At 39.2% G+C, this 60948-nt stretch overlaps 6 protein-coding genes and 1 non-coding gene across 11 annotated transcripts in view; 3 read left to right on the top strand and 4 right to left on the bottom strand.

Moving 5' to 3' along the window:
- LOC104606501 (EKC/KEOPS complex subunit tprkb-like protein) overlaps positions 1-6948 on the top strand; it is a 15640-nt gene extending 8692 nt beyond the window's left edge. For all 3 annotated transcript variants that reach the window (XM_010271746.3, XM_010271755.3, XM_088888356.1), the window contains 5 exons: positions 5781-5847; positions 5966-6088; positions 6178-6261; positions 6376-6462; positions 6559-6948. In XM_010271746.3, coding sequence (XP_010270048.1) covers positions 5781-5847; positions 5966-6088; positions 6178-6261; positions 6376-6462; positions 6559-6645 — 448 coding nt within the window. In that variant the 3' untranslated portion in view covers positions 6646-6948. The remainder of the gene's footprint in view (positions 1-5780; positions 5848-5965; positions 6089-6177; positions 6262-6375; positions 6463-6558) is intronic.
- A 3045-nt stretch (positions 6949-9993) lies between these two features.
- Positions 9994-10078, top strand: TRNAY-GUA (transfer RNA tyrosine (anticodon GUA)). The gene is given in 2 exon segments: positions 9994-10030; positions 10043-10078. It is a non-coding gene; the product is annotated as a tRNA-Tyr (tRNA).
- A 5895-nt stretch (positions 10079-15973) lies between these two features.
- On the top strand, positions 15974-29272 carry LOC104606489 (uncharacterized). 3 transcript variants are annotated; one of them, XM_010271726.3, is made up of 9 exons: positions 16196-16341; positions 16427-16478; positions 16616-21952; positions 22053-22288; positions 22379-22523; positions 26449-26650; positions 26755-27096; positions 27200-27888; positions 28181-29272. In XM_010271726.3, exons 3-9 carry the CDS (start codon positions 16736-16738, stop codon positions 28883-28885), a joined length of 7536 nt encoding a protein of 2511 aa, XP_010270028.1. In that variant the 5' UTR covers positions 16196-16341; positions 16427-16478; positions 16616-16735; the 3' UTR covers positions 28886-29272. The 3 variants fall into 3 exon arrangements, with proteins under 3 accessions (XP_010270022.1, XP_088745060.1, XP_010270028.1); XM_010271720.3 differs by lacking the exon at positions 16427-16478 and having other exon boundaries at positions 15974-16341; XM_088888934.1 differs by lacking the exon at positions 16427-16478 and having other exon boundaries at positions 15974-16341; positions 28131-28269.
- A 463-nt stretch (positions 29273-29735) lies between these two features.
- On the bottom strand, positions 29736-31829 carry LHCA5 (photosystem I light harvesting complex protein 5). The gene is made up of 6 exons (XM_010271716.3): positions 31569-31829; positions 31342-31474; positions 30857-30969; positions 30369-30473; positions 30115-30203; positions 29736-30024 (listed from the first exon to the last, which is right to left on the bottom strand). The coding sequence occupies exons 1-6, from the start codon at positions 31769-31771 to the stop codon at positions 29882-29884; spliced, it is 786 nt and encodes a 261-aa protein (XP_010270018.1). The 5' UTR covers positions 31772-31829; the 3' UTR covers positions 29736-29881.
- A 1807-nt stretch (positions 31830-33636) lies between these two features.
- LOC104606476 (protein CYPRO4) lies at positions 33637-37571 on the bottom strand. The gene is made up of 2 exons (XM_010271703.2): positions 35753-37571; positions 33637-34169 (listed from the first exon to the last, which is right to left on the bottom strand). Exons 1-2 carry the CDS (start codon positions 37379-37381, stop codon positions 33888-33890), a joined length of 1911 nt encoding a protein of 636 aa, XP_010270005.1. The 5' UTR covers positions 37382-37571; the 3' UTR covers positions 33637-33887.
- A 6992-nt stretch (positions 37572-44563) lies between these two features.
- LOC104609616 (uncharacterized) lies at positions 44564-45746 on the bottom strand. The gene is made up of 4 exons (XM_010275991.1): positions 45697-45746; positions 45222-45532; positions 44856-45011; positions 44564-44790 (listed from the first exon to the last, which is right to left on the bottom strand). Exons 1-4 carry the CDS (start codon positions 45744-45746, stop codon positions 44564-44566), a joined length of 744 nt encoding a protein of 247 aa, XP_010274293.1.
- Positions 45747-55685: 9939 nt separating this feature from the next.
- On the bottom strand, positions 55686-56870 carry LOC104606467 (ethylene-responsive transcription factor ERF109-like). Its single transcript, XM_010271692.3, has one exon. The coding sequence runs from the start codon at positions 56787-56789 to the stop codon at positions 55917-55919; it is 873 nt and encodes a 290-aa protein (XP_010269994.1). The 5' UTR covers positions 56790-56870; the 3' UTR covers positions 55686-55916.
- Positions 56871-60948: the final 4078 nt, after the last annotated feature.

A 60948-nucleotide genomic window follows, 5' to 3' on the forward strand; every position in this document is an offset into this window, starting at 1 on the left:
CATGGATGGCCGGAGAAGGCCTTGGTTGGGTGTTTTGTGGGAGGTTTCAGAGAAGACATCCTCCTGGAAGTGAGAGCTCTTCGACTAGCGACAGTCATGGCGGCGGTGGGCATTGCTCGCTTGCAAGAAGAGAAGATTGATAGCATGCGCAGGACTAGCAGGCCATCCTATCCGAATGTGAGGGCTCTCCAGCGGGCCGAACAACAACCCCAAAAACAAGTTGGGGATCCTCAGAAGCCCATTTTGCCCAGGCCCACTGTGCCTTTCAAGCGCCTCTCGTGGGCTGAGATGCAGGCCCGACGCGAGAAGGGCCTCTGTTACAACTGTGATGATAAGTTTGGGTCGGGCCATAAGTGCCGGGTCCAACGAGTATTTCTCCTTCAAACAGAGGGAGAACCGGAGGGGACAGAACCAGGGCACCTCGAAGACTGTGAGCTGATATCAGGCGAACCAGAACCGGTTGGAGCCGAGATCTCTCTACACGCTCTCATGGGCCTGAACCCTCTTCAGTCCATGCGAGTAGAAGGAAGATTGGGTGGCCGATCTGTGATGGTTTTGATTGACAGTGGCTCTACTTTGAATTTCATCACTTGCCGTTTGGCAAAGCAACTAGGTATGACTATACACCCCATTCCTCTCTTTTCAATCAATGTGGCTAATGGGAATCAGAAGTTATGTGATGGTGTATGTAAGAAGGAAAGGATCCTCGTACAGGGCCATAATTTCGTGGTAGATCTCCACCCATTGGAATTCTCAAGGGCTGATATTATTTTGGGAATCCATTGGTTACGTGGCCTAGGTCCTACACTGTGTGATTGGGCCAGAATGACAATGGATTTTTGCCAAAATGGGCAAACCTGCCATTTGCAAGGGGTGCGGCCCCCTAGTCCCCGAGGTGATACCTTAGCCTCTATAATACGGGCCTCCAAGGATACTGGACAGCCCTTGTTTATGCATTTAGGCATTCGGCCCACAGTTCCAATTTTAAACAATCAGGACTGTGACCAACCTACTGAAGCCCAACACCAAAGCCTAAGATCAATCCTCGATCAGTTTGGTGACATATTTAACGAACCGAACCAGTTACCTCCACCCCGGGCCCATGACCATCAGATACCCCTCTTACCCGAATCCAAACCAGCCAATGTGAGGCCATATAGAGCTATTGGACAAGGGGCATATACAGACCAGCACCAATTCGTTTTCATCCCCCGTACTCCTAGTGAAGAAGAAGGATGGTGGTTGGCGGTTTTGCGTAGATTACCGGGCCCTGAATCAGATTATAGTGAAGGACAAGTTCCCAATACCTCTCATTGATGAACTGCTGGACGAGTTAGGGGAAGCACAAGTGTTCTCCAAACTGGACCTGCGGTCCGGGTATCATCAGATCCGGGTTCACCAGGCTGATATCCACAAGACAGCCTCTAGGACCCACGATGGCCATTATGAGTTTCTGGTTATGCCGTTTGGTCTTACCAATGCCCCCCTCCACCTTTCAGGCCCTCATGAATGACATCTTCAGGTCTTTCTTAAGGCAATTTATTTTGGTATTTTTCGATGACATCTTGGTTTACAGCAAGGATTGGGGCACCCATATGAAACATCTTAAACTTACCCTCACAATTCTGAGAGAGCACCAGTTGCATGCCAAATTGGCAAAGTGCTCCTTTGGACAAAGACAAATACGGTACTTAGGCCATGTGGTTGTTGCAGGCCAGGTCATGGCAGACCCAGAAAAGATAGGTGCCATCCAAAATTGGCCCAAGCCCACCACTGTAAAGGCTCTTGGGGGTTTTCTTGGGCTTACTGGTTATTAAAGGCGCTTCATTAAGGGGTATGGGCTTATGGCCGCCCCTCTAACACGCCTGTTAAAGAAGGATTCGTTTGGGTGGGCCGATGATGCCCAACGGGCCTTTGAAGACTTGAAGACAGCAGTCTCTAGCCCTCCAGTCCTCACTCTTCCGGATTTCTCTCAACCCTTTGAGATAGAGTGTGATGCATCGGGTGTCGGAGTGGGGGCCGTTTTGATGTAGAAGGGGCAACCCATTGCTTATTTTAGCAAAGCTCTCTCAGCAACTCACCAAAATCAGTCCACCTATGTCAAGGAAATGATGGCCATGGTAATGGCAGTACAGAAATGGCGTGCATACCTTTTGGGACGCCAATTTATCATCAGGACAGACCAAAGAAGTTTGAAGTACATAGCAGAACAAAGGGTGCACACCCCGGAGCAGCAAAAATGGCTTAGTAAACTAATGGGATTCGACTACCACATCGAGTATAAACCTGGGCCTGCCAACAAAATAGCTGATGCCTTATCACGGGTAGAAGAGCTGACCCAACTAACCTGCTCTCAGCCCAGTTTTCCCTTATTTGAAGCTATACGGCAAGAAGCCAGATCTGATCCACAGCTGCAAGACATCAGGGAAAGGTGGAAAAGTGACCCTTCTCAGGTTTCGGGTTACCAAATTGTGGGGCCTGATCTTTTCTTCAAGGGTAGGTTTGTGGTTGCTCCAAATTCCACCCACAAAACTGAACTGCTAGGGTTGTTTCATGATTCCGCGTTGGGAGGACATTAAGGGGTTTTACGGACCCTAAAAAGACTCAGCAGCCACTACCATTGGGTAGGATTGCGCAAGGATGTGTTGCACTATGTATCAGAATGCCCAACTTGCCAACAGCAGAAATACTCCTCATAGTCACCCGCGGGCCTTCTACAACCCCTCAAGATTCTAGAGCAAGTGTGGGAAGACCTCTCCATGGATTTCATCACGGGACTCCCTCGTTCTGCAGGAAAAGAGGTCATCATGGTAGTGGTTGACCGCCTCACCAAGTATAGCCATTTCTCTGCTTTGCCTCACCCTTACACTGCAGCGATGGTGGCCGACATTTTCATACGGGACGTGGCGAAACTGCATGAACACCAAGATCCATTGTCTCGGACCGTGACCCTGCCTTCCTAAGTTCATTTTGGAAGGAGTACTTCAGATTGCAAGGAACCTGACTACACCCATCTACTAGCTATCACCCGCAAATTGATGGGCAGACTGAAGTCATTAATCGATGCTTAGAAGCCTACCTTAGATGCTTCATAGGGGAGAAGCCTAGACAATGGGCTCATTGGCTTCTGTGGGCAGAATACTGGTACAACTCAACTTATCAGTCAGCTGCAGGGATGACACCTTTCAAGGCCCTATATGGCAGAGAACCCCCTCCCATATTACCATATGAATATGGGTCGTCCAAGGTGGCAGAAGTAGAGACTCGCCTACCGGAAAGAGACGAGATTCTTAGACTGCTCAAGGCCAATTTGACAAAGGCCCAGCAACGAATGAAGATCAGCTATGACTCTCACCACCACCCATTAGAGTTTCAGGTGGGTGATTTTGTCTACCTTAAGCTCCAACTTTACTGCCAGGTCTCAGTGGTAAGACGGGCTTGGCACAAGCTAGCTCCTAGGTATTATGGGCCCTACAAGGTGCTGGAAAGAGTGGGCCTTGTTGCTTACAGATTGGACCTCCCTACTACCTCGAAGCTTCATCCAGTGTTTCACATCTCTCTTCTCAAGAAGGCTGTGGGAAATCATACTCCTATCTCATCTAGCTTACCCCAATTCACTGAAGAAGGGGACATTTACACAGAGCCTATCAAAATTGTGGATTTTCGATGGGTCCGATGAGGTGGGCAGGTTGTACCAGAAGCCAAGGTAGAATGGGCCGGGCTGCCCCCAGAAGACGCCACTTGGGAACCTTATCTAAGGCTGAATGAGAGGTTCCCGAACCTAGACCTTGAGGGCAAGGTCAATGCTAAGGAGGGAGGAATTGTTGGGACCCAAATACCTTCCCCTAACCCAACACAGGGAGTGGAGCAGGCCACTACCCATCAGCAGTACTCAAGGAAGCAGAAAGGACAGGCGACAGAGCCTCAGAATTAGTTACACACAGAGAGGGTGATTCCGTCGACAGAAGATATTCCCTCCATGATATTTCCCAGAGTTTGTTATCAGTTAGTTATTCTGCCTATCAGAGGATATTCCCTCTATGATTACACCTGTAGGCCAGATATATAAGGCCATACTCTTTTAAAGAAGGAATGAATGAATGAATATCCCCTGTTTTTCTCTTTCACTGAATCCCTCTTTTCCTACCTTCCCTTCTCTTCTTCCTCTCCATTTTCTGTTTTCAGGAGGTTAAGCCACCCTCGAAGGGGCTTCCGAGGTGAGCGGTATCTCACCAGATAGCACCCCTTCTGGCTTTAACCCCATAACCCAAATTCATCCTAGTTAACAGCATCTTATTTCTGGCATACTTCTTCCTAATTTTTATGGTCACCCAGCAAGAGTTTAACCCCTAAAATCTTAGTTTTACGAATAGAGCAGCTATTGATAACCTCTTAAACTATCCTACAGACATCCTTTGTCTCTTTTTACAATCCTATCTCAATCAATTTGGCTTCATCATAAGATAAACACCAAGAGTGGCATTGCTTTGCTGCTAATCTTGGCAGTTGCATTATGATTGAGAATTCCCACTGACAGGGAAATCATCAAAAAGTAATTTTGTATCATGGCTTGTAAAAAATTACTCTTAGAAAGATAGAGTAATCCTAAATCATCATTTATCAATGTGAAATATACTAAATATTTTACTCATCAAATATAAAATTAGCATAGTTGATTTCTGTAATGGGACAAAAGTTCATAGAAAGGGTTAATCTCTACAAGATGCAAATCAGCGTAGTTGAAGTGTTAACTAGGTGGCATCCAGGCAACTGATTTACTTCTTCTAAGATGGAGGGATAGATATGTCAAGTACAAAATGTGGAAATTAAAAATATATTGAAGGGAGAAAAGATCTCTTTTGCATTTCTGTCTGAAATATTTATTTTGATAGTCTTTTTGTATGAAATATTTTAATTGTCCAATATCATTTTTCCTCTAAAACTAAATATATTTGAGAAGAATGTAAAGAAGATTTACCATATAGCTTTGAGTTTCACCAATCTGGGGTGAAAAGATTGATTCTGACTACCATTCGAGAAGAATCCCATATCTTGAAATTATAGAGGAATCTCAAAGTTCTCATTGAATAGAAAGATTGTACTGTGCATGTCTTTTTTAAAAAGATTAGGAGAGACCTCATTTTAAGAATAAACCTAGCTCACAAAACTAGTAACCTATGAAAAGAAAATTCCTGAAGGAGTGCCACAATGAAGATTATTCATTGATTGATAGTGTGTATAGATCCAAGGAGGAAATTGTAGCAGTAACTATTAAGGTTATTCACTGATTGAAAACAAAAGATCTGTTTAAAGATTTCTTCTGGTGAACCGATGGGTGGTCAGGGCAACGATCCGTCAATGAAACAGAGCTTGTTCTTTGCATGAAGTGCCGTTCTCATCGCTTGATGCCATAGCGGATAATCTTCACTGGTGAGCAGGCATGAGAGCAGAACGAGCCCTGGTTTGTCTGACGAATGCAGGAAGTTTGGTGAACTGGGATCCAAGATCTGTGACATGAACGAGCTTCCACTGGTTTCAGACGCCATGAAAGAGTTTGAGTCTTGGATCAAACTTCCGTTACCCGCTCTGATACCATGTAAAATTATATCAGAAATGAAAAGAATCTGTGTTTTGTTTCATTGCTTACACATGTATTTATAGATACAAGTGGTGAATAATTGAGTGCGGACAAGTTTGTTACAGAGTAACTAATTCTTGCAAACGGGCCACGTGGCCCAAGACTCTTACTCTAATAAGTAACACACTCTTTACGTTTGCAGGGAACTTCTGAATTCAATGCAAGCCGGAACACTAGAGCCAGAAGTAGCATTTCTCAATGCATCACTTGTAAGTTTTTTGATACTTGCGTATATATCCACCACATACAATATCTGTCTTGCCTATTTCATTTCATGGACAATAGTTTGTTAAGACATATCTGACATTATTTTGTTAAACAAGACAGATACCAGATATTTTCCCTGTTTTAGCAGCTGCATATAAGACACTCTTGGCCAAGTCAAGGGAGACGCTGACAACACGAACACTTCATTCTGAGCTTGTGTACAGTTACTCAGGATCTAAGCATGTAATTGTTCTGTTTTTTATCAATGTGGTTCCATCCCTTGCATTTCATTATAATTCTTGGTAATTAACAATGGGAGTCGATTTTTATAGATCACAGAATCCTTGAAAAGATGTGGCATATCTGAGAATTCCACCTATATTCTTGCTGCCCTCTTTGATGCTTCTGACGATGAGGTCATATCGTTTTTCTTTATGTTACTTTGTTGCTTTGCATTGTTGATATGTTCGGTTCATCTAATGAAGAAAAAAGAAGTTGCGATCATGATGTTGAAAATTTTGTTGTTCTAGATGAAAGCTGTGGAGAAGCTTATTAATGGGAAAGAGATTGATTTGGAGGAGTTGGAAGGAAGAGCCGACCAAGCACAGATACAGAAGGTTTCTGGATCCAATTACTTGCAGTTTATGTATTTTTCGTCTGCCCTCTTATGCCATTGTTTGCTGCTAACAATCAACATTTACTCTTTTCTTCAGCACTACAAAATAACGGGCCTGGAACTGGGGATATCTTCACTGGCAGATGCTATAACATGTCGAATTGCTTCTCGGGATGCATTATAATAAGAAAGTAATAAGACTTGCAGTTTGTTATTGTGCTTCATGCGGAATTCAGTCAAAACTCAAAACGCCTTGCCCTTGTAAAGTTGTAACCCTATTCCGATTCCGTCATCTACTAGTTAATTGGATCACCAGACATTGTTTTTGTGGGTATTTCATTCAGATTAGGGTTCTAGTGAGCAACCAGTTTCAGATAAAACTTGCAAACTACTTCAAAGAATAGATAACAAATATCTATTACATAAATTGGGCCATAGTATCAGCTTTAATGAATCATCAGAATGGGATATTCATTGTGTTGGTTGCATATTTGAATTTGCCCACGGAATTTCTTTTAACGTCTCATACATGAAATGAACGCCCTAATATGAGGTTGCCATCGATGCCAGATACAGCTTAACAGTAGGGGTTCCAACTGTTTGAAAAATCGATTTTGAATTCGAGATCTGACACAATTGAAAACGAATTTGAATAATTCGAATATAAGATACGGTTGAATTCGATTATCTCATTATATATATATATATATATGAGAGAAGGAAATGTATTACTATATTTTTTTAACTAGGATATTGTAATGATGTTTTGACAAATCTTTATTTTCTTTAATAGTATATAAGGGAGAATGTTGATTTAGCCCAGGGTCAGAATTTATAGGCTCAATGTACATTTGGGGTAAGTGCCAGTTTGGAATTGATGTTAATTCACGGGTGGGTATAGGTGCATAGAGTGTGAGTTTTTGACCTTTTGAATGTATATAGCTCTGTAGTGGAAATCAGAAATCTGTCTGTCCGTATTTCTCCTTCATATTATATATATTATAAAAGAAGGCAATAAACGTATCAAATCAGAAGTAATGACGACTTTTTGAAAAATCAAATTAATATTATATTTTTTTAATGAAAAAAATCTAAAATCTGCCTATCTCCTTTTGATTTTTTTTTGACTTGAACTCTCGGCTATCAATCTCCCTTTCCTTTTTTGACTTGAACTCTCGGTTATCAATATTATCATTTCTCTCCTTAACTCAAACGAAGCAGTTGAGTCATCTTCAAAATATGTTACACAAGTTCATTCAGTAGTTGCAATCGAGCTTCTTGCATATGAATAGTTAAAGCATCTTCGTGCAATAAACTATGAGCTACTGTGAAAGAAGGCAATATATGGTAGAAGTTGATGTCAAAGAAGGCAAAGAGGAAGAGGAAGAAAATATGGTTAAGAATAGGAATACCATAAGAAAAGAAAAAGATGAGACCAGAGTGTTTTATGGCTTTTGATGTCTAAGAATTTGTTATTTATTTAATGGTTTTAAAGATCTATGTTGTTTTTTGGGTTTTGATTTCAGTTTTTTTACAGATTTCGCATTAGAAGTGTGACAAATCTGATTGCCCACCTTCTTTGATAATTTTTGTTTTTCATTTTTCTATTTCAAGCATGGTTTTTAAAAACGAATCGGTGATCGAACCGGTCAGGGGTTCGGTTACCAGTTCAAACGGTTCGACTGTTCAACCCGAATGGCCGGTCCGTTCTGACAAAAAAATAAAAAAAAAATCAAAAAATTGGAAAACGGTCAAAACCCTTCGAACAGTTTGAATGGTTAACTGGCTGGTTCAGCGGTTTGCTAACCAAAATCAACGGTTTTGGAGGAAAATGGAACTGGTCAGGTGACCAGTTCTCGGTTTTTACGGTCCAGTCCGGTTTTGAAAACAATGGTTTCAAGGTGTTTGGAGGTAAGAATGCAAATATGTCAATCGAATTCGAATAAAATTGAATAATCAATTTTTGTAATTGAATTCGAATTCAGTTGTTAGTTTTAAATATCTGTTGAATTTCTAGTTGAATTCCTAGTCGAATTCGAATCATCATATTTCTAATCGAATTCAAATTAGAATTTTGAGTGGTCCGCTTCAAATTCGATCTATTTACACCCTTATTTAGCAGTTAGGAATTTGCCCCTCTAAGGAGTCTGGATCTCCCACCTACGAGAACCCTATCCACATCTACCCACATAACATCACAGTCACACATGGAGAACATCTGATCCTCCTAAATAATATTAAGATGCTCCTAATAACCGGGATAATATACTGTGAGTAGACGTAGGCAGAATTCTTACAGGAGATCCAAAGTATCTTATGAGGACATTATAACAACTCTCAAAGTTGGAAGTGGTTCAAGGGCCCCCGATGGCGTTGGTAGGGAGGGGAAAGTTGTGGGCCCATGGTAAATAACTTTTTCATTGTTCATTTTTTGTTGTGGGTCCTGTAGTAAATAACTTGTGGTAAATGATATCTACTTCCCAATATAAGACATCATTGGACAAAATTGCTGCTTATAATAATTACATTTTATGAGTGAAAGGAATGCTTATATGTGAAATAAAGATAAAAAGAATACATATAAATGCCCAGGTAAAGCCTTAAAAGGCTTACCAGAAAATCAACAGGGCCAAAATGTTTTCTTATTTTAGGCAGTAGTTAGTGGTTAAACAATTTGTTAAACAGGATTCATGTAGCCTAATTTGCTATAATTTGCAAATATGGACGGGAGTGTTGAGACACTTAGGGCCTGTTTGGGAAGGTTGAACTGAAGATTCAGTTGAGCAGGTTCAGGTCAGCTGCTATGAAGTGCTTCAGAATTCAGATAAGCTATGCAAACGACACTTAAAATGACTAACAGCTGCCTATTTGGGCTCTCTGAACTTTTCGCCTAACATAGCTTATAAACAGTAAATTTTGTGTAGGTCAGGGCCTGCTTCGGAAAAGGCATTAGACACTATGCTACAGCAGCTAATAAGCGCTACCAAGTCGGGTTATATTTAGGGATGGCAATTTTTCGGTCCCAATAAGAATCCAATTTCCCATATTTCATGGAATCGGGGATGGGGATTGTTTTGGTAGTGCGGGAATAGAGACGGGAATTAATAGGAATCATCAATCGGAGATTAATATATATATCAAATATACTATCATATTATTTATATTATAATATATATCAAAACATTATTTATAATTTATATTATTTTTTTTATTTTTTTAAATACTATTATCTAAAAATATTTTGGGGATTTGGGTCCCCGCGAGGAATCCATTCCCGTCGGGGATTGAAAACGGAAATGGAGGTTAATTTCAAAATCAAGATTAAAGATGGGGCATATGATCTCCTCTCCGTTACCATTCCTACTTATATTGGTATTGTATTAGAGTTTGGATTTTTTCCTCACAGATCCCTCCTGACATCCACTTGGAGTCGCACATATGAAACATCTCCGTATTTGTAAGGCGGGAAGATGTTCCAACCAAAATCATTGCATCGTAATTATATATCTTTTAGTTTGCATTAAATTTGTATCCGGCTTTACCTCAGTTGGTAGAGCGGAGGACTGTAGTTGCTAGCTGTTATCCTTAGGTCGCTGGTTCGAATCCGGCAAGCCGGAACGTGTATTTTTTTAACAATTCATTCTTTCTGTTTTTATTTAAATTTTAGCATAATTATGATTTATGACTTATGAGTAATAAAAGTCAACAAAAAATGGGGGTTGACCCACAATCAAGAGAAAACATATTCTGACGATTAACTTGGGCTTTAAATGGGCATGCCCCGAATTGTGTAAAAAAATTGGCATAAAGGAGCCTACGATTATCAAGTGTGGACACTGCTGCTCGTTGATGTTATAAATGGCAGTTTTGTTGACTAGTCTTTGGTGTAAAAACTGAAAAGGAGTATGAGGTTTAAGGCATAGTTTTTAAAACCGACCCGGTGATTAAATCGGTCAGAGTCCGGTTATTGGTTCAAACGGTCTGATCGTTTGACTCGAAAAGTCTATTTATTCTGACAAAAAAATAAAAATAAATAAAAAAATTGAAAAACGGTCAAAACCATTCAAATGATTAATCGGTCGATTCAACGATTTACTGACCAAAATCAATGATTTTGAGGAAAAGTGGAACTGATCAGATGACCGGTTCCCGATTTTTCCGGTCCAGTTTTAAAAACCATATTTCCTTGTTCTTTTTGCTCGGTGGCAGTGCATAGAGATGGACTATATTTATGGCAGCAGGGACAAAGGCAATATGAACTTTGAGGCTCCCTGGAAGTGTGGAGCAAATGAGTAAAAATGAAAGATGTAAGGCAACTGGTAAAGGGTAGGAAATGTTTTATTTGTACATCTTTGAAAGAAATTGTTCATAATTTTGCTGAGTTATGTGTTTCTCCACCATGAGAATGGTCAAGTTATATCTGTTTTCCTTACTATTCTTTACGCCCTCAGGCAACCTCTCTCTATTTTTACAATGTCCTCATTCAATCCATGGCATAAAAGGGCAAAATTAAAATTATAATAAGATATAGGGTAAATTGTTGAAAGTTGAAACCTCCCTAAAGTTTGGTAATTGACTAATTGCAATCACTTCCCCTAAACTTTCTGAACATAGTTGCAAGTAGACCCCTTTATTAGAATCCTCCAAAAAAAGGGGCATGAAAATGTCTAAAATACCCATGCAATCACTTCTCCTAAACTTTCTGAACATAGTTGCAAGTAAACCCCCTTTATTAGAACCCTCCAAAAAAGGGGCATGAAAATGTCTAAAATACCCATGCAATCACTTCCCCTAAACTTTCTAAACTTTCTAAACCCCCTTGACCAAAATGTTTATTTTCCAAATTTTCTCTTCATAGCAATCTCTAGCCCAAACCCTTCCAATCTCTTTTCTGAAATTGATCTATTTTCCAAACTTGCCTTTGATATCAATCACTCAAATGTAAAGCTACAACTTTGGATTCTCTATTTTTGTTGTTTATAAATTTTCTATTGTTTTTTTTTGTATAGACCAGCCTCAATAGTAATTGCATGGCTGTTTCGAATATATCCATGCCTCTTGTTGAATGATTCTACTAGAGGGGGTCTACTTGCAACTGTGTCAAAGAGTCCATCAAACATCAGGGGAGGTTTCAACAATTTACCCTAAAATATATTGTGCATGTGATATCATATTTAAACAACTCTACACATTTTTACTAACGAAAGGGCTATTTGTGACAAGTGGAGGCTATCAGGTAAGGTATACTTAAGGTGTTACCAACCAAGGGCTGGCTCGTTGGTGTGTTAGCTGGTTTGTTCCAGGGTTGACATGGAATCAAATCCTACAACCAGCACTTTAAGGGAAAAAAGGGTGAGGGGGAAGTTACTAATGGTGGTGCATAGCACCAAATAAAAAATCAAAAACAAAAAAGAAGGTGTTTCCTATTAGGGTTGTTTCTTCAAGTTATTTTTGCAATGTAGACGATTTGCTCTCTCCCTCATTTTCTCTTGTTTGCTTGAGTGTTATTCAATTTGTTTACTAAATTTCTTGGATTATGTGAGAAATAACTTTTGGATCTTTTGCAATGGCAACAACATTTTCACCTTTATGCCTACATGGCTCTTGGTTGGTATTAGATTACAATATAAAATGAGGGTTTTATTTTTGTACAACTGGAACAGTGACATATGACCTGAATTTTGATTCAGGCCAAAAGTTATTTTATCAAAGGGTTCGACTATGGTATGGAAAATATATGATATCTGAAAAATATATGATCAATCAACTGAAATCATAAATGTGGTAGCAAATAAGGTGTTATTTATCAAAATTCATGAATGGGTTTTGATTGATCAAAACTTTTTCCATATCATATATTTCCTGCATCATAGATTTTTCCTTTTATCAAATTCCAAGGGATGGCCATTATTTAACAAAATGGCAATATAACCAAACAACCTATAAGTAGTTTTAGAAACCACATGGTGCATTTAAGTAATTAGCCCTTTTTAGTAAAGGGTGCATTCATGTTGGATTCAATTACAAACAGATTGGTTTTGAACTACTTTTTCTTATTTATTTATTTATTTATTTTTTATTCATGGGCTACATAAATGTGAGTAGATTGTCCCCTATACCCATAACCCCTAATTGTATTGGCAACGGGATTTGCTCCCTAGTCTCCGGTACAACCAGTGAGAACTTGTCAATTGAGCCACTCTCAATTACTTGTAGTTTGTATCAAGGTTTTAAAAACTGACCCGGAAACGGAACCGTTCTGAGCACCATTTTCCGGTTCAGCGGTTCAATCATCCGGATCGAACCGTTCGACTCGTGATGCTATAAATAAATAAAAAACAAAAAATATTTATATATAACAAAAAATACCATAAAAATTTAAATAAAATACAAAAAATACAGAAAAAAGAACAACATATGAAAAACATAAAAATAATAAAATACAGAAAATTTTCCAAAAAATACAGAAAATTTTCCATGGTCATTACTAGATTTTAAACTTCAAGATTAAAGTTCAAACTATGGTATGCAGATGATCCATAGTTAGAGATCTCCACATGTTCTAAATTATCAAAACATTGATGTAACTCGCATGTAAAGTAGGAAATTTCTCAACCCAAGAAATGAAAACTGCAAAAAACACCCAACCTCTTGCATTCACCAAAATAAACAAAATATAGAGGTAAAACAGGAAAATGATCACATACCAAAGATGTTGATTCCAAGTTAGGCATAGATCAGAGAGAAAAATCCATCCACAAAATGTATAAACCACCATGTGATATAGAATGTAATTGCTAATAGAAATAGAATGACACTGGTAATGGTGGTGTGATAGTGGGTTTGTCGCCGGTGGGCTCGGGCAATCGGGCTTGGTTACAAGCAAGTTGCTGCTGCAAGTGCTGGTGAGTCTTTTCGCCGCTGCAAGCTCACCGGTCGCCATCGGACGCCGGAGGTGATGGCCGCCACAGGTGGTTGGTTGGTAGGGTGTGAGGGTTGAGAGGAGGGAACTCGGGAAGGGTTAGAACTTCTAACCCTAAAGCCAAAGGGAGTAAGGGATTCGAATTGGGTTGGAATATAAAAGGTATTTTATTTTTTGTTTTTTTTTTTTATTTAAAACATTGAAAATAAAAATGCTAACGCGTGAACCGCTGCTCAGATCGAACAATTTAGCAATCTAACCGCCCGGATCAGCGATTTTCTGACCTTTTCAACATTTTTTTAACAATTTCTGGTTTTTAGTAAAACCAGAGACAGAGGGCTGATCGGTTATCGGTTTTTTTGGTCTGACCGTCCGATCTGATCCGGTTTTGAAAACCATGGTGTATATGATTTTTTTATTCCAAAAATACAAATAGAAAGTTTCATATCAAACTTTAGAGAAGAAGCAATCCATGCATTACTTTATTTTAGTACTTCAACTTTAGAAATATACATTTTAAGGCCAGCTTTGCTAAAACAACTTTAAGTTGAAGGGTGAAATTACAAACTAGTGACAATAAAGTAACCATTTGAAAGTGAGGTTATCCCATGAACAGGTTGGGGTGAGCAGTGAGCTTACTTTGCCACTCTAGGTTTGTATTTGATGAAGTCAAAGGCAGAAAAAGATGAATAGTGAAAAAGAAAACTATTCAATCAAAACATGGGCATTTTCGCAATTTTACTCCTCGTTGTCATGTTCTAATATTAAAGTGGTACATTTAATAATACAAGCCCTAAAGTGGGACTGCCACTAAAATACCTGGTAATTATCTTTAATTTACCCTTACTTTTATCTTATGTTATTTCAAATCAACATTTACGTTGTATCTCAAGTATCTTTTCTTAGTTCACCTAAGTGTAAGGTTGATTGTAGCGATGGCCTATTTGGTTCACCAGAATATTGGTCTGGAATCGGAATCCTAGTGGTAGTGGAATGACATTTACCCTATTTGAGGGAATGGCCATTTCTTCCTCCTCCCATGAATGAGATCTCATTCCAATTTACTTTAATTTCAATTTCAATTCCGTCTAAATCAAATAAGAGAATAAACCATTCCATTTCTATTTTTGAGGAATTTTGATTTCAATTTCAATTGTAATACAAACAAAGCCTAATATATAGTCATTGTCAAACTGGTTGAACCCTCCCAAGCCCCAAGGTTCGAACCCGAACTCATTTTACAATCGAACCAAGCAGTGATTCTTATTTTTTCAAAGAAGAGCATTAACTTTTTTTAGGGAAAATTCTTGATCAATACCCTATACTTTAGGGGTTGTGTCTAATTGGTCCTTGAACTTTAAAATGTATCTTTACAGTATTCTAAATTTTCAGTGTCTAATAAGTTATTGTCATTAACAGTCTGCCAGTTATCTGTATCACGTGATGACATGTGACACTTAAAACTTTTAAAATATCAAAACTACTTTTAAAAAAAGATACTGTTCATTGTGTTTTTTGCATGATAACTATGATGGTGTAAATAACCGACGACAAAGATGAAGGTGCCAAAAATTGACCAAGTTCTGGTGACGGCTGAAACCGCCATTGGTACGGTTTCATATATAGGGCTGAATTTGCTCATTTATTATACTCGATTTCTTCTTACACTAGTCATTAGGCAATTAAATCCATAAGTGAGTTTGTGATAACAAGAGCTTCATAATGTATATTGACCAATCCCAGCTGTTTGGGCTCTGGAAAAGAAACTTTGTGGAGGAAAAACAAAACCAAGAGCAGTCATGTTGTCAAGCAGATGTATTCGCCAGCCCGCTACTTCAAATCATTGAATATATGGTAACACATATTAAGATAAAAAACAAAGTTTTTATCAATCCTGTGAATAACGACTCCCAATTTCTGCAACTTGGCTTTTTCCGGGCATTGAAGGAGCAATCAAGCTAAATTATCCATCACTAAAAGGCATCCCCATTAATAGGATATTTGGTTATGTGGGTATTTATTCAATAAATGCTATTACTTCAGCAGTTCCTTTCTCTTATTCTTTTGTATACATCGAGAATGGTAAAAATGTAATTCCTTGATTTTTGTTTATACTTATCGTTTGGGAAAGCTATTTTTTAAAGTTTTTATAAACGGTTAGAGTCTAATAGCACCTAATTGTCATAAACAGTTGTAATTATTACCTTTTTCAGCTTTACAAGTAAATAAAATACAAATATTAAATAAAAAAACGTAAACAAAAATCAGACACATACTAAATAATTAAATAGGTATGTTTCAGAACTTCAATCCAATGCTATATAAAGGGGATGGTGGGAAGACTGTGATTAGTTTTGAGCGATCGTCAAAACTTGGTCAGTTTCAATGTCAAGGAACAGTAGTTTTTAGAAGGATAATTTTGACATTTTTAAAAATAACTTACGAACCGTTAACGATAGGAACCTATTACACATTTTAAAAATTCAGGGTACCCAAAAACATATTTCAAAAGTTCAGGAACCGATTAGACACACCATCTAAAAATGGAGGGTACCGATTATATTTTTTTTTAATAACTGTAGTTCTTTTCACAGACTTTGGGTTTTGGTTGTATGGTTGAATGCCGCGGATTTCGGTTCTGATCACAAAACGTCGCCACATGAACAAACGAGTTAAGCCTATATTAGAACCTTCTCCTCTACAAAATTAATTTATTTTTCTTCGTAAATTACATAATTAATTTTAGTTTTTTGATTTTCTGATTTCTGAGACCGATGAAATGAAACTCAATAATATATGTTTATAAATAAATAAATAAAAGAAGTACTCTATTTTAATTTTCTTCTTTCTCTCCCTTCTCCCTTCCTGAGGAGCTCTCTCTTTGGCCGCTGGTTAGGGCTTCTCGTTTCACGTCTCCCCAACGCGGTTTAATTGAAACTGTCACCCGATACTGTACTCGTAAGCTCCTTAAACTTTACCTCTCTTCTCATTGTTTTTTTTTTTCTTTTATTTAATTATTTATTTTCTATTGCATCCGCTGAAGCTCGAGGGCAAACCCAATCCCTAATAAAACTCAGAAATCCGCAACGCTCCTGGTAGTCTTTTTGTTTTTCTAGATTTTCGTCTGTTAAATTTTTGCGATCGAGCTATGGCGATTATGGAGTTTGTCACGTGGTTTTTTAGGGTTTGATTTTGATCATTTTCTTCTTCTTCTTCTTTTTGTTGTTTAAAGGTCCGCCGAAGGAATTCTGTTGCATTGTCTTTATTGGGGAAGCAATATAGAGTTAGGGTTTGATGCTTTGGCTGAACTCGGCATCTGCCGAAAGGGAGAAGGGTTGGGTCCGGATTCTCGATGGCCAATCCTGGTGTCGGGAGCAAGTTCGTGTCTGTGAATCTCAATAAGTCGTATGGGCAGCCTCCAGTTTCATTGGGAAATACGGCAGCAAGCAGAATTCGGCAAGGTAGTCATCATGCCGGAGGTGGCGGCGGTGGAATGGTGGTTCTTTCAAGACCTAGGAGTTCAACTGTGGGTGCACAGAAGAGTGGGCCCAGGCTTTCAGTTCCACCCCCCTTGAACTTGCCGTCATTGCGGAAGGAACATGAGCGTTTTGATTCCTCGCTGGCCGGTGGAGGTTCTGTCGGTGCTGGCAGTTCTGCTTCTGGATCCAGACCCACCTCTTCTGGTATGGGTTGGACCAAGCCGGCCCCTTCTGCTTTGCGAGAGAAAGATGGCGTTGGTGGCGTCGACTACCCCTTGCTCGGAAGATCAGGACCATCATCAGGGGGTGGAAATCAGGCGGTTGATGGTGGGGATCTGCTCTCGTATTCTGTAGATAATGCATCCAAGGGGGGCAGTGTTTATATGCCACCTTCTGCTCGGTTGGGGGCAGTTGGAACTTCAGCTGCTGGTCCTGCACGTGAATTTACTCCAGTAGAGAAGGCTGTTGTATTAAGGGGTGAAGATTTTCCTTCCTTGCAAGCGACCTTGCCTGCCACATCTGGTCCTGCACAGAAGCAGAAGGATATTTTGCACCAGAAACAGAAACAAAAGGTAATTGAAGAATCTTTGATTGAGCATACAGACAGCTCCTATTCAAAGCCACAATTTCATATGCGGCCACAGGTTCAGTCTTCCCGTAGTACTGTTAGCAGTGGCTTGAAGGAGAACCATGGCTTCAGTAATGTCTCAGGTGGTTCTGGTACTGCAGAACAGTTGCGCAAACAAGATGAGTACTTTCCAGGTCCTTTGCCACTTGTCCGGTTGAACCATACATCTGATTGGGCTGATGATGAACGTGATACAGGCCATGGTCTCCCAGACCGAGACAAGGACCATGGTTTCTCAAGAAGTGAATCTCTTCGCCATAGAGAATTTGATATGCCAAGGAACACTGTGCTTACACGTTCTTCAGTTCATGATCATTCCGACAACCGAGGTCTACATGATGATGAATCCGCAAAGATGTCTTTGAGAGGGGAACCTTATGGTAAAGATGTAAGAACTCCTAGTAGAGAAGGTCGAGATGGGAGCTCCTGGAGAACCTCTTCACTATCAAAAGATGGATATGCTAGTCGTGAAGTTGGAATTGACAGAAATGGGGTTGGTGCCAGGCCTTTCAGTATGAACCGTGAAATGAATAAGGACAATAAGTACGGTCAGTTGCCATTTGGAGACAATTCTCGGGATGTTTTCAGCAGTGGTATCACGGGAACTCAGGACTTGAGATTTGGTAGGAGGGATTTGGGTTTTGCACAAGGAAATAGAGAAACTGGGAGTCATATGGCAGCATCATTTAGTGGTAGAGGAGGTGATTTGAATGTGTGGGACCGGCACAATGGTGATATCTCAAATCGACACAGAAGTGAAATCTTCCAGACCAATTTTATGCCCAAAAGTTCATTTTCTTTGGGAGGCAAAGGGCTACCTGTAAATGATCCATCACTTAATTTCAGTAGAGAAAAACGTTCCTTCTCAAACAATGGAAAACCATATCAAGAGGATCCTTTTCTTAAAGATTTTGGCAGTAGTCCTGGGTTTGATGGAAGGGATCCTTTCTCTAGTGGTCTTGTTGGGGTGTTTAAGAAGAAGAAGGATGTGCTCAAACAGGCTGATTTCCATGACCCTGTTAGGGAATCTTTTGAGGCAGAGCTTGAGAGAGTTCAGAAGATGCAGGAGGAGGAGCGACAGCGCATCCTTGAAGAACAAGCAAGGGCTTTGGAGCTTGCTCGGAAAGAAGAGGAGGAGAGAGAGCGTCTTGCTAGGGAAGAAGAAGAAAGACGGAGAAGACTTGAAGAAGAAGCTAGGGAGGCTGCTTGGAGAGCTGAACAGGAACGACTGGAGGCTGCACGAAGGGCTGAAGAGCAAAAGATGGCAAGGGAGGAGGAAAAGCGGAGGATTATTTTGGAGGAAGAGAGGAGGAAAGAAGCTGCTAAACAAAAGCTTTTGGAGTTGGAAGCAAGGATTGCAAGGAGGCAAGCTGAACCAACAAAAGATGAACAGTTTTCTGCTGCTGTTGGGGATGGAAGAATGCCAGTGTTGGGGAAAGAAAAGGAAGTGGCAAGGTCAACTGATGTTGGGGATTGGGAAGATGGTGAGAGAATGGTGGAGAGGATCACTAGTTCAGCATCTTCTGATTCTTTAAGTCTGAATAGATCATCTGAGATGGGTTCTAGACCTCACTCTTCTCGAGATGGAAGTTCTACTTTTCTTGACAGAGGAAAACATCCAAATTCATGGAGGAGGGATGTATTTGACAATGGAAATTCCTCAACCTTTGTTGTACAGGAGCAGGAGAGTGGTTACCGCAGTCCAAGGCGAGATGCATTCGGTTCAGGGAGATCATTTCCTAGGAAAGAGTTCTATGGGGGTCCTGGAGCCATGTCTACTAGGACATCTTCCAAAGGAGGGATCTCAGAACCACATTTGTTAGATGATTTCCATCACCTCAAAGGGCACAGATGGAACTTTCCAGGGGATGGAGACCATTACAGCAGGAACTCAGATATTGACCCTGAGTTTCATGAGAATCCCGCTGACAAGTTTGGTGATATGGGATGGGGACAGGGTCGTTCTCGTGGTAGTCTTCATGCATCTTATCCAGAAAGAATGTACCAGAATGAGGCCGAAAGTTTTTCTTCCTTTGGGAGGTCCAGGCATTCAATGAGGCAGCCTCGTGTTCTCCCCCCTCCATCACTGATTTCTATGCATAAAAGTTCTATTGGAGGTCAATCTGAACGTCCTAGTTCTTCAGCTTTTCTTGACAGTGAGATGAATTATCACCATTCTCTCAGAAGAAGTGAACCAATCATCCAAAGGGGATATGAGGGTGGTTATCAGGAGAAGCCTGAACATCCTAGGGTAATGGATTCCCAACAAGAGAATACTGCTGCTGAGGAGCCCAAACTGGAGAAGGCTTCCACACCGAGGTGTGATTCACAGTCCTCACTTTGTGTTTCAAGTCCGCCCAATTCGCCTACTCCTTTATCACATGATGACTTGGATGATGCTGGGGATTCACCAGTCTTGCCAGCTTCTGCAGAAGGTGGAGAGGTACCTCTGTCTGATGTGGCAGCAACAGAAGCTGGGAATTTGAATACGATAACAGCTTCACGTTCTGTATCTCCTGGTGAAGATGAAGAATGGGCTAGTGAGAATAATGATTTACAGGAGCAAGAAGAGTATGATGAAGAGGAAGATGGTTACCATGAAGAGGATGAAGTTCATGAAGGAGACGATGAAAATATAAGGCTGGTTCAGGAGTTTGAAGAATTACACTTGGAAGAGCAGGATGCATCAGACAAGATGGACGAGCTGGTCTTAGGCTTCAATGATGGTGTTGAAGTTGGAATGCCTAGTGGAGATGAGTTAGAAAGAACCTCTGGGAATGGAGAAAATGCAGTTGGCATACAAGAGGTTACTGTTGGAATTGCAGAAAAAAGATCTTTTGATGGGTTTGTTGGTAATGGACAGAGCCTTCAACCTGATAATAGCTCTCCTGATATGACCATGGAAAATTCTTCTAAAATGACCCAGGAATCTGAGAAGGCACTTCAAGATGTGGTTCTGCCACCTGTAAATGTTCCCCATAATTTGGGAACATCTAGTTATCTTCAGGGTAGCATGGAAGCATCTGATAGTTCCATTTTGCCAGCTCAGCAATCAGTAGATTCATCTATGAATGTGGCCCTGCCTTCTCCATCTGTCCAGTCAGTAATGTCAACTGTTTCTGCTGTTCCAAGTCAGGCTGATGTACCAGTACAGCTACAGTTTGGCCTGTTCTCTGGCCCATCTCTGATACCATCTCCAGTTCCAGCCATACAGATTGGTTCTATACAGATGCCTCTCCATCTGCATCCCCCGGTTGGCCCATCTCTTACACAGATGCACCCATCACAAGCTCCTATCTTTCAGTTTGGTCAGCTCAGGTACACATCTCCCATCTCTCAGGGAATCTTGCCATTGGCTCCTCAATCATTGTCTTTTGTACAGTCTACTGTTCCAGCTCATTATTCATTAAATCAGAACCAGGGAAGCCTTCTGCATAACCAAGCTGGCCCGGACACTACTCAGAACTGTATAATGAAAGATAAAATGTCATCTATTTTGATAGATAATCAGTCTGTCCTTGTGTCAAATATTGCCGATCTACCTAAGGAGGATGCATGCAAGGACATGAATTTATTGTTAGTAAGAGAAAATGCAGAAAATGAAGTTCTGACATCTCAGAGTCAAACACAGATCTCTATTCTTGGAGAAAAAAGGACAGGACCTGATTCTGTTTCCCAAGATCAAGGATTTCATGATGTGACTGTGAAAAACTACAATTCAGTAGCAAATAATAAAGAATCGATTTCACAATCTGAAGCTGCTCCATCTCAATGTGTTAGAAATGAAAGGGTTGTAGGTGGGTCAGAGGTTCCTCGTGTTCTGCTTGGTACCAAAGGGAAGAAGTTTTTCTACACTATTAAGAATTCTAGTTCAAGGTCGCCCTTTTCCAATGTTGAATCAGTTCGCACTGATTCTAGTGGATTTCCAAGAAGGGCCAGACGGAGCATTTGGCGAACTGAGTTTAGAGTGCGGGAAAATGTTGATAGGAAGCAAACTGAAAGTTCAACTTCATTGAGCAATGCGCTGGATGAAAGGTCAAATTTGAAGGGAAGGGTGTCTGGTAGTCTTGCTCGAAATGGGGGTAAGAAAGGTTCTTTGGAGAAATCATCCAAGCAGATGGTTGAATCTGAATGCCAAGCCTCTCGATCAAGTAGTTCTCATGTTATAGATTCTCACAGCAAGATGGAAAAGGGACTAGGTAAAGATGTGCCGGCAAAAAAGTTGACCTCTTCAATTGGCATGTCATGCACCGGAGAGGGAAATGCAAAGAGAACCATCAGTTCCGAGGAGGATTTAGATGCTCCTCTTCAAAGTGGTGTTGTGCGTGTTTTCAAGCAACCTGGTATAGAAGCTCCTAGTGATGAAGATGACTTCATTGAGGTAAGGTCCAAGAGGCAGATGCTGAATGATAGGCGGGAACAGAGGGAAAAAGAAATTAAAGCCAAGTCTAGGGTCTTCAAGGTATTATTACCTATCATTTTTTGCTTTTAAATGGTTTAACCTTAGTTTGTCTTTCACCTTGAAGTCTAATGAGGGAAATATTCTTGTGTACTCATGTCAGACACCTCGAAAACCTCGTTCTGCTTCACAACCAAGTATTATAGCCTCTACGACATTGAATAGATCTACATCATTGGGTGGAGAAGCAGCAAAAAATATTCTTTCTGATGGACGAGCCTTGGCGAGTGGAGTATCCTCTGGAGTTGCTACTACTATGATATCACAACACTTGGCTCCAATAGGCACCCCTGCTGTGAATTCTGATTCCCAGGCTGATATGAGATCTCATAGTATCAAGTATGTTATCTAGTTATAAGGATGAAATCTATCTAAAATGATACAGAGAGGATTCTTCTTAGTCTTGAATTCTTATGATTTCATCTACAGGTCCTTCCAAGCAGGCTCCATTTCAATGGTATCTAGTAGTGGATCAAACCTTGGACAAGGCTTATCATTTGAAAACAAGAACACCGTTCTAGACAATGTTCAAACATCACTTGGTTCCTGGGGCAATGCACTAATTAATCAGCAGGTACTGTGGTATGCTGTAATATCTTTTTTTTTTTTTTTTTTTTTTAACTACCAGTTACGGTCAAAGTTGAAATTTATTACATGATTTGCTGAGTTTTCTGTTTAATCTTGTGACAGGTAGGTATGATTTATTTTCTTTAACTTCATTTTACTTCTTTATGTGGTTTGGTTTGAATAATTGCTATTCCACTCTTTTTTGGTTTGCATGATGTGTAGTTGAATGAACAACCTTTGTTTTTTAATGATGCACAGTACTTTTTATATTGGGATAAATCTGTCTGAATTAGTTTTTTTTTTTTTTTATGTCAAACTGTATTGTACATGTAACAAAGCCTTGGCAGGCTACACATGGCATCTTTCTCTGGTACAATGATCTAGGAAAGGGAGTTGTAGTGGCAACCAAGGAAATAAAAGAGTTGTTCATTAGAGCGTGGGATATTATCCCGACAAAATTCTTGGCATAGGAGAATATTACCAAATACCATACTGACGTACTCTAAAATATTGGCTTTCAAACAAGATCTACCAAAGAATAATTGGGCTCTGTGCCCCCATCTTCTCCCTGAAGGTTGATCTCAATCATTGATCGTGTGCATGCAAGAATCAAACTTCTAGGCCTCTAGCTTGCTTTGAACTTTCTTGGTGATAACCTTCTCATTCTTATGTAGATAGGGACAAATCAGGGATGCTAGATTTGGGCTTGATACAGGGGCACTGACAAAGCAGCTTTATCAGCAAAAACCTATTGTCAATTCAAATATTTAAGCACACAAAATGGGGTTGTAACAACCTGAACAGTTTCCCTTGAGGCCTTGACTAGAACTGATATTGGGTATTTGGGTTCATTCATTGATACAATTAAAATTCCTGTCAAATGTTTGAAAGGATTGGGTTATGTTACCCTGTTAACTTGACAATTATCATTTCTGTTTGATGCATATAGTGGTATGATACAATGGATGGTATGTCCAACCTTTTTTGCAGTCATAGACATGATTAAGGTTTGGAATTTTGGTGTCGGTTGAAATGTCGATCATCTAAATATAGGAAACATGTTTGAAATGTTGTAAAGATAATGAGGGATTTTCTATGGGAACTTGATGAGAAGAAGAGAGATTATCTAGTTAGATGGGAAGTAGTGACTAAAAGGAAGGAGTTGGGAGGATTGGGTCTTGGAGACTGAAGGAGAGGAATGAGGCTCTGTTGGGCAAGTGGTTATGGAGATTCCTAGGTGAGACAGACAGGCTTTGGCACAAAGTGGTAACTAGTATACATGGGCTCTCAGAGAATGGTTGGGATGCTGGAGTATCTAGTAAGGCCTCGAGCTATTCACCATGGAAGGCAATTCACAAACTTCTCCCTTTGTTTCTCAGTTATATCAGATTTGATCTCAACTCAGGTAGCAAAATCAAATTCTGGGAAGATATTTGGGTGGGGGACTCTTCTTTAAAAACCTTATTCCCTTCAAATTTTGCTCTCTCCTCCCTCAAAGGTAAACCGATTGCTGACTTCCTTGCCCCTTCCCCATCCCTGTCTGGTCTAGCCTGGAATATCGGACTTCGCAGAAATGTGAGGGATCCAGAATTGGGCTCATTGTCCTCTCTACTCCAGCTGCTCGATGGGGTGTTTCTAGACACTTCGAAACAAGACACTAGACTTTGGGCTCCTCATCCTTCAGGAGTTTTCAGTTGTGCCTCCTTTTTCAAGTCCTTGTCTTCTCCTAACCAACCTGGGGTACCCTTCCCTTTACAAGAAGTTTGGTGTTGACCTATCCCCCACAAAGTGGGTGCCTTTTTTTGGGAGGTCTATCATAGTGCAATTAACACTAGTGATCTGATGCAGAGGAAAAGACCTGGTTGGTGCCTTTCACCAAATTGGTGCTGTTTGTGTAAGTCAAATGGTGAGAATGCCTTTCATATTCTTGTCTCCTGTCCTCTTGCTAGTAGTGTTTGGGATTGGTTTTTCTACCTTTTTGGATGCAGGTGGGGCACCCCATTGAGCTTGGAAAGATTGTTTGAGCCATCTACTTTTAGATGGCCAAAGCGAAGAGGGAGAATACTGTGGAGATGCACAAGGACAGCAATGCTATGGGAGGAAAGAAATCTGAGAATATTTGAAGACAAGGAAAGATGCAAGGAAGAACTAATAGAAAGTATTATGATGAAGGTGACTTCATGGGTGAAAACACTGAAGTTATTCTCAAATTTTACAGTGGATGATATAATAAGGAATTGGAGGACAATTGCTAGCTCTTCCTTTACAAAGAAGAAGGTCCTGAAGGATTGGGTTCCCCCTGAACCAGGTTTTATCAAATTAAACTTTGATGGCAGCAGTTTTGGAAACCTGGGAAGATCTGGAATTGGAGGTGGGTTATAAGAAATGAAAGAGGAAATATGTTGGGGCTGTTTTCAGGTCCCATTGGAATTGGAAATTCCACTACAGCTGAACTGAAGGCAATGGTATATGGAATACAAAAAGCTTAGGAGATGGGGGTGGAAAAGCTGGTTGTGGAAGGGGATTCCAAAGTTATCATCAGTTGGCTAAAACAACAGGACAGCACACCCTGGCTATTCAGAAATGACATCAAGAAGATTGAAAATCTATCCAAGGACATGCAACTTTCAATAGGTGGACCCCTAGAGCAGCAAATGGATTTGCAGATCAGCTAGCCAAACAAGGGGTAAACATGGATCACTGTTTATGGGCTCAATTGTAAGAGTGAAAAATCAACTTAATAGTGGATACAGTACATTGTAGTGGGGTAGCCGAGGCTACTCAAAAACTGTAACCCCTGTAACTTATATTTTTCATCAATGAAATTTCTTTTTATTGATAAAAAAAATGATGTATAGAAATATTGTAAAAATTGTAGGGATGGTGTAAACATTGTGAAACCATCATGGTTAATAAACTAAGGTTGATAGGTGAAATAACATGCTGCGAAGTCGTTTGTGACAACCATAAAAAATAATATTCTATCTGTGGGTTTTGTCGTGGTCTTACCTCTCTTATGGAGCTTTAGTAGTAATTCCTTTCTTTTTATTCTTGGAAGTTGTGCATTTTTCCTTACTTTGAGTGTTTTTTTCCATATATGGTTACTATTTTTTCTTAAGTTGCAATTACTTGAATTAACTTTTTTTTTCATATTTTGGAATCTTTGTCTTCTTGATTTAGGTTTCTTAAGTTTCTGCAGTTGTTTCATCTCCCATGTTCTGCTTTTCAATTGTTCTACCCTGGTTGTGGAGCGTTGGATATCATACATTTATGATTGTGCTATTATTTGGGCCGGTGCTTATATGGTCCTTGGGGTGGTTACACCTCCAGATTCTGCTTTTTGGCTACATTTTTGAAGAACAAGTATGGTTCCTTAATTTATCAAAAAAAAAAAAACAAGTATGGTTCCTTGTATTAGTGGTTTTATTCTGCCATTTTTCCATTTAGCCAAACTAATTGGAGAAACTAACTGGTTCCTCACTTTTATTCATTTAATGGATTTCATGTGCCCTTGAAAAGTTCATTGAAGGTATGAGAGAATTGGGTGGGATTTTATTCCACATATAAGAGATGCATTGTTTTTAGCATCATCAAGGAACATGTTGGTGTTGACCCTTAAAGTTTTGCATCAATTGCCGCCTGTATCTTTGACCGGGGTTGTTGATACATGTGTAAATCCTGTCCCTACTGTGGTCAATTTCTCATATAGCTGTGATCTTGGATATATCATTTGTGAAAATTTGTCCTGAAGTATGGAGTTTTTTTTTGTTTTGACATACTAATTTCTTTGGCCTGCAACAGAGAAGGCACAGAAGTTCTAAAATAGCATTACATTGCCTTTATTAATTAATTATTCTGATTTATTTTCATGTGGCTTATGTTCTGCAGCATTTTCTTATTGAGCTTTTAGTTAATTTACTTGTCTTTGTCAGGTTATGGCCCTAACCCAGACTCAACTTGATGAGGCTATGAAGCCTGCTCGATTTGATAAACATGTTGCATCAGTTGGAGACCACACCAACACTGTCATTGAGCCTAGCAAACCATCACCATCCATATTGAGCCAGGACAAATCATTTTCTTCGGCAGCAAGCCCTCTCAATTCCCTGCTGGCTGGGGAGAAAATTCAATTTGGTGAGTGTACATTTCAGTTGGATTCAGTGTTCTTGCATCGGAAACACCACTCCCTCCTTCCCATCTGCTTACCTCCCTCGATAAATTTATGAACTTGTGTTTAGGTGCTGTTACATCTCCAACCATTCTCCCTCCTGGTAGCCGTGTTGTTCCAAATGGGATTGGTCCTACAGGCTCATGTAGAACAGATGTTCAAATTGACCACAATTTGTCTGCAGCAGAGAATGACTGCACCCTTTTTTTCAACAAAGAGAAGCACCCTGATGAATCTTGTGTTCATTTAGAAGATCCTGAAGCCGAGGCTGAAGCTGCTGCTTCAGCAGTTGCCGTTGCTGCTATTAGTAGTGATGAGATAGCTGTGAATGGATTGGGGGCATGCTCTATTTCAGTTTCAGATGGTAAAAGCTTTGGAGGTGCAGAAATTGACGGATTGGCAACTGGAAGTGGTTATGTGACCTTGCAAATATTGATAATCAGTTTGGCTCTTTATTTTGGTCGAATATTTATTCCTGCTTCAACCATATTTAAGCACAATTATTTCTTTGGCAGGTGTCACTGGCAATCAGCAATCAACAAGTCAAGCTAGGGGTGAAGAATCCCTAGCTCTTCCAGCTGATCTATCTGTTGAGACTCCATCCCTTTCCTTATGGCCACCTTTGCCTAGCCCACAAAATTCTTCCAGCCAAATGCTTTCACATTTTCCTGCTGCCCCACCTTCCCATTTTCCTTGCTATGAGATGAGCCCCATGATAGGGCCACCTATCTTTTCCTTTGGGCATGATGAATCTGCTGGTTCTCAATCACAATCACAAAAGACTAGCACAACTTCAGGGCCGTTGGGTGCTTGGCAACAATGCCATTCTAGTGTAGATTCTTTCTATGGTCCACCGGCAGGGTTTACAGGCCCCTTTATCAGTCCACCTGGAGGAATTCCGGGTGTTCAAGGTCCTCCTCACATGGTTGTCTACAACCATTTTGCACCAGTTGGTCAGTTTGGCCAGGTTGGCTTGAGTTTCATGGGTACCACTTATATTCCGTCAGGAAAGCAACCAGACTGGAAGCACAATCCTGCATCTTCCACAATGGTTGTTGGTGAGGGGGACATCAACAATCTGAATATGATCTCTGCACAGCGTAATGCCCCCAGTATGCCTACTCCAATTCAGCATCTGGCCCCAGGATCGCCTCTGCTTCCCATGGCCTCTCCATTAGCCATGTTTGATATGTCTCCTTTCCAGGTAAATGCAAAATTTGAAGCAATAGCGGTTCTAATCTTCTGAAAATGCATATTTATTTATTTTTCTAAGTAGTTTTTGTGAATACAACAGTACATTTTAGTGTTATGAATAACATCAGTCCAGGATTTTCTTTGTTTCATGTTGTTGGCTCTAATATGATGACATAGTCTTGATTTCATCCTTGTGATGCATGTACATGTTCACAACCTGTTTTATGCCTTCTCAACACCATTTGTTATTAGGTTGTGCTTATTAGCATAACTGAGTGTTGAAATGGATCTCTTTGTTCCAGTCATCTCCCGACATGTCAGTTCAGGCTCGATGGTCTCATGTTCCTGCATCACCTCTTCAATCTATTCCATTATCAATGCCATCACAACAGCAGCAGACAGAAAGCACTTTGCCCACACAATTCAACCATGGGCTGGCCGTGGAGCAGTCATCAACTGGCAACGGGTTCCATGAGCCTCATTCTTCATCACCCCCAGATAGCAGGAGTTTCCCCGTGACAACTGAAGCCACTGCAACTCAGTTTCCTGATGAACTAGGGCTGATGGATCCGTCAAACACTAGCACTACCAGGGTTTCAAGCAGCAGACCGGTGTCATTCAGCTCCTCCAATGAGAATGCCAAAGCCCAAAGTGTAGTCACAAAGAGTTCATCCAGAAATGCAGTTGCAAATGCTGGTGATGGTGGAGCCAGCAACAACAGCAGCAACACAAGCAACAGTGGCAGGCAGAGCGTGAATTCTGTATTCAAGGCTCAGACGTCACAGCAGCAGACCTCATCAAACCATCAGTATCTTCATCACGCTGGATACTTGGATCAAAGAGGAGTTTCTCAGAAGGTTGGTTCAGGAGGTGAATGGTCTCATCGAAGAATGGGGTTTCAGGGACGAAATCAATCATCGGGCACAGAAAAAAACTTAGCTTCTTCAAAAATCAAGCAAATTTATGTGGCCAAAGCAGCCACAAGTGGGACATCGGCAGCAGTTTGAGGTCACAAGTTCTGTGTTTTTTTTCCTTGTTTTGGATGGAAATGTCGTGGTTCTCTGAAACTAAAACCTTTGGGTGGGTTATAGGTGTTTGATTCTGTTGACAGCTATGGGTGGTTATTGAAGGTGAGTGTGGTGAGGCTTGTTTTTTGGCCATATTTATGGCTAATTGCCTAATTTTGTTAGGGAAGGAGAGACAGAGCAGGAGAAAAGACATGTCTTGGGGTCCCAAGGTGGTGATATTTTAACGTCATAAAGAGCATGGCGTTGGTGTGGGAAATCTCTTTAAATTTTGTTTTTCTTATGCCTTGGCTCCAAACCTAAGGCTATTCCTGTGACCGAGTCGATGTATTGCAAAAGAAAATTTGAGATCTAGCTGATTTTTTTCCATATTAATTGTTATTAGGGATTATCGGCGTTCTCTCTCTCTCACACACATACACACAAAACCCGATAAAGATCACCATCACCTGCAGACTAAAAGCTGGGTGAGAAGTTTGGTGCTTGAACATACATACCTTTGCATATTATAGATCCGTGACTTGTCGTTCAAGTAAGAAATTTCAGCTGATTTTTGGTTATAAAATGGAAAGGACTCTTGTGCACTTGGTTTCCTGGCGGCAACATTAAGTGTTCCATATTGATTCTGATCTTAAAGGATGAGCCATGAGGCCGGAATCAGCCACCATATTTATAGTGTGTAGTGCAGCCTGGTTGGCAGAAAGTATCCCCTTCTGTTGGAAGTAATTTTTGTTCATGCCAAGTATGTGCCATGTGGTACACATACTGTGGAAGACAAAGCATCTTTTATTCCTTGGTTCATATTTAATTGCCAAAATCTGGAACGAGTTAATGGTATAAAACTATAAATGGTAATTCAAAACTATCAATTTAACATGATAGATGCATGTTGCTAGGAGGAGATCCAAGTTATGATCTCTGAGAAGTGATAAGTGAGAACCATAATTGGAGAAATTAATGACAAATTGCATTCAGGAATCAGGGTGAGACGCCTGAAAGTATCTGAATCACAGTTCGGTGCCACGGGTTAGAGAGATGTGTCACGAGGTTGTCGATAGGACCAGCATGAGTCACGTATGCTTGCACAAAAATACCGAGCATGGCCACCATTGCCAGTCTCCCTAGAACAAGATCACACTTGTAAACATTACACTCTGACTTGTGATCAAATGTTAAGACAACAAAGCAAGCAACAACCAATTAAATCAGACCATTCTTGATCTCTTTGAGCTTCCAGTCATGGGCATTTTTGATATCTTTAGCCAGACCAAGAGGATTGAGCAGAGGACCGCCAGGATAGCTGTTAAATTGCAATAATAATACATGCTGTTAGTTTGATACTTCCCGTCATCTATAAAAGCAAAAAGTTTGTTCCACTACCTACTACTGGAGTCGGATTTTTTCCAAGAATTATTTTCATGAAACAAGGCAAGAACAGTTTTCTACAAAGTAGAAAGCAGATTACCCAGGTTCCAAGCCTTCTAGTGCAGCTTCCAGCCCGAAGAAAGTTCCCTCTTTGGCCTGGGATCCAGGGTTAGTGAAATCCATATACCTTTTGGTTTCTACGAACCTGCAAAATTATAGGAGACCAAAACAGTTAGGATTACAATTACCATGAAAAGAAATAATGCATTGTCTGCGTCCTTAGCTGAATTGTGAGCTTGAGCCGAGTGGAAATTTGAGAAGATGCTGTTCGGAGGAGACAAAAGAAATATGTTCTCACTTTTGCAGCTTCCAGCCATAACAATTTATAAATTAGTTACCTTTCCAGTGCACCTCAAGTGTCAACTAACAACTAAGTAATCTTAGCCTCTTAGGGTATTGTCAAGAGAGACATGATTTGATTGGTCTTAGAAAATAATTGGGTTTTCATAAATGATTCAGAAGGAAAACATTAGTTAAGACTTAAGACAGTATCATCAAACTGAGATAAGAAAATGGATAAAGTCCCACCCCATCAGGAAAAGCTGTACAATGAATAGGGTCTCAGTGCTGGCAAATTCGAATTTTACTGCACCTGCTTCATACCAAATCGGCAAGTTGCTAATTCCTGTTACACGAAGTAACTGCAACAAAAGAGGACAAATTAGATACTAAACACGCATTATGTATTCAAGGCTTAGAACCAGACTTAAGAGCAGTATTTTCCCAGGAACCTCATTTGTCCCCAGAAAGAACACGTGGGCTGAAACTCGATTCGAGAATTGAAATGCCAATACTAGTCCTTTCAGGGGTTTTGATACCGTGGGGGAATTACTGTCTACATTTCAATTATACGCTCTCTCTTTCTCTCTCTCATATGGAAAAAGAAAAAGATGGTAACAAACAGAGTTCTATTATGTAGGAATTACTGCTGAGTGCTGAAATGATGCACAACCATCACCGTGCCATAATTTTAGTAAAAAAAAAAAAAGAAAAGAAAAGGAAAAAAAACTCACGTCAGTGAAGAGAATTCCAGCTACTCCGGCCATTGCAAAACGAGCATGTACGAGCTCTGCCTGCACATACCATTTAAGACTTTGGGGATCCTCTCCAAGCCCGAGAGGATCAAAACCAAAATCTCCCGCTAGACTGCACCGAAGAGGGGAAATGCATGAAAGGTCAATTGTGAAATTCGACAACATGATACTAGACTACTTAGATTAGTAGGAAAATCGGGGCTTACGTTCCATCTAGGTGAGGAGGTGGATCGAGTCCAGGAAGCCAAGTGGGTCGTTGTGCTCGAGCTGCGATGGAGGAGCGTAGGGCCGGTCTGGGTCTCGCAGCAGAGAACCTATTTATGTTCCTGCCACGAAATATTGCAGTGTTTGATAGAGAAGATGTTGAGCATCTCCCAAGGAAGACTGCTTTTCCCATAGCAACAGCCATCTCTCTCTCTCTCTCAAACGAATATGATTATGTACCACTAGTATTCCAACCGCATATTGAATTGAGACCCTAGTTTGGATAAAACAGGATTGGAATCCATCCTTGTATGTGTCAATCTGACAGCTGAGGTGGCAACTTACGTGGGTCCACGTGGCCTTTTCCTACCGTAACACTCCATATAATGGATGCTTTAAACCCTACCTGGATAAACACCCATAAACATATGATTCATCGATCACTTGGAAGTTGGAACCTTACCCAGCTACACAGGTCAAGCTAGAAACTCTACCACTTGGAAGTTGACTCAAAAGCTCATATCAAGGGAAGGTAATTTTTCCTAAAATTTATTAGTGCACACTGCATTGACTCATTTGAATTTGGATTTTTAATTTTGTTACAGAAGATTTTATTGTTTCTTTCCGACCAAATTAACAAAAGGACAGATGCAGGAATGATTTTCCACACCAACTTTCCTTTTCTTCTTCTTCCAACCCTGGATAGAGCACAGCAGGTCTTTGACAGAGCTCGGCATAACACAGCAGATCCCAACAGCTTTAAGGAAGTACTCCCACACCTGATAAGAAACTGGGCAGTGAATAGTGAATAGTGAATACTTGGCGATCTATGTGGACTCGGGTAGGAGGCCACAAATTTAAAAATTATTTCTTTTTATACATATACAAAATTGAGAAAATTATATATAGATTCAATTACGCTTGCCAAGTTTCATACTATTTGAGCCGAGATCAATTGGCAAGAAGCTTATATATTGGACCCGAACTCAGCTCTAAGCTCAATTTGGATTAAGAATGACAATGGAGCGAGGTGGGGTTGGGTTTTGTCTGCCTCGTACCCGACCCGAATTCAAATTCGTACCTATCCCAAACCCCCATGGGGATAAAAATCTTAATTGGGATCCCCGACTTTACCCCATCCCGCCTGGTCATTTTTACTTTTATATTTATTAATTAATTTATTTTTATTTTTTGAAATCTAATAAACTATTTTATATATGATATATAATAATATAATATAATATATATTAGTATATATTAATAATTATATAATATAGTCGGGGCAGGGTGGACAAATACAGTCCCCACCCATCCACGACCCCAGAGTTTTGGGTTTTCCCCAGACCTGCCCCAAACCCCAATCAGTGGTAAAGAAACCCGCCCCGGCCCAGACGGGTCATATTGCCATCTCTAATTTGGACCCAACCAAATCAAAGCTTTACACGAGCCAGAGTTCAATTGACTCGCAAATAGCTTGATTTGGCCCATCTGATGCAGTTATCAACAAACCAAGTTCTGCGTTTGGATCAGATCAACTTGTTTTAGCCTTTTCTACAAATCGCTTGTTGGTTGAACTATTACCTAAAATGGGTAATCAAACCGAACGGCTTATAGTTTGAATTGCCTCGAACCCATTTTGGTGGCATTCTTGTACCGATGATGCGATTCATCCTTCTCAATTTTCAAATGAGAAACTAGAACGACATGAACTAATACATGCGATAACCGAACGGCTTATAGTTTGAATTGCCTCGAACCCATTTTAGTGGCATTCTTGTACCGATGATGCGATTCATCCTTCTCAATTTTCAAATGAGAAACTAGAACATGAACTAATACATGCGATATCGGTTATATGATGCCCATATTCACAAATCTTTATTTCTCCTTAAAAATAAGTTCAGTTGTTGATAGTTGATACTTGATACCATATTCCAACCATCCGATTGATAACATGATTGATAGTCAGAGAATTGAAAGCGTCACATTTGGAGCGAGAAATCCAGGTGTTCCATGATCAACATACTACACCCAAATCAGAATCGGACGACAAGATTGACTAGAAAATGATGAATTGCAAATGCAATGTGGTCTTGTTTCATAACCAAAATCATCTGTTAAAATCGACATGATCTTGTGGAAATGGATAAAGAGGTCCAGCACAGCCACAAACATACATAATATGATATATACCCAACCCAACATGACAATCTGAAATACAATTAAGTTTCAAGGTGCAGCAATTGAATTATTATCCTGCATAATATATATATATATAACAGTTAACAATTTTAACATGTAAACAAGGGCAGTTTAACATGTCATCGCCTACTAGAAATGCTGAAGGAGCTGACTTTCATTGGCGTTGCAACCACCAAGGGAGCCTCAGGCGATTCAGTGACTGCAAACCTATCGTGCATGAAGCGGCTATCGACAATAGACTCATCTTTCGGGACAACCTTGTAGCAGTAACAGCTCTTAAGACCCTCCTGGTTCCGATAACACTCATGGGTACTGTCCTTCACTTGCAGGAAATTCCATATCACACTGAACTTTCCAACTGTTGCGACTAGGTGGCGCTCCTGCTTCCCATTTTCAGTGACCTGAAAAGCAACATGCCAATTGAACTTCAAATTTCATACAGGAAATTAATAGTATCATCAAAAAGAACTACTTGGGACTATTATGGCAGATTTAAAGATTTTTTATCTAAACTCCATAGACGTAGCAAAAGCTCGCATTTAAATCTTATTTCCACAAAAGATATCATTACTTTTATTTATTTGTTTTTAGCAGAAAAGTACTACTATTACTCTCCTTCATGATATTCCATTTGAGTGTAAGAGAAAACATACAAGAGAAACCTAAGAGCAATATTAATAACTGTGTCCTGAACAAGATCAGAAATCATCTATATTTTCTCTCTCTCTTCTGTAATAATCTTATCATGGAACTTTCATAGAATTCCTTCAACGTTTCTGCAATAAAGAGCTGTATGTTGTCTCAAAGTCAAAATGTGCTTTCATGATAACCATGAACAATGATTCCCAATTTCCCGTGCAAAATTGTTTCCCTTTTTGTAGAACCTAGCCAGGGAAAAAGCTTAGAATAATCTTTCTAGTGGCCAACTAGACAAGATACTAAAACATAATACAGAGGTAGACAAAATAGAGAAGAAGCAAGATTCATGTAGTCGACCCCATCTAGTTGGGATAAGAGCCAATAAGGCTTAGACGACAATGACAAAATAGAGAAGAAAGCTGTAATCAGAATTTGATGCATCATTACAATCAAGGGAAACGGGGAAAACATGTCATAAAAGCTCAAACATGGCCAACTACTAGAGAATTTTCACAGATTTTTCAAACATAAAATGATAGATAGTCAGCATGTTCAAATATCCCATCATCATCATCATCCAAATATTGTGGCATGTGATGTCTCTAACTCTAATATATATTTGACATCTTTGAATCGTGAATGGCGTTTACTACCCTCCAGTTCCTTGTCAGAGAGAAGGGCTCAACAGGTAAATGAATAAGATGTTAAATATGAAATAGAATTAATAATAAACAACTAAATAATGAGAAAACAAACTCTGTAACATTATATCCAGTCTCTCAAGTAAAAAGAAGATTGGCACCTCTGGGAACAAAAAGATGCAGCGAAGATAATAATAATAATAAAAAAATTCTGGCTCCATCAAATTTCTTGGTACAAAATCCTAAAAGGAAGCTCTAAAAGGCTCAAATCGGCTTGCTGTAGGCAAGACATAATGGCAAGTGACTATAAATTTGAAAGAATAGATATAATCTTACAAAGTAGGCAAGAGGAGATATTCAATCCAGATATGCTACACGATAGCAACATGTCTAAACCAACCCAGTACCAGCTTTGGAAAATTTACCCATCTCCTATAATCTTGAAAAGAAGCATGGAAGTAATTTTGGCTAAATGAAATAAATCCAAGAGAAGATGGAAGTATCAAATAAAGCTTATGAGAATATGGAAACCATGAAAACTTCACAATCTAAGCCAGAGAAGTTGTCATCATAATTCATAAACAGGACTATGAAGAAGAAGATGATGTCAAGAGTCACTGGAGCAGCGATTGCCAATTCCAAATTGAATAATATTGAACATCAGAAATAAACATAAGATCTAAAAACAGAACATATGTACTTACCCACGAGAACTGTCCACCACGGAACCTATTGTTCGACCCAGCCAAATGGGAATCCAAAGGAGTCAACTTCAACAATCTTGGAGCAGAGATCCTGTTCCCCATACGACCACTAAAACCAGTTTTGGTCTTTCCATCTTTGTCCGTAAACAAGGTGCAAATAAGGATCAGATAGGTATCAGTCGTACCCAGAATCCACTTCCCGTCAAAAGTTACATCTACATGGGTTATAGGGGAACCAAGCCCTGGAAAAGCGGTCTTTGCTTGTCTCATAGAAGTCTGCGAGTACAGGCGGATCTTCCCATCGAAAGAACCAACAACAATTGAGCCATCACCTGTGGTGGCAAAGCACTGAAAGTTTGTACCTCGTGAGAACTGATGCCCCTGGGCCCAATGCAGGACAGGAGTGCTGGAAGTTGCAAGATTCTGAACCATCCCTTTGCGATCACGCATGTCCCACCGGCAGAGCCTGTTATCATCCAACCCCAAGAAAGTAGACTCTGAAGGATCCAATTGGGCCCCCTTACTATCATTAGTGATGTCTCTCATGGTAATATCAGTTCCATCCTTCTCAAATTTCCATTCGGTAACAACCTTTCCCGTTTCAATGTCAAGCTGATGAAGCCCCCTTGCATGAGGCTTACCGTCGTCATTCATCGCGCTCATGAGGAGCATATTAGTCTCTGCCTTCATGAGAAGGGCTTTCTTGGGTGTTGAAAGCCCCAAATTCGAACCACCTCTCGAATTCCCATTGTTGAACTTCAGGCAAACACCTTTTCCTTGAATTCCATAACTGAAATTCTTGACAACCTGAATACCAGAATCACTCACTAAGAAACTATTGTCCAACGCACCCAAGGCCAAGCTCTGAATTCCTCCACCGTCTGCCGCCTCCTCAAACTCTTCCAACAGATCCCGACTCGCCTTCACTGGAGTCGCCGAGCTGGGGCTTTTAAAAGGGCTGTCTTCAGCGTCCTCCCACATCGAATCGTCGGCAGCTTCCGGCTTCACCCATCCAATAAAATCCTTTCCATATATTTTGACTTTGTTCTCATCATTGGCTTCGAGACCGTAAATGTTCTCAAACAAGCAACCCTGGAAAGTAGATATAAAATTCCGATAGTCTTCGCCGGTGAAGAACTTCATTGCCCAGACGCCTTGTGAGACGAAATCGACGCGACGCTGGTCGCCGAACATCTTCAATTGCATCTCTGTTGCAACCTTAGCTCTGACCTTGGAGCTAACCTTTAAGACCCACCAGGACTCTCCATCGTGGTCGGATTCTCCATCTTCATCGCTGCAGTCGTCGATTCTGGACGTCTTGACGAAGGAGTAAGAGGTGAGTTTCTCCGACGTTATCCATTTGGCTTTAGGGGTATTGCCTCCGACGTGAAGATAGAGCTTCACGGCGTTCTTGAGAGTAGGATTATGTGATGGGTATTTGAGCTTTAGAGCTTTGAGCTTAGCGTCGACCTCATCTAGAGAAGTTAGGGTTTTGCCTTTGTTTCCTGAAGATCTCTGTTGCCTTTCTTCTCCTTCCTCTTCAGCATCTTGGTATTCTTCTTCGTTTTCTTCTTCTTCTTCGTCTTCGTCTGACGTCTCCAAATCCTCGCGACTGTGTGAACCACCCATTCTTGTACCTTTCTTCGTTTAATCAGAGAGACAGATAGAGAGATTCAGAGAGACGGGGGGAGAGGGGGAGAGAAGTTCAAAAAATAAGTGGGAAAATTGGTCGAGGGAAGTTCAAATTTGAACGTTGGGAGATGCGATCTTGAGTTTTTAGGGTTTTTATTTAAAAGACGATGGGATATATGAATATATGAACGTTGAGAGATGCGATCTTGAGTTGTTAGGGTTTTCATTTAAAAGACGTTATGATCTATTTACTGGACCAATAGGAATCCACCTTCGAGCGTGGAAATATATAAAATTGCGCTTCCAATTTAAAATATGCGGTGTAAGAATATGTTGGTAGGGTGTGGGAACGTATTTTGTTGGCAGGTTGTCTCTGTTCTTTGAATTCACGTGCTTCTGTCGAAGGTACATTTTTGATCGTTAGGATCGAATTCAAATCTGTCCCCATCAGATTACCCTTTACAACGTCCCACAACACATTTTCATCGTGTATTGTGAATATCTCTCGATATTGGGAGATGTTCTCAATACACGGCTTGAATGTACTGTGAGATGTTATGGGGGTAATCTGTGGAAAATCGCATTTCTTGCGACCATATAATTCGGAGAACGATGGCACTCACGAATCCGGATCTGTTACTCAGATAGCAAGCACTCTTCACACTGATTTTACAGTCACATCCCATCGTCTATTGGGAATATCTCCATGAATAATAATGTACAAATACGCATAATATGTAAGTAAAGAAATCCAGCCGCTACAGTAAATATTCCCAATGTACTGTTATAGGCTACTAGACTGTGGTTTGTGGGGCGATTTTATGAGATAAAGTCAGCCCCCCCCCACCAAATTGCCCCCCACAAACGTCCCACGGCACATCCCTGCCTTATATTGGTAACATCTCCCAATTGTAATATAAAAAATGATGATGTCATCATTGGAAGATGTTCCCAATACAAGGCAGAGATGTGCTGTGAGACATTATGGGGGGCAATTTTGTGGGGAGCTGATTTGAACTCCGATTTTAGATGATAAATTGCATATTAATATTTTGCATTTGAGTCCGGGTTTTCTGCACTGGAGATGGTGTATGCTGAGGTGCACTTCCATTCATTTGAGGGTGATAACACCCTCCATTTGTGTCTTAATTTTTATATTTTAAAATAAATGAAGATAGTTTGAGTTATCTAACGATGGAGTAAAAAACCATCTTTGTGAAAAATAAGCAGAGAACTTAAGATTAAAAAAAATTGAAACAGGAAATTCTATTCAAGAATGGCATAAGAAAAAATGATTCTTCTTCTTCTTTTCACTTTTTACAGGGACGCTATCAACAAGATCCCCGTGCAAGGTTTTGTTGCCACCCTATCAGTGTATTTGCAAGAAGAGAGAAGACCCAATTTCAGAAGGTGAAGCTGCGACAAGTGTTGTCAATAACGTGAAATTTCTGCAAAATCTCAAGCCGTTGTTTAACAATATCAACTTAAGTTAGATCTCAAACCATTATTAAAGACCATAGGTATTGACAAAAAACCCAAAGAAACAATAACTCTCTAATTCAATCCTTTCACTAGATAGCTGGCTCCTCTAGCCCTTAAAACAGAAGAATGCATGTAAGTTGTCCTTGACTGAAGCTAGAAAATTAGCTTCGAACAACATGAGACTTGTAACTTCTGCTAATGTTTGAGGACAAAAACACAAGTCTATTTGCAGATGACTCCCACTCTTGATTGAAGATTTGAGAAAAAACCAATCTTTATTTATAAAACTTATTCTCTGAAGTTGCAATCTTTAATGGCTTCTGCCCCTGGTTGAAGCTTGAAGAAAGAGAGTTTTAAAATCGTTAATGGCATCCATCAAGTTCTAGGGTTTGATTGAGTTTCCCTCTTTCCTTTGAGTCCATATGAATTGTCTAATGTGTTCAATTATGATCGGAAGTGCATCCCAACACACACCATTCCGAGTGCAAGAGATCCAAACTCTTGTATTTGGAGTTTTTTTTTATAAAAAAAATGTATATATATATATATATATATATGATTAAATAGTTGAACAAAATATTTGTATTCTTTGATTTTCTTTATATAAAATTTTATATATTTTTTTAAATTTTCAGAAATTATATCAGATTGGATTATATTTGGATATCTAACATCCTTAACGGATTCAAATTCGAATTGATGCATATAACATTCGACCGGATTGAAGCTACTATTTATACTATTGTATCAAATTTGGATATACCTTGATTCAGATATGCTCCAATCCATTTGCATCTCTAGTGACTTTAGTTTAAAATCATTATCTGATGTTAAATGGTATGTAAAAAGGACACAAATACCCTTCAAATTTTGAATAGACGAGAATCATAATTTTGAAATGGTCAAAATAGCCATGTTTAAAATCCCTTTTCACTATGATTGAATACCACTATTCAATTTATGCTCTAACCTTTTTGCTAAAGAACCAATGCTTTCCGTTAGGCTTCGTTTGGTTTGTGGGAAGATTTGGGTGGGATGGGATGGGTTCCAGTGTTTGGTTTTATACATGGGAAAATAAAGGAAAAATTGTTGGTTCTTCACCGGAAGAAGAAGAAGGTGAGGGAGAAAGATGGGAAGAATAGGGAACAGGGAAGCATTCACTGCTAGAAAAGTATTGTTGGTTCTTCGTCGTTGCTTGGTTCACTTCGCCGCTGCCTGGTTTGCCACAGATCTGGTGAAGATGGGAAGAATAGGAGTGCCCCTCGTAGATCGCCACAAATCTGGTGAAGAGGGGAAGAAGGAGAGGGAGAAGAGGAAGATGGAGGGAGATTGTTGCAGATCGCCGCTGCCCCTCGCACTGGTTCCTTGCCAGGTGAAGAAGAAGGCCAGTAACGGTGGTTCTTTCGGTTGTAATAGTGCTTTCCCAAATTTTTCCACCGGGGCCACACGGTTTTGGTGCGACCCCATATCCATGATTTTGGGATCTGACATCCCACACTTTTCTCATCCCATCCCTCTCTTTCCTTCAAAACAAGTGAGAGAAAAAAGAATATTTTCAGAATATTCCCTTTTCTCATCCCCATCCCACAAACCAAATGGAGCCTTAGAGAAGCTATACGAAAAGACATTATTGAGAAGATGGATGTTGTTGCCGGACAAAAGTGATTTAAACCATTGTTGTTCTAATCCTTCTTTTTAGTTATTCAGTCCATAATAAAGGGGGGTTTAGACTGTCATTGTTGTCGAAGAAGATGAATAATTTTGGTTGTCACTAGGAAAGACAATCAAGGTAAACAGGTCTTAAAAATATTAAAAATGTAGTTTTGGCATTTCTAGAAAAATTTAAGTTGCACATGTTATGTGATACAATATAACTAATCAATTGCTAACTACAGGTACAAAATTGGTAATTTTCAGGAATCAAAGTATTGCAATGGCGTGTTTTAAAGTTGAGGTACTAAAAATGAAACTAGCCCTAGAGTATAGGATACTAATATGCAATTTATTTGTTTTTTTTAGATATTAGACTCATTAGGGACTTGCATTTTATGGACCCTTTTGTCCACCTTCTACATGGGCCCTCCAATTATTTTTCAACACGTCATCTTAACACTTTATATTTTGTATTATGCAGAGTACAAATGGGAGTTCAATGACAATATGCAGAGTACAAAATTTTATATTTTGTATTATTTTGTATGTATTTGCACTGTACATATTTGCATTGTACTCTTTCAATGACAATCTAATTCTGTTTTGTTTGTTTGGAATGATTCTCTTTGTCCTGTACTATACATCGATCCAAGCTTTGTTACAAGGCAGGCGGCTTTGCACTTTGGCTTCCCGTTTATTTTTGAGGTTTTACATGGAGAAACGCAAGGAATGATTTGATGTGTTTTTTTATGATCAGTTTGGAGATTTTGATTGGTTACTTCTAGAGTTATAGATTCTTCTGTGAACTACTCTTGGTACTTATTTTGCCATTTCAAAAATTAGAATTTGCATGATCGATTGGCTTGAGATTTAGTTCTATGTAGTTATGGAGAGAAGGAACAATTTGCGGGAAGGGGTTACTGATAGTTAAAATAGGAAAAACAAAAAAAATAATAGAAATATTGGGAAAAAGATTTGATTAATTGGTATGTACTAGGGTTGAATCAATCCTATTTATAGTTACAGTGGTTGAGTTATAGTGAGACTGTACAAGGATAAGAGATAAAGCTTATCTGGGTTAGTTTAGGGTTATCTAGGATAAAAAAAATAATAGAAATATTGGGAAAAAGATTTGGTTAACTGGTATGTACTAGGGTTAAATCAACCGTATTTATAGTTACAGTGATTGAGTTATAGTGAGACTTATAATGAGATTGTACCAGGATAAGAGATAAAGCTTATCTGGGTTAGTTTAGGGTTATCTAGGATAAATCTTATCTGGAGGTAGGATTAAGATTATCCCAGTTTGTTATCTTGAGATAGGATTAGGAGAACCTAGATGGTTAGGTTTTTTTGATGGGCCTGAAGATTTACGTAGGCGTGCATGGGCCCATGGACGTCTACGCTATTATCCCCCCACAAGCTGAACATACTGAATTTGAAACTGCTTCTGAGTGACAAGGTCACGCAGAAAATGGTAGTCCACCTCCACATGCTTCGTACGGGCATGAAAAATGGGGTTGGCGGCCAGGTGGGTAGCACCCATATTATCACACCAGAGAACAGGGGGAGGAGCTAGAAAGCCAATGTCTCGTAGCAGAGACCGAATCCATAACAACTCTGTGACTGTGTTGGCGAGAGATCTGAACTCAGATTCGGTGCTGGAGCGAGCAATGGTATGTTGCTTTTTAGAGCTCTAGGAAATCAGGTTGGAGCCAAGGTAAACTGCATAGCCCCTTGTGGATCGTCGATCATTAGGACAGCTGGCCCAATCGGCGTTAGTGTAAGGAATCAGCTATCGGGAAGAGTATCCCTGAAAATGAAGACTGTGAGTGAGAGTGCCCTTGAGATATCAAAGTATTCGTTTGATCACTATCCAATGTTCATCAGTAGGAGAGTGAAGAAATTGGCAGAATTTGTTGACTGCGAAGGAGATATCCGAACGAGTGATGGTGACATACTGAAGAGCCCCAACAATGCTCTGATACTCCGTGGGGTTAGATAAGGGCTCACCGGAATCTTTTGAGAGTCGGCCAGAGGTGGACATGGGCGAGCTTGCAGGTTTGGTCCCTTCAAGGTTGGTTCGATGTAGTAGATCCAGGATGTAACACTACTGGGAGAGGAACAAATTGCCAGATTTGCGACTTACCTCAACTCCTAGAAAATAATGCAGTGACCCTAAGTCCTTGAAAAACCTACTAATAGCAGCAACAGAGTTTCTAGTCAAAATAATGTCATCGACATATACAAGCAAAAGTAGGGTCGTTTGTTGGGAGGAGAAAATAAACAGTGATGGATTGGCAGAAGAGTTGCAAAATCCCATCTATTTGAGAACATAGCTCAACCGTGAGTGCCAGGCTCGTGGTGCTTGTTCTAGGCCATAGAGAGCCTTCTTCAATTTGCAGACATGATTAGGGTATTTGGGGTCAATGAACCCTTTTGGCTGATTCACATAAATGTTTTCATCAAGGATGCCATGAAGGAAGGCATTGTCAATATCCAGTTGATGAATTGGCCAATTCTGCGCAAGAGCAACGGAGAGGATTGTCCGTACGGTTACCGGTTCGACAACCGAACTAAAGGTATCAAAGTAATCTAGACCAGGGACCTGGTTAAAGCCCTGAGCAACTAGTCAGGCTTTATAGCGATTAATGGTTCCATCTGCCTTCTTCTTTATTTTGTATATCCACTTAGTTTCGATTATGTTCATGGAGGGATCATAGGGAACCAAGTGCCAAGTGTCATTTTTAATGAGGGTCTGGTATTCTTTTTGCATAGCCAGTTGCCAGTTTGGTGATTTGGCGGCTTGGTTAAAATTTTTAGGTTCTTGATCCTGTAGGAGAGTGAGAAGAGCAGACGGGATCGGATACCTTGTCGCAAGTTGGGACTGAGGAATGGCCCTATCCATGGTCTGCGTACACATAGAATGATTGCGTACCGATTGAGAAACTAGGGCTGTAGAGTTCAGTAAATCTTGCATACTGCGATACCTTTGTGGTCAGTCAGAAGAGGATTGTTCCAAAGGTCCTGAGTCTAGAGAGATGGTCGTTGAACTGGAGCTAGATGCTGGTGCAAATGGAGGCTACAATGAAGGAGGTATCGGCGGTGTTGCAAGTTGCAGAGGTGCAAGACCTGAAATGATAATTCCTGTGGAAGCAGGAGTTGTGCTTGACATTGTGTCAGGAATTATTGGAAATAATGTTTCATCAAATACCACATGGTGAGCTATAAAAATACGCCCTGAAGGGACATGGAGACACCTGTACCCTTTGTGAGAGGTACTGTAGCCAATAAAAATGCACTAAAGCGATCGGAATTGAAACTTATTTTTGTTGTAGGGTCGCAGAAAATGATAGCACGCACACCCAAAACAACACAATAGAGAGTAATCGGGAGCTGTCTGAAAGAGTTTCTCTCGAGGGGACATACCATGCAATACCTCTATTGGCAGTCGATTTATCAAAAAAATTGCAGTTTCTACCGCATCAGCCCAGAAGGAGAAGGGGAGATTGGAGGAGGCCAGTAGAGATAAAGCAGATTCAACCACATGTCTGTGCTTCCGTTCAACTGATCCGTTCTGTTCGTGTGTATGGGGGCATGCCAATCAATGTGTGATGCCTTGCGAATCTAAGTACTGGGAGAGAGAGAGCGATACTTTCCTCCCCAATCAGACTGAAAGACTTTTATTTTGGCATTGAACAGAACCTCTACATGTCTCTTAAATTTAATAAATAAATCACAAACATATGATTTTCAAGCCATAGGATACACCCAAGAAAATTTTGAAAAATCGTCCATAAAAATAACATAATAAGAAAATCCATTATTCGAATTAACGGGAGCAAGTCCCCATACATCTGAAAAAATTAAATTTAATGGACGCTTAGACTAAGAATTAGACGACTTCAAGGGCATTCTATGATTCTTGCCCATTTGACAGGACTCAAAAACAAACTCATTAACACTAGATCTAAAAAACGGAAGACCAAACTTGGATATAACTTGTCGTACATTTCGCATAGCTGCATGACCAAGGCGATGATGCTAACCACGAAGTGAGGTATGTTCTTTAAGAAGTGCTTCGGGTGTGATTGTGGCTGACGTTGGAAAACTATATAACCCATTTCTACTGGCCCCTTGAAGGAGGATTCTCCCCGTATAATCCTTCACATAGCAACAGCCACGGTGAAACTCAAAAAACAAATCATTATTCTTTGTAAATCGACTAACAGAAAATAAATTCTTGCAGATAGAAGGAACATGACAGATATCTTCAAAGAAAAAGCATGCTGATTAAAAATCATAGAAGAAGATCCTGTATGATGAATATTCAAACCTTGACCATTGCCGACGTTCACTTGATTTGGTCCAGTATACTCAGTACGACTCTGCAGATTATCTATATTTGGGGTCATGTGATGAGTAGCCCCAGAGTCCGGGTACCAATTGGGATCAAAATTATTTTCATACTGATTATGGGATGTATTTACCCCTCCATGAAATGTAGAAAGATCATTGCAAGAATTATCAGAAAAACCAAAGGCATATTTTGCTTTTCTACACTACAGGGCACTATGTCCAAATTTATTATAGATCTGACAAGTGACATTATTTTTACCTCCGCATCCTCTAGAAAATTGTTGAGATTGATTTTGAAAGGATTGGTGATTATATTGTGGAGCACCACGTCCACGCCCCTTACCTCTGTTGTTGTTGAAGTTTGGAGAGAACCGTTGCGGGGGCTTCTGAAAATTATTTTTCTTAGGAGGGACGCCGGCCAGATTTGCACTTCGAGTGTCTGATGCAAGTGCTAGGTCTTCAAGCCAGCTCTCATGGTTCAAAAGTGCTCCCATAATATCAACAATACTGAAATTTGCTGCATCTGGTCGATTGGTAAGTGTTGTAACCACCGACTCATATTCACTCCCTAAGCCAGATAAAATATAAATTATCAGTTCAGACTTGAGCACTGGTTTAGATATTGTAGAAACTGTCAGCAATGGATTTTGTTTGCTGTATATTGGCAGAAATAGAAAGAGACCATTTTTTAAGATTTTGCAGTTGTCTTTGCAACTACAGTACCCTGGATCGGGAGTGTGTAGAATAACTGTGAGCAAGGGAAGTCCATACCTCACATGATGTCGACAGACCTACCGCTTGTGCCATAACTCCTTTACTGAGAGAGGAAATCGGCCAACTCAACACAAGCTGATCGGTGTCTGTCCATTTTTCGAATTCAGGGTTTGCAATCATCCCTGTACCGTCTGGATTGGGTATAACTTCAAGCGGTGGATTCTTCTTCCCTTCTACGAGTTCCAACAGATGGTGGTGTCGAAGGATGGGAAGGAACTGAGCACGTTACAGTAGGTAGTTGTCGCTTCCTAATTTGATAGGAAGATAATGGGTAGGGCTGTTCACGGGTCGGGTTGGGTTGGTTTACTGAGGTTTTTCCAACCGACCCGACCTGGTCGGGTTACCTAAGATGGAAACCGAAACCGACCCAGTGTTAAGCAAAACCGACCTGGTCTGTTTGAGTCAGGTTGGGTCGGTTTGGGTCAGTTTCGGCTCTAAGTTCATCCATGCCTCCCATGGCCCATGTGCCTGCGTGGTGCAAGTTTGGGTTGTTAGATATTTCAGTTTTTATGTAAAACTGAAATATCTTTATTTAACAGTTTTAAATATAAAATATATTTAAATTAAAATCGAAATATATATTTAAATAGATTAGGTCGATTTAACTTAAAATCGAAATATATATTTAAATAGTTAAGTAGGAACTAAGTCGGTTTGGTTCGGGTCGGTTTCGATTTTTACACAAGAAAACCGAAACCGACCCGAACCATCGGTTTATGAATTTGTACAACCCGAAACCGACCGGTGCTGATGAAAACCCAACCGACTCGGGTTGGGTCGGTCCGGATTGGTCGGGTTGGTCGGGTTGGGCCTTCTTATGAACAACCCTAATAATGGGTGACGTTCTGGATTGAAGGGAGCGCACTGCTTGACATTGAGCCATTGTTGGATGTCGACATGTCTCTGATACCACGTTAAAACAGGAAAAACAGAAAAATAATAAAAATATTGGGAAAAGATTTGATTAACTGGTATGTACTAGGGTTGAATCAACCCTATTTATAGTTACATTGGTTGAGTTACAGTGAGACTCTACAAGGATAAGAGATAAAGCTTATCTGGGTTAGTTTAGGGTTATCTAAGATCATTCTTATTTAGAGGTAGGATTAAGATTATCCCAATTTGTTTTCTTGAGATAAGATTAGGGGAACCTATATGGTTAGGTTTTCTTGATGGGCCGTAGGCGTGCATGGGCCATGCATGGGCCCATGGACGTCTACGTTATTACTACTGATGAGAAGGGTGGGAAGGAGAAGAAGTATAGGGCAAGGAAGATTGGTAGTTGCGGTTTCAAAATAAGAAATGGTCGCCGTGATTTGTCGCTGCACTATGTTCTTCAATAAGAGATAGGACCGACCGACTAGGCTTGCATAGTGGCTTCAAATATTGGTTTGGTCTTTGTATACTGCATTTGCTCGATCAAGAAAGAGGAGGAGTACGGAAAAGAAATATAGGGAGGGAGAGGATGACCGAGCAGCCATGGTTCAAGGACTCGGCTTTAGTGGCAGAGATCCAAGAAGAGGAAGAAGAGAGATAGATAGGGTGGAAGAAAAGGAGTTGTAGTGGAGCGCCCGTTCGAACAGTTTTGTATTAAGAATATTTCCGTACTAAAGTACTTTATTTCATGGAGAGAATAATATTCTCAATGAAAGGTTGTAAGAGGTTGTTCGAATGGTGTGAGCATGGATGTTGAAGATGAGCAAAGCTGAACTCATTGCAGTGGTGCATTTTTCTTCAAATGGGATGTTGAAGATGAGCTCAGATTTTCTACCCACTCTCTACCGGCCGTGAATTGTAGCCACACACCTCTCAATTCATAATAGAGATGTGTGACTCAATTAACGATGGATAGATGGGTAGAGAGTGGATAGAAAAAGTGAATAGAAAATCCGGAGTGGTTGAAGATGAAGAATGGGGGTAGAGATTGCTACCGACCCTGTCCCAAGAGGCCACTGCAGCCTTATATTGGAAACATGCATCTCCCTTCTCATTCATGGGGAGATGTTCCCCAGCTGCAATGGCCAGTTGGGACAGGATTGGTAGCTGAACCGAACTCGATGAACAGTCGGAGTGACCAATTGCCGATTAAAAGTTTTTAAGCTCATGTGGTAAAATTTTGTAGCAGGGTTCGTGTAAAAGGTGGACCCAAGGGTCCAACATTTTCAGGCATTTCATCAACGAGCTCGCATTTAGTGGACCATTCGATCTATACTATAACTTATATCACTTTTTCTAATTCACGTAGGGGTATTCAAACTCTAGTTAGAGAAGATCTCAGATCGAACCAGTAAATTAAGGTCTGAAATTTTCAAACCAAATTAAACTGTTTTGGCATGAAACCAAATCAAACCATTTTATTACTGTTTGTTGTATTTTCTAATATGATTGGACTTAATCCAATTAGAAAGGCTAAATAGCATCTCTAAAATTAAAATTCAAAACATTTTTTTATTATTTTATTTTAAAATAAAAAAATATTATATATTTATAATTTTATATATTCAGTTTAGATATATTTATTATATATAATATAATATGAAACCAAACAAAAACCACAAACCATAATTTAACAAAATATGAAACCGAATCAAACCGTTTTCAAGTACAGACCGAACTAAATCGCAAATTTGATTTTACGGTTTAAACCAAACAATGAACACCCTAAATTCATCCATTTCAATAATTAACGGATCCTCCCCCTTTAAAGGCAACGTCAGACTCCAAAACGAAAGTCTAAAGTCTCTCTCTTTCCTTTCCTTCTACCTTCTTTGTCGAGGATTAGGATTTGTTCCTTCGAGCTCCTGCAACCATCAACCTCTGTCTTCAACGACGGTGGCAGAAGTATGGTCCGGCTTTCAGATTCGACCATGCAGAGAGGGGGAAGGGGGAAGGTTGCTGTAGGTTGTGATATCTTGGTATTGTGCCGAGTTGTAGAGACGGTAGTGACAGGACAGTGGTTTTGATTTAGTTGTTCTTCAACCGAACTTGGATAGGAAATGAGAACTGCGGCTAACGACGATGGGAGGCTAAGCCTGCAACAGTTGAATGTCGTGAACTGAAACTTCTCTCTCAGTCCATCAATGCAGTGGAGGAGGTGACTTCAGCGATGTTTGATTTTTTAAAAGACTGGATTTGGATAGAACTCACCTAAACCTGAGTTCGATACGGTAAGGAATTAATGGAATCCAAATCCGATTTGAAATTCAATCGGGTGTATGAACAGTTCATCTAAGTTCGATTCTGATCAGATTTTTAGGATTTTGGATTTCATCCGATTCCAATGGACTTACTGCAGAACCAATATGGATTTTTCCCTATACTATTCCCTTGTATTATGGGATCAGTGACAAAGAACTCCTAAACTTTTATAATACGATAAATACCTCCTAACTGTTAAGTTAGATGGTAAAATGTGTTAAACTATTAAAATTAAAATATCCACCTAAACTTATTTTTTTTTTCCGTTGCCCTTTTCTCTTAAACCCTAACCTAATTTAATTTTAGTATCTCCTTTTCTCATCATTATTGCTCACCAATCACTTTTTTTTTATTTTCCTTTTTCCTTGCTTCTACTCTACTCCCAGTTGGTGCCGACGTGTCATTCACCATTCACCCTCAACATTCAGGAATAGCGGAAGAGGATTGAACAAATCAATGGTCGTCGTGGTCACTGGTTTCCATGGTGATCTGGTCAGTGATGCCTTCTCAGCATTCAAATAAATAAGAAAGGATAGTTTGGGAGTTAAAAATAAATAAAGTTTAAACAGTTGAATTATATTTTATTTTTTGAAGTTAACTAATGAAACACTAATGGAGAGGGGGCGGGTTAGTTCAGAAAGGTCTTTGTTGCAAATTAAAGTATAGGGGATCTTTGTCACTGACCCTATAATACCAGGGTTCTTTGTAATTTACCCAAATATTAAATATACTAAAAGGCTTTTTTTTTATTCAAAACAAGAATTAAATTTTTCATGAAAAAGAAAATTTTCGATGAATCCCATCCAATTTTCAATCAGATTTTACTCACTCCATCCAAATTTGAAATTCAATTCCCTCTCATTAAGTCTTATATTTTAGGTGTTAACTCCCATTCTTTCATTGAATCATATTTTAATTAAATATATTAAAGAAGCATGACAAAGAATAATTATTTGTATTGATGAGAGAAATAAAATATAAATATAAAACTAACACAATAATCTGGTTGTTTTCCTATTTAGTGGCAAGTCAACAATTCAACCTTTTGGGTCATATATGTCAAACCTTGATGTCTTAATTAAATGATAATAATAACTAAAAAGATGAAGACACACAAAAGTATAAAAAATATAAAATAAAAGTATAGAAAACATTTGAGTACATCTCTAATATCATATATTCATCACATTAAACAAAAAATAAATGTGACAAATAAGAATAATTTTTATAGATATGGAAATATAAAAAATTTGTAGAAAATTTTAGAAACATATTATTTACTATCATTATCATAATCAAAATTCCCATATGTAATGAATATGCAAAGTAACTAGTAAAGATAAAAGGCATGACATGTTTTATACATGGGTGCGAGTTTAAAATAATTGTGAAGGTATTATAAAAATGAAATATAATATAGGGTTTATATCGAAGTATAAAGTTGATACTTGCATAGGGTTCATTGTAGGTCATAAAAGTTAAATCCAAATATCATATATACTTAATACTTAATTATACACGTGCATAAACAAGTGCTCTTATTTTCCTCGATCCAATAGGGTGTTCGGAATAGGGCTGCAACTTGGGTGATGTGTTAATTTAAATTAAATTAGTTGGGCCACGTACAATGCACATGACCCAACTATATCTATGACATCCCCAGCTGACCCAAGCCGACCCAATTCCAATTTAAGCATTAATTTCACTTAACAAAGTTTGTCATCTAACCTTGTTTATTTTTTAGGATGCACCCAGCCCTAACCCGACATTTTCCCAACTTGAGACTAACCAAAGTCCAAGCCCAACCCAAAGTGTATCAAATTCTAGTGTGGGTTGGATCGAGTTGGATAAATCGAGTTTAACTTTGGGCTCAGGTCTTAGGCCAAATTCTTCGTATTAGGCCTAGGTTAAGTTTAAACCAGCCTAATCCGCCTGACTTACATTATCCATGTAATGAATTAGTAATTAAAAATTACTTATTTTTAGTAATAAAAAATCATAAATTAAAAATACTAGTTTTCAGTAATTTTCACTAATTAAAAATGACATAATTTCAGTAATTATCTAAATTACTAATTTGTAATTATGTAAATTACTGAAAATTCAAGTTTTTTTTAGTAAAATTACATGGATTACATAAAATTAAATAGAAATGCGTGCATTACATCATAGCCTTCTGTCATCACATTAACAATAATTCACAACTTCTATGAAATAAATTTGAATAATTTACTGTTATATTTATTTAACAATAAATTTACAATAGCTAACTTAAATAATAATGCATTAACAGTAAGCAGTAAGTAACTATTATTTCATTAAAGTATTTCAATTTATTTGAATATTAATTTAATGTTAGCTAACATTTATCAATTAAATCAAGGCATTTCATGTTAATAACTGTTATTAATTTAAAGTACTGGTAATCATTAAAAATCCCATGCAAAGGAGCCATGCTTTGTTATTTTAAGTAACAGATCCAAAACCCCGATCCAAGACCCGACCCACCGACCTACACAGATACAGAGCAATCAATCATAGTATGCATGTCCAAGGAAATCATGAATTTGGTCCCAAATTTCTAGAAGTTGTACTGATCAACTATCCAATCTAAAAATTAATTTAAGGTATACCATTAATTAAGCAATAAATAAATAAGAAACAAGTGGAATGGCAAACTAAGAATATCAGTTTCTGAATGGGAAAAACAACTTCTTCTATATTATAGGAAATAGCAATGTTTTTAAAACCGGATCGGATTGGATGATTGGACCAGAAAAACTAGGAATGTCCATTTTACCTTAGAATCAGTTTTTGACTAAAAACCGTTGATTTAGTCAGTAAATCGTTAATTTGGGTGGTTGAACTGTTTGAATTGTTCAATGATTTTAACCATTTTTATTTTTATTTTTTTAATTTTTTTGTTAGAACAGGCCATCCATTCAATTTGAACAATTGGACCATTCGAACCAAAAACCAAACCCCTGAACGGTTCTTGTCCGATTCGTTTTTTAAAACCTTGGGAAATAATAATTAAAAGAACTGCAAGCTTTTGCCATTGACCTCTTCTCCCCCCTGTTCAATGCATTGAGTTTTACAAAAACCTTACTTTCAAACCTCCTATCAAACTCAAACATAATACGGTGCATGTTGTAATACCTGAAAACTGGAACGAAGTAAGAGCCTAGAAAACATTTTGGCATACTGAACAGATTTTCAATGGTTATTAGGAGCCAAGGTGGAGTCGTCCAAAACCGAGACCCTGAGACAAAGAGAATGGTAACTGCTCCGCCCCTGTTTTGTGAGAGAGCCAATGGAAATATAACCATGTTCTGCCCTTATTTTGTCATTCAAAATTGAGAGAGAAAGAAGCAATCCACCCCTGTTTTATATCGTCTAAAACTGCGACTGAGAGAGACTTAGGCTCAGTTTGATAAGAGTACAAATATAAATATATACAGTATAAATAAATACAAAATAATACAATATATAAGGTTTTACACTTTACAATTATATTTGCATTTGTACTCTTTCCAAACTAAGCCTTAAGGACTAAGAGAGGTGCATGGGATATAGAGGAAAGTTTTTTTTGGATGGTATCCGAATCCGATCGACTATATCAAGGGTCATGGGAACTCCCAATTCACACTGCAATGTGTGTGAGGTGAATTCGGTGTGAAGAGCAAATCTGGCCAGTCAGTCTTGCATGAAAATGAAAGAAATGAAAATATATTGATGAGGGAAAATTTGGCCTGTTTAATGAGACGATGACACGTGAAGAAATGCACAATGACTTGGTGACACTTCAACATCCTTAGACACCTCAGCAGTCCTAGTCACCTTGGGCATCTCCGGTCACCCAACCAAGACTGGAGCTCAAGCAGCTCGCCAAACTCATTGACTTGCTGAGCTGCTATGCAATCTCTCTCTAGAAACGAGTCAAGTGTCTCTGATTTCTTCGTGATCATGTTGCATGCCAATGAATCTTATTTTCATCTCACCCAAATCAGATGGACCTGAATAAGTCTTATCAGCTTACTTGAAGTCCATCTTCGAGTGCGAAATTGACTCTGGGTTAAATGGGCTAGTGATCTCGAATACGCATCATGAAGCCTACAATAGTTCGCCTATGTAAAGGCTTTACCTCCGGCCTCACAAGATACGCAAGATCTAATTCTCGCAATTTATTACTCTCAAGCAATCAATTCTCTACAATTTTTTTTGCTAACTTAACATTGAAATGCTTATACCGAATAAAGTACCCCAGAAGTTCTGATTTTCTCGTCATTCAACCCTGCCACGTAACAGTCCAACATCCTAACCGCCTTCCAGCAATGAACGACCAGATCGTGTATCATCATATATGATACTTAGGGAAGAGGTGGCGTGGCGTATTTAGAAAAAAAACAAAAAGAAATAGGTAGCGTGGTGTCTTTGAAAAAAACAACAAGAAAAAAAAAAAAAAAAGAAATAGGTGACGTGAGTGTGTTTAAGGAATACGAAGAAGGAGCTAAAGTGTACGAAGTTGGCTGCGGGACCGAAAGCTTGAGTGCCGCGGTCGTTCTCAGTCCAGTCGAGTAAAGGATATGTATATGGCTTCTGGAAGAACACCCGATTGGATTCTTTCGCCGAGTAATATATAGCGTAATTGTCTGATTGTCTGTCAGTCAGACTAAAATACAGCTGGATTGGAATTTTCCACTTTATAACAGCACGTGTCATGTTAAACATTGTAATCATTGGAGGCAGACAGAATCACAGAATTGATCATGATCTTCTTAATATTTCCCACGTGAGTTCGTGTGTTCTGCATTATTTTGAAAATCGGATCTGGACGGTCGAACCGTTTAATATGCGAAACCAATGTTTTTGAACCGCGGTTGATGCGGATGGTCGGATCGTTCAGCCCGGAAACCATCGATTCGTTTGACCCGGACAGCAGTTCGCGGTTTGAGAAATTGCAGATTTGAGACAAATTCAGATCTGATATTCAGGAAGAAGAAGAAGAAAAAGATCTAGATCTCAGAAGAAGAGAAGAAGAAGAAGATCTCAGATCTAGATATGAGAAAAAATAAAAAATCAATCTCAGATTTGAGATCTGAGAACTCTTATGAGATCTGTCATCTGCGCTATGTTATCGCTGTCGCCATCTCGTCGTCGTCGTCGCCGTCGCTGTCACCATCGCCGGTGAGCGTCGAATCATTCTCCTCCTCTTCCTTCTTCTTCCCTCTTTCCCTCTTTCTTTCCTTCATTTTCTTTCTCTTATTTTCCTTTTTTTTTTCCTTTCTCCTTTCTTTCTTTCCTTCTTCTCTTCTTTCTCAGCTGACAAAATACTCTTCTCCACTCCTCCAGTCCTCCTTTCTTTGTTTCTGATGACTCATATACTATTTGGCCTTTCCTAATATAAACCATCTGAACCGTTTGACCCGGAAACCGATAGCTAGAATGGTTCCGTTTTCGAGTCAGTTTTTAAAACCTTATGAGAAACAGTCATATCTCCTGGTGTGATTTTCATGTAAACCAAATCGTTTTTTTTTTTTTTTTTTTTTTTTTTTTTTTTTTTTTTTTTTCTGAAAAAAAAAACCATTGAATAAGCATCTCTTTGGCATCGATGCAATTGCTTTAGAAAATGGTGATACATCAGTGTCATGCCAGAAAAAATGGTGCTCCAAGAAATGCCTGTTTGTTTGAAACCATTTTTCATAAAAAACGGTGCGCTAAGCCACACTTTAGAAATAGGGAAGGCGTGACTTGGAGCAACGCCACATTTGGTGTTTCCTGGAACTGTAGCTCATAGCTACCAATAGGGACATGAGGTGGTAGTGACAGAGACGTGATGTGGCATTGGATAATAGGTACGAGTGCTAAAAACGTTTCATGGAGCATTGGTATCAAACAGAAAACGTTGTTTTTGCTCTAAGAAAGGTCCTACCTAGTAGCAATTTTTTCAAAAAAAAAAAAAAAAGAAACCATTTTCTTAGAAAATGGTGCTGCTGATGTGTGGGTTGGAAGCACCGTTTTTTGAGAAAACGGTGCATTTTTTTTGTTTGGAATAGTTGCTGCCAAGTAGGACGTTTCCTAGAGCAACATCAACTTTTTCTGTTTGGTACCAATGCTCCAAGAAAATTTTTCTGCACTTCTACCCATTATCCAGTGCCACATCATTGCTCTATTGGAAGCAACGAGATGTATCTCCAGGAAACACCAAATTTGGCATTACTCCAAGCCATGCCTTCCTGATTTCTAAGACATGGCTTGGAGCACTGTTTTTTTATGAAAAAACAGTTCCAAACATATGATTGTTTTCTGGAGCATCATTTTTTCCTACATGGCGCTGATATGATGCCGCTGCTCCAAAAAACGGCAACGATGCCAAATAGCCACAGTAAAAAAACCCGGGCAACAGTTCACTGCAAAGAGAGATCTAGAGATGGGGAGAGATTGAAATAAGATCTCAGATCTGAAATCACTGCAGAGAGAGATCTAAGATCAGATCTGTGATCGCCTCTTCCTCCTCCTCCTCCTCCTTCTTCTTCTTCTTCTTCATCGCAGAAGAAGGTAAGCATATGCTGTAACAATGCTTACCTTAATGTTATTGTATTCTTCATCGCAGATGACTGCATGCACTTACACACCGCATGGTTGAAAAAAAAAAGAGAGTAATAAATGAACAAATGGGTAGAATAGTAATTTTAAAATCTATGGTGCATTCGATACACGGTGCAGCAATAGACGTAGTCGAATCATATCTTTGATTAACATTTTGTCTTGTTCAACATCAAAAGTTTTTAACTTTTTATTGTTTAATCCACTTCATAAACTTTTATTGATTTGTACAGTTGCAACTGGTGCCGCGGGAAATAAATCAAAATATTGATTGTCTCTATTCCATAAATTTATTTGTTACAAAATTAAAATAAAAAATGATTTAAGTGGAGTTGTATCAGGATCAAGTCGTCTCGATCGGACTCTCGATCCATCATCTCCTTTGACTTTCTACATATTAAAAAATAAGTTAATTTTTTACAAATAATATCAATAAATCATTCCACGAATTTTTTTTTAATCAGCTGGGAGAGAGGTCTCGCTGACGCTGGGAGACATCGAAAGTGGCGGTGTCGCCAGACGCTGTGAAAGTAGGAAGTCCACTGGATGAATCATTCACGAGCTTGAACATCCACTCCTCGAACGCAAGCTGATCATCGCCTACTAAATCCCAGAAATTCTCTTGCTTGTTAATGGTTTCAGGTGCCAACTCTACCGTCTCCGGAGGGGATAAAAATGACTCTTGCTGCATACATGCAGTACTGTGAGTAGTGTATGGTTTCTCTTCTTCCTGTTGCTGCTGCTGTAAATGTTGCTGTTGTTGTTGGGTGTCTAAGTTTTGGTTCTCTGCGCTACTGGTACCTGCAGTGTTATCAGGGAATGGGAAATTGAGCTTGGCTCGAGCTCCGCGGAACTCAATGGCGGCCTTGTCGTAAGCACGAGCAGCCTCTTCAGCGGTATCGAAAGTTCCGAGCCAGACGCGGGCCGCCCTTCGAGGGTCCCTAATCTCTGCAGCCCACTTTCCCCAAGGCCTCTGTCGCACACCCCTATAGTTTTTATTGCCTTTCTTTCTCTTTTTCCCTTTCTTACTACTGTCACTAGCTGCTGCCGAGGTCGACTCCTGCTGCTGCATAGAAGAGGATAAAGACGAGGAGGAGGCAAAAAAATTACAACCCAGACAACCGTGGATCCCACAGAGACCACAGGTGTAAGCTTCAGGAAGTGGCAGAATGCTAGATGGTGGTGGTGGTTCGGAGGTGGAAGGAGAAGTTGCCTTGGCGCCGGAGAGGACGTGAATGAGAGCGGAGACCATGATGGAGAACTCTCGCTCGCGCTGTGAAGGGGAAGGGTACTGGCCGAGATCTTCCAATTCGTTAATGTTGTTTGTTACCATAGCAAGCTAGCTACTAGCTAGCTTGGCTTTGATGAATACTGAATGCTGAATACTGTGTGTTGGGTTGTTTCAAGTTTGAAATTGGAGGGAGAGTGGCTTTTTATCGTAAAGAAGGAAGGTGTAGTCCGAGTCAACACTGTTCACACACGGCCTTGAGTTTTTGTTTGGTTTTTCCTGTTAAACGCTTACATCAAGCTTACATCATCAATATTCAATGAATAAGAGGATAAAAAGTTGAACTTCACAAATCGCATATTGTCAGGCGCCAGGTGGACATTAGTTGGCACACGGCGTCTCTGGACGGTTACGAGTTATGACTAAACTAACTGACTGCATTGAGCTGTGGGCGACCTTCGATGGTTTGTTTTGTCGTTACCCGAACGTGCGTGCTGGACAAGTGGACATCTCTCTCGTCTTGTTATTTGGACATACAGGACAACGATGACGACTTTAAATACAGGAGTTCAAATCAGCCCCACAAGATTGTCCCCATAACGTTTCACAGCACATCCCCGCCATGTATTAAAAACATCTTACAGGAGTTCAAATCTGTTGGTTCGGACGTTGTTGTCATGGTAGCAGATTAAAACTCGACACGGGTGAGAAAAAAAAATCAATAAGCGAATCGATTGAAATCGAATAGAAAATTTGGTTAATTAAATTGGTCAGTTTAGTTTCTGGTAACCAAAATAGAAAATTGGTGATTAATCAAACTGACCGATATATATATATATATATTATATTTTATGTATATTTATATATTATATATTATAAATTAATAAATATGTATTATATATATAAATATATATTTATAATATATAATATATTATTTATTATTTAAAATATAATATTATATATTTTTAGTATTTTATTATATATTTATATATTTTCTATAATAAATATTGTAAATAATAAAAAATCAAAAAAATTAACAAACCAAACCGGTCAACCGGTTAACCAATCGATTTTGGTTCGATTTCAGTTACCAGTTTTTTGAACCGATAACCCTAATTTGATTTCAAAAATTAGCCCACCGTAAGCACCCCTACTCAACAAGTATGGATTAAGGAGTCTGGGTTTCTAGAGGCTGAATCCGGAGTTGGGTGGGCTCAAGATTTTGGAGTTCACATATGCACCCCATATGTGCATCTCAGCATGCATTGGGAACATCTCCCATATTTATTAGTGGGAGATGTTCCTAATACACGGTTGAGATGTAGTGTGGAGCGTTAGTGGGGTCACAGATGTGAATTCAAGATTTTTCTACTCAAGGAATCTCTTCATTCAGGGGCTCTCGACTCTCGACCCTGTTACCAATTCTGAAGCAGAGTAAGTTCTGATTCCGAAGATCTAAAAAAATGTGTCGGTGACTTGGAGAGATCGGAGGAAGAGAGAGAGATAGAGGGCCCCCTTCGTTGAATGGATATGCAGGGGCCCCGCAAAAATCCCCACAATACCCATTTTAACTTTACCTATATTTTGGCCTCTATACCCATGTTTATTAACTTTTGGCCCCTATCGTATTTATTATTTTTTAGTCCCCTCTTAATATGGTGTTAATGGAATTTCCCAACATAGTATTAATGGATCCCCATACGAGTATGGGCCCAATTTATAATATTTGAACTTCTATCTTTCATAATTGGGAAATTGTCTAAAACTCACCATGAGTTTTCAGCATTTCTCTTAAATTCACCACAACTTTTCAAAATGTCTAAAACTCACCATGTCACTAACTTGACGTTAAACAGACTAACAAATGTTAATATATTACCATTTTAACCTTCATAGAAAATATAAAATAAATACAAAATAAATTAACGGGTGTTAATATATTAACATTTTAATATTTAGACATGAAAAAAGGAAAAAAATTTTAAAAATATTTCAAACATAAAATACATAAAAATATAGAAATTACAAAAAATATAAAAATATATAAAAATTTCAAACAAAATAAAAAAAAAATATTTTCAAGTTATAGAAACTATAGAAATTGAAAAACGAAATCAAAAAATAAAAATTGTAGAAAAAACACTAAAAATTATAGAAAAACACAGAAATTACAAATAAATAACAAAAAATACAGGAAATTTTATAGATTGTAGAAAACAGAAAATGTAAAAAAAAAACAGAAATTATAAAAACAATTGGAAATTATAACAAAATACTAAAAATGAAAAAAAACAAGAAAATTGAAAACTGAAAAAGACCATTTTTCCTCTAACTCGCCATTCAAGGGTAATTTGGTCATAAAAATTGTTACTTATGCTGATATGGACACCTCTGCTAAGAAGCATTAGCATGCACTAACAGAAGGTGAGTTTTAGAAAATAAAAACTTACTGACATGGTGAGTTTTAGACATTTTGAAAAGTTGTGGTGAGTTTAAGGGAAATGTTGAAAACTCATGGTGAGTTTTAGACAATTTCCCTTCATAATATCTTATATTTCTATTTGCCCATCTTGCCCCTTAATTAAAGCACATGTATTTATTTGTAATTCTAGAATGTCCTTAAATGTTATTATTCTAGAAAATTCTAACTTTTGATTATTTGTAAATAATAAGTGCATAAGAGGTTTGGCCCAGTCTAGTCTGGCCCAGATTTATGTCGTATTGATCAAGTTTATGTACTTATACAAATCCATTGTCTTATGGTATGACTTGGAAAGATACAAATTTGTTTTTTTACCATAGCCTCCCTTAACTTTAATCTCCGCAAAAGCCTCCCTTCACATTTGGTTGAATGGACAAAGAGTACATGAGATGGGTATGATTATTATTAGGGTTGAAAAATATAAGGGTAAAAGACTTAAACATCTCCTGATATTTCACCTAAGGGACATTCTTTTTTTAGATTTTGAGAGGGGGAAGTTGGTCAATGGGATTTTGGTTCCCATTGACCAAGAATCCCATGTTCATTTTTCAGATTAATGTGGGGACCAGGGAAAGTTTGTTTTCCTAGATACCCATCTCCTAAGTGGGTAAATAACTTTCCCACCAAGGAGAGACAAAAATGCCCCTTTTAATAATGGATTTTTATGATTAAAATGATCATTACCTTATTTATCTAAAAAATAAAAGAACATGGGTAAATGCACATACCCGGATAAATGTTTCCCAAGAAAAACTTACCCAGGTAATTGCATTTACTCGGGTAAATAACTTACCAAAAAGCGAATGGGGCCTAAATATTAAAACATCCCCTCACTTTTCAAATTGGATTTAGACTTCCCCTCTTAGATTTATAACCCGTTATGTCTAATGGACAAAGAAAAATGAATATACCCCATGTTGAATTTGGGATTAAATTAATTACAAATTAATTTAGAGAAAAAAAAACCCATTTTCAACCTTTAACAATGAGAACTTAACTGCTAATGGATAGGGGTGTTCACGGGTCGGGTTGGGTAGGTTTATTGGGGTTTTCCCAACCGACCCGACCTGGTCGGGTTACCTGAGGTGGAAACCGAAACCGACCCACTGATAGGCCAAACCGACCTAGTCAGTTTGAGTCGGGTTGGGTCTGTTTGAGTTAGTTTCGGTTTTGCTCCTGTATAAAAGGACACCTAATTGAATTCTAATTGTAATTGCCTAATGGGTTGCCTATTTGGTGTAAAAGACTATAGAAAGTTAGAAACTAGGATATATCGCCTATTCTAATTGTAATTGCCTAATGGGCCTTCTAGTTCTAGTAGAAGACTAGTTATAGTTAAGTAGGAAACTACTCAAACTAGGAATTACCGAACTAGTAGAAGACTAGTTCGGTTCAGGTCGGGTTGATTTCGATTTTCACACAAAAAAATTGAAACCGACCCGATATATCGGTTTATATATTTGCCCAACCCGAAACCGACCGGTACTGATGAAAACCCGACCAACTCGGATTGAATTGGTCCAGGTTGGTCGATTTGGTCGGGTTGGGCATTCTTATCAACAGCCCTACTAATGGAGCTGCATCTGTCCACTAATCCACCTATCTTCCTACCTGTAAAATAAAAATAATCTGAAATCATAAATCTAACTGCAAAAGGGCACATTTGATGCTCACATTTGTTTGTATATATTAAAAAAAACTGTTTGCAAATATTACAAAAAGAAACAGTTTTAAAGGCTCTTAGGAAAGGTGGTTTCGGTCCATATAAGACACAACCAACTA

Source organism: Nelumbo nucifera, chromosome 5 (genome assembly GCF_055504915.1).
Source record: "Nelumbo nucifera cultivar China Antique chromosome 5, China Antique-T2T, whole genome shotgun sequence".
NCBI classification, from domain to species: Eukaryota; Viridiplantae; Streptophyta; class Magnoliopsida; order Proteales; family Nelumbonaceae; genus Nelumbo; species Nelumbo nucifera.

Bases quoted from the DNA above. Each gene is read 5' to 3' on its own strand.
- LOC104606489 (XM_010271720.3), top strand. From the start codon at position 16,736: ATGGCCAATCCTGGTGTCGGGAGCAAGTTCGTGTCTGTGAATCTCAAT. The intron at 22,289-22,378 runs GTATGTTATCTA...TTTCATCTACAG, and splicing joins ATGAGATCTCATAGTATCAA to GTCCTTCCAAGCAGGCTCCA. The intron at 22,524-26,448 runs GTACTGTGGTAT...TGTCTTTGTCAG, and splicing joins ATGCACTAATTAATCAGCAG to GTTATGGCCCTAACCCAGAC.
- LHCA5 (XM_010271716.3), bottom strand. From the start codon at position 31,771: ATGGCTGTTGCTATGGGAAAAGCAGTCTTCCTTGGGAGATGCTCAACA. The intron at 30,970-31,341 runs GTGAGTTTTTTT...CTTTTGTTGCAG, and splicing joins CTGGAATTCTCTTCACTGAC to TTACTTCGTGTAACAGGAAT. The intron at 30,474-30,856 runs GTGGGACTTTAT...ATAATTTTGCAG, and splicing joins GTACAGCTTTTCCTGATGGG to GTTCGTAGAAACCAAAAGGT.
- LOC104606476 (XM_010271703.2), bottom strand. From the start codon at position 37,381: ATGGGTGGTTCACACAGTCGCGAGGATTTGGAGACGTCAGACGAAGAC. The intron at 34,170-35,752 runs GTAAGTACATAT...GTTGCTTTTCAG, and splicing joins GTGGTGGACAGTTCTCGTGG to GTCACTGAAAATGGGAAGCA.
- LOC104609616 (XM_010275991.1), bottom strand. From the start codon at position 45,746: ATGGACAGACACCGATCAGCTTGTGTTGAGTTGGCCGATTTCCTCTCT. The intron at 45,533-45,696 runs GTAAAGGAGTTA...GCCAATATACAG, and splicing joins TTGGCCGATTTCCTCTCTCA to CAAACAAAATCCATTGCTGA. The intron at 44,791-44,855 runs GTTTGAATATTC...TTTTCTTTGAAG, and splicing joins GAACGTCGGCAATGGTCAAG to ATATCTGTCATGTTCCTTCT.
- LOC104606467 (XM_010271692.3), bottom strand. From the start codon at position 56,789: ATGGTAACAAACAACATTAACGAATTGGAAGATCTCGGCCAGTACCCT.